Raw genomic sequence first — 72089 nt, forward strand, 5'->3', positions numbered from 1 at the left:
GGGGAAGGGTGGGAAGGAGAAGGCTGGTAGGTTCTAGGTGCCCCTTCCCTCTTCAGTCCTGACGAAAGGTTCCGGCCCGAAACGTTGACTGATCATTTCCACGGATGCTGCCCGACCTGCTGAGTTCCTCCAGCGTGTTGTGAGTGTTGCTTTGATCCCAGCATCTGCAGAGTATTTTGTGCCACATTATTAAAACTACAAATTTCTAGAATTATATTAATAAAAGTATTATTATAACATGGGACAAAATTGGTCCTTGAAATTCAGCGAGATCATCTATGCACGAAACCAAAAAAGATGGGGGAGATCTTAAATAATTATTTTTGCATTTGCATTTACTTAGGAACAGACACAGAATCTATAGAACTACAACAAAAGAGTAGTGAGGTCATGGACCATCCTCAGATTACAGAAGAGGAAGTGCTTGCTGTCCTAAGGCAAACTAGGGTGGTTAAATCCCCATCACCTGACAAGGTGTCCCCTCAAAACTTGTGGGAGGCTAGTGTAGAAATTGCTGGTGTCCTGGCAGAGATATTTGAAACATCCTCAGCCACGGAATGGAGATTAACTAAGGGTGTTTGGTTGTTCTGAGGGCTGAATGTTCTGTCCCTGTGCTGTACTTTTTGAAGTTCTAAAGGCTCTAAGGAGCCAGGAAATTTTAAGTCAGTGAGTCTGATGTCAGTCATGGGTAAATTCTTGGAAGGTATTCTAAGAGGGTAGAATATATAAGCATTTGGATTGATAGGGCCTATGGTTTGTGTACAGACACATGGGTCTAGCCAGAAGATCAGCTTGGCATGAACTAGATAAGATGAAGGGCCAACTTCAATGCTGTAAAACTTCTGCACCTTCTTCAAGATCTTCTCTAAAGAGTATCGTCCAGTACTGGACACAATACTACAGTTGTAGCTGAAGTAGTGTTTCTTCTAAGTTCATTATGATGCCCATGACTTTGAGCAACAGCTCACATCACTACATCCACTGTGAGGTTGAGTATTTCTTGGACAGGATTTTAGTTGGTCACCCCATACCTCAGGAGGTGACAGAATGAAGAAGAATGGAAATTGCTGGACAAAGAGCAAGCCGTCACCCCAAAATCAGGAATACATTATTGCTGATTTTGCTCCTGGTTTATGAAACAGAGGTCAGTCTTTATTTTTGGAGGCTATAGCCAGACTACAGATCTGAAACAGTGGCCAACATGCCGTGACTTCATTGTTGTACTCACTGTTGACCTGAACCACTCTTTTTCAACAACTTCACACTTTCTTCGGCATTGTTATTGTTTTATCTTATTCCAGCTTAATAAACTGTGTGTTGTTTTGATCCGGATGAACAGCACGCAAGACCAGCTTTTCACTGAACCATGGTCACTCTCATCATTAGGTGCCATATCAGTGATGTGGGCAATCATGGTCTGTGACCATGATTGTTTTGGCAAACTTTCTGAACAGAAGTGGTTTGTCATTGCCTTCTTCTGGACAGTGTCTTTACAAGACAGGTAACCCCAGCCATTATCAATACCCTCCAGAGATTGTCTGCCTGGCATCAGTAGTCACATAACCAGCTGCCGATATGACCATCCACCACCTCCTCCCATGGCTTCTCGTGATCATGACTGGGGAACTAAGCAGATGTTACAACTTGCCCTGCAAGCTAGCAAAGGGAACAAGCCCCTTACACATCCTTTGGTACAGACGTATCTCTGCCCCGGCACCCATGTTACAGTAGCAAACTAACCTACAAACCTACGCGTCTTTGGGATGTGGGAGGAAACCAAAGCACCATGCAAGTCCCATGGGATCACAGGGAAAACATGCAAAATCTTCATAGATGCCACCTGGGGTCAGGGTTGAACCTGGACCACTGGAGCTGAGGCACAGGTCTACTAAATTGTGCCTTGAATGGCCTTGATTAAGTACATCTCCTTTGGTAGAGATGTATCTCCACCCTGCCACCATGGTACATGTGACAATAACGAATCGATGCCAGTACATTTGTCTAAAGCTCGATGAATGCAAAATGAGCAATGTAATGCAGTATGCTCATTGTACTCTTGTTTATATTGTGAAGTTCAAGATCAACATAGAATACACACACAGCATTGTGTGGTGCATATATTACTGGAGATCCAAGGACAAATTTCTCCCTTGTTAACTGACAAGTTCACAGTTGGATAACTCGGTTATTGTTTCACCAGTCTGTCAACATCTGACTGCTTGGGTGGTCAGAGGCAGCAGGTGGTGGCTGGATAGTTCATCAGCCACGGACATCTATCAGCAGTCAGAGGCAAAGCACAAGACCCATCTTCATTTTCAAATGATGTAATCACAGGTATGGAAAACTAAAATAGCTAGAGACACAGAGGGAGGTAAATCAGATAGCCTTACAAACAAGATTGGAAACACATTCAATAATCTACCTGTTCCTATCAAGAGATACGGTCAAGTGCATAATGATGTTAGTGCTCAGCCAGGTCTGTCCGTACTGCCTAATTAGCTAAGCTCACCAGCAGGGCCTCAGCACCATGAATGGTTTTTGCTAGTTCCTCCAGCACTTTGTGTGCACTCCTCAAGATTGTCAGCATCTGAAGAATATCTTGTGTTTATTATTGGCTTGAACTACTTAAAGTTAGATTGGACCTGGTAAAGAGACAATCACAAAAAACAGCAGATGCTGGAAGAAGGGCCCTTCTTCAATTCCTAAAGCAGCAGGTCTGGCTGCTTCTCCCGGTCATGTTGCCTTCCCGAGGGGCTGACCACTTCAGGGTTCAACTCATGGCTCATGCAGATTCACTAAAATATTCTCAGCACCCGTACTGCATTTAATATTTCAGTAATATTTGAATTATCGTGCATACATATTGCTTGATTAAGCATTCTCATTCATTTAAATAAGTCATACGTGTACAAATACATGAATTGCATACATCATCACAATATCAGGTGTCTTCCCTTGAATTAGTTTAATGTTTCAAAGTGGCACCTGTCTGTCACTTTCTGTAAAGACCCACATCCATAATTACAGGGAACCCTCAGGATTTAAGCAAAACAATCAGGTTTATTATCACTAACGTACATCGTGAAATTTGTTGTTTTGTGGCAGCAGTACAGTGCAAGACAAATAAATTACTGCAAAGTTACAAAAAAGAAATCATGCAAAAAAGGAATAGTGAGGTAGTGTCCATGGGTTCATAGCTATTAAACCCACTGAAGCTCTGTCCTATTGCTTTTGCGATGCCAAAAAAGGTTGTTAGCTGGGAATATTGAGGCACTGAATGTCAGTGTTGAGATGATGATTTTCCTACCCTGGAGTGGATGGTCACTGTCTGCAGGATTAGACCCTCACTCATTGTTCTATCACACATTTGCCCATTACACTGCTGGCATTTAGAGCAGCAATGAAGGTTTGTCTGTCCTTGGCCTTCTTCTCTATTGTGCCCTAGGAGTGGTTCAGTGTCCTCAGTCACACACACAGGTATACAAGGATTCTTCATTGATGTTTCCATGACAATTTTTTTTACTAATCAAGGTTGTTAGTCCTGAGCTAAAATCCCTGGACCTGGAGGACCAGTGAACGACTCTGAGCTTACCCTTTGACCTGTTTGGCATGGGTGACCTTACCAACAGCCAAAGCATAAAGCCCTGTCTCCAGCCTACATAGCTCTCCGGATCATTGAGGCACACAAGTCCCGAATTGCTATGCCAAGCTTGTGGTTCTCTTGGAGGTCCTTGTTCTATATATCATCCAAATATGTTCGTACGGCATTGTCACCATTCTGGGTCTCTGGGCTCAGCCAAGGTGCTCAAAACAGTAATGATTTCAATTTTTCATCATTAAACTTCAATTTATAAATTTTATGGTCTTTGTAATGCTAAATTTAGGATTTGCTCTGACTCTGATTAAGAGCAATAAGGAACTGTGTGGAAATATATTCAAAACTTTGAGCTTTTTTATGTATTTAATTTTGCAATGTGACAAAATGGAACAAGTATAATCCTACACACGAGGAAATCTGCAGATGCTGGAATTTCAAGCAACACACACAAAAAAATGCTGGTGAATGCAGCAGGCCAGGCAGCATCTATAGGAAGAGGTACAGTCGACATTTCGGGACGAGATCCTTTGTCAGGACTAACTGAAAGAGGAGATAGTAAGAGATTTGAAAGTGGGAGGGAGAGGGGGAGATCCGAAATGATAGGAGAAGACAGGAGGGGGAGGGATGGAGCCCACACTTCCCGTTTCTAACTCCTACCCATGATCCACAAACCTGCCTGTCCAGGTAGACCCATTGTCTCAGCTTGCTCATGCCCCACCGAACTCATTTCTGCATAACTTGACACTGTTTTATCCCCCCTTGTTCAATCCCTTCCTACCTATGTTCGTGACACTTCTCATGCTCTGAATTTTTTTGATGATTTTAAGTTCCCTGGCCCCCACCGCTTTATTTTCACCATAGACGTCCAGTCCCTATATACCTCCATCCCCCACCAGGAAGGTCTCAAAGCTCTCCGCTTCTTTTTGGATTCCAGACCTAACCAGTTCCCCTCTACCGCCACTCTGCTCCGTCTAGCGGAATTAGTCCTTACTCTTCATAATTCCTCCTTTGGCTCCTCCCACTTCCTCCAAACTAAAGGTGTAACCATGGGCACCCGTATGGGTCCCAGCTATGCCTACCTTTTTGTTGGCTTTGTGGAACAATCCATGTTCCAAGCCTATACTGGTATCTGTCCCCCACTTTTCCTTCGCTACATCGACGACTGCATTGGCGCTGCTTCCTGCACGCATGCTGAGCTTGTTGACTTCATTAACTTTGCCTCCAACTTTCACCCTGCCCTCAAGTTTACCTGGTCCATTTCCGAAACCTCCCTCCCCTTTCTTGATCTTTCTGTCTCTATCTCTGGAGACAGCTCATCTACTAATGTCTACTATAAGCCTACAGACTCTTACAGCTACCTGGACTATTCCTCTTCCCACCCTGTCTCTTGCAAAAATGCCATCCCCTTCTTGCAATTCCTCCGTCTCCGCCGCATCTGCTCTCAGGATGAGGCTTTTCATTCCAGGACGAAGGAAATGTCCTCCTTTTTTAAAGAAAGGGGCTTCCCTTCCTCCACCATCAACTCTGCTCTTAAACGTATCTCTCTCATTTCACGCACATCTGCTCTCACCCCATCCTCCCGCCACCCCACTAGGAATAGGGTTCCCCTTGTCCTCACCTACCACCCCACCAGCCTCTGGGTCCAACATATAATTCTTCATAACTTCCGCCACCTCCAACGGGATCCCACCACTAAGCACATCTTTCCCTCCCGCCTCCTCTGCTTTCTGCAGGGATCGCTCCCTATGTGACTCCCTTGTCCATTCGTTTCCCCCCCCCCATCTCTTCCCACCAATCTCCCTCCCGGCACTTATCCTTGTAAGTGGAACAAGTGCTACACATGCCCTTACACTTCCTCCCTCACCACCATTCAGGGCCCCAGACAGTCCTTCCAGGTGAGGCGACACTTCACCTGTGAGTAGGCTGGGGTGATATACTGCATCCGGTGCTCCCGATTGGCTATTCCAGCCTGCTGTTCCAGGGTGGGAAGAGGAATAGCATTGGTGAAACCCGACGCAGGCTGGGAGACCATTTCGCTGAACACCTACGCTCAGTCTGCCAGAGAAAGCAGGATCTCCCAGTGGCCACACATTTTAATTCCACGTCCCATTCCCATTCTGACATGTCTATCCACGACCTCCTCTACTGTAAAGATGAAGCTACAATAATGCTGGAGGGAAAACACCTTATATTCCGTCTGGGTAGCCTCCAACCTGATGGCATGAACATTGACTTCTCTAACTTCCGTTAATGCACCTCCTCCCATTCGTACCCCACCCATTATTTATTTATTATTATTGTTAATTTTTTTTCTCTCTCTCTCCTTTTTCTCTCTCTGTCCCTCTCACTATACTCCTTCCCCATCCTCTGGGCTTCCCCCCTCCCCCTTTCTTTCTCCCTAGGCCTCCAGTCCCATGATCCTCTCATATCCCTTTTGCCAATCACCTGTCCAGCTTTTGGCTCCATCCCTCCCCCTCCTGTCTTCTCCTATCATTATGGATCTCCCCTCCCCCTCCCACTTTCAAATCTCTTTAGCTCTTCTTTCAGCTAGTCCTGACGAAGGGTTTCGGCCCGAAACATCGACTGTGCCTCTTCCTAGAGATGCTGCCTGGCCTGCTGCATTCCACCAGCATTTTAAGTACAATCCTATAATACTTTGCTATAAGCTAAGTGTGTATGTGTTAGAGGTATGTAATGTGTTGATCATTGTTCATTGTTTAACTAGTGGGAGATTGATATACAGTACTGCATGGCCTTGAGGACTGTAGATGTATTACAGCGGAGGAGCTGGCTTCCAGAACAGCTAACAGCCAAAGAATAGCCTGAAAACTTGTATCATAAGCAAACTTTGTAAGCTGTAAATCAAAAGCAGCCTCCATCCATGAGGAGTAGAGATGTTTCTCCTTGATTGCAATAAATTGAAACATATAAAATCCTAAAGGGATTGGACAGGCTAGATGCAGGAAGATTGTTCCCGATGTTGGGGAAGTCCAGAACGAGGGGTCACAGTTTGAGGATAAAGGAGAAGCCTTTTAGGACTGAGATTAGGAAAAACTTCTTCATACAGAGAGTGGTGAATCTGTGGAATTCTCTGTCACAGGAAACAGTTGAGGCCAGTTCATTGGCTATATTTAAGAGGGAGTTAGATATGGCCCTTGTGGCTACGGGGATCAGGGGGTATGGAGGGAAGGCTGGTGCAGGGTTCTGAGTTGGATGATCAGCCATGATCATACTGAATGGCGGTGCAGGCTCGAAGGGCCGAATGGCCTACTCCTGCACCTATTTTCTATGTTTCTATAAGCATGTATTTGAGCACTGTGTTTCTTTCAATTCGTTGTTATAAAATCTAGTGAAAGGTACAGAACACCTGCTACTCCAACAACTCATTTCTGTTATTACCGTCCAACTGGTCGTTTTAAAATATAAAACCCACCAGCTAGCATCTCCATTAGAAGCAAAATATATAAAGTAACCACTTGTGTTTTCAAATGGCACATTTCATGGGGTATCAAGGGCAAAATAATCCAAAATTAGAAATGTAAATACCTTAAAGATTTACAGGATAAGCTGACAATCAGCATGCCATTCCATCTGGATTCGTAGAAAACTACAGCACAGAAACAGGCCCTTCGGCCCATCTAGTCTGTGCTGAACCATTTAAACTGCCTGGTCCCACCTGCACCGGGACATGTTCATTTTCTATTTTTTCATTTGTTTGGAAAATGGAATCCTTAAAGATAGCTTTGTTAAATCAGGAGTTGCATCAAAAAACTTTTTTAATGAAAGGTTCTCACTAGTCTACAGAAACCTACAAATAGCAATCAATTTAATCCATTTTTGTTAGTGCACAATTTCTCACGAATACCAATTAATAGTACCTCTCCCACACCCATCAAAAATATCTTTATTAGCTGCAGCCTACAGAATTCCACTGCATCTAATTAACTAAATCCACTGATGGCAGTCAAATATCATCTCAGCAACATTATCAAATGAATCCCAAAACACTGCCATCAGTACAAAACAGACAACAATTAAGCTGAAAGTATTTTAATGATTTTTTTTAGCATTGCTGAATTTTGCAGGATTTGATTCTCTTAATATTCCAAATCCCAACACTCCATTGAAATGACTGACGGTTTTCATTAACAAAAGTAAATGATTCATGGAAACTTTATCAATGGCCGGCTTTTTCATATTTTGTAGTCTTCCAAATTGTTTACTTCTGATAAAACAAGGAGGATATTCATTTCATCGAGTTCCTACAAGCTCCCTACAGAGCAATCCCATGAGTTCCATTCCCCTTCTCCTATACACCAGCAATTCAATCTCCTCCACGCTGTCTATCCACTCCCCTTTGATTCCTCAACATTAACTCACACCAAGGGTAATTTTCAGCGGACAATTAACTTCTCAACACATCTTAAGGTGGGAATTAAAGCACCCAGAGGAAACTCATGTGGGGGGCTGTAAAAACAATAAATCATTGATATTGGTTCTAGTTTACTTTTGTTGCAGGTTCCAAGACACAGAGAAAACTATTTATTTGAATGTCATCCAGACAGATCATACCATACAGAAGTAGACTGACATAGTGAAAAGAAAGACAAAATGCAGAATATACAGCCGTGTTATAGTTATAGTGCAAGTCAACAGATAGCATGCAAGGGACTCGCCGAAGTTGATTGGGAGTTCACTTTTATTTTATGAGAGGTCCATTCTGGAGTCTGATCGCAATCAGCACCTAAGGTTAGAATCAGACCCACATCCCTAGAGTTGCAAGGCAGCTGCACTAACTGCTGAGTGACTGGCTTCCACCCACTTGACCACCATCTACATTAGTCAAGCTCCTGTAAATTATTTTATGTGAGAGGTTGTCATGAAATAGATTGTTATTTTGTGGTGACATTCTATATCTGATGGAGTCAGAAGATGCAAGGACTGAACCATATTCCAGTGAGCAAAGACCAAGTCTCTCATTCTAAATTATAAATTGGCATCCAGTGGGAAGTTCATAATCACAGATTATAGAACAATTTAGTACAGGAACAGGGCTTTGGCCCATGTTGTTGTGTCAAACTAATTCAGAATTATCATTGTTATGAGCTCTGTCGTATGACATGGGTGATCATGGTCTTTCCATGACCATGATTGTTCTTGGCAAATTTTTCTACTGAAGTGGCTTGCCTTTGCCTCCTTCTGGGCAGTTTCTGTACAAGACAGGCGACCCCAACCATTATCAATACTCTTCAGAGATTGTCTGCCTGACATCAATGGTCACATAATCAGGACTTGTGATATGCACCAGCTGTTCATACAACCACCCACCACCTTCTCCAATGGCTTCATATGACCATGACTGGGGTGGGGGAAATACACAGGTGCTACACCTTGCTCAAGGGTGACCTGCAGACTAGCAGATGGAAAGAACACCTTACACCTCTTTTAGTAGAGACGAATCTCCACCCCACCACCCCAAACTAATTAAATTAGTAATTAAATACCTGTCATGGTCCAGTCCGTGAAGTCCGCATTCCGGTTCACGGTCCGGTCCATGGACTCAGGATTCCGGGTCTTCCAGCTGTCCCTTGTTTCGGTTGGGTTAATCATAAGCACCTGATTCCCACCTTCAGGCTTGGAATATAAATAGCCTTGGATTCCAGTGTGGGCTGCTGGTTTGTCTTGTCAAGATCCCCATGGAGCAACCTGATGGTGGAAGGCTAGAGTGGCTACTGGCCATCTTTAGGCTGCGTTGGGGAACCATCCCCTCATGGAGCCTTGCTGTCAGTAGTCGGAGCTGTCTTTGCAGTATGGATTTGGCTGTTTCTCGGGCCAGCTGAGTGGCTGTCAGACACTCTGTGCTGGTAAGGGATCCAGCTGTTTCCACAGCCAGCCTAGGTTGCTGGCCATAACTGCTACTTGGAGCAACCCCGATGCAGAGGTGGAGCTGTCTGTTGTTCTTTGGTGTTTGTCTCTTCTTGTCCTTGCCTCTGTGGGGTAAGACAGGCCATTCTGCTGTTGCCCTCTGGGGGATCTGTCTTGTCTTGTCTTGGCCTCTGTTGGGTAAGTCTGGACATTCTGCTGTTACCCGACAGATGGACCTGTCCCACCTTGGTGTGGAGATGAAGTTGAGTCCCGGCTTGTCTAATGATAAGTCCTGGCTCTATGTCTATGTACTGTCCAGTCTTGTGTTAGTGTTGTGTAAAAGATGAGTCCTGGCTTCTCAAAGGATAAGTCCCAGCTCTATGTTGATGTACAGTGCCTAGTCTGTCTCTCAGCTCCAGCCCCAAGCCTCAGGACCAGGACCCCAGCCCCAAGCCTAAAGACCAGGACCCCAGCCCCAAGCCTAAAGACCAGAACCCCAGCCCCAAGTCTCAAGACCAAGAACCCAGCCACATCCTGTCCTGTGGTCATGTCTTGTCCTTGCCTGGTTCTGGGGCCTGAGCCCAAGGCAAGACCCAGATTCTGGGTCCTTGTCCAGTCTCTGGCTTGGAGCCCAAGCCCAGGCTCCTAGTGCATAGTTCCTTGTCCGGTTCCCTGTCTTGTCCATGTCCTAGCCCTAGTCTGCATTCTAGTCCCTGCTCCTTGTCTGTATCCTGTCACGTCCCTACTCTAGTCAAGTCCTGTTCCTTGTACTTCAGTGTCTGTGTCTTGCATTTGAGTCTGCCATCAAAGCCCCCCTCCCATTGTGACAATGCCTAGCTGAACAAATTAAATGCCCTTCTGCCTGCACAAGGCCATATCTCCAAATTGTAGTGAACATGTAGGGTTGAGATGCAAAGGGAGCTGGAAAGGGCATGTAATAAGGGTAATGACACAATTGTAATGGGGGACTTCAATATGCAAGGGGGTTGGGAAGATCAGGTTGGTGTCAGATTGCAAGAGGGAATTTGTTAAATGCCTACAAGATGGCAGGATATTAAAAGTTTTTTCCAGTTATATAAAGGGTAAAAGGGAGGTAAGAGTTGATACTAGATCACATGAAAATGATGCTGGTGAGGTAATAATGGGGGACAAAGAAATGGCAGATGAACTTACTAAGTGCTTTGCATCAGTCTTCCCTCCGGAAGACACTAGCAGTGTGCCAGAGGTCAGTGAGTGACAGGGAGCAGGAGTGAGTGCCATTGCAATAGCAAACTCAAAGGTCTTAAGGTGGAAAAGTCACCTGGACCAGATGGATTATATCCTAGAGTGCTAAGAGTGGTTGCTGAAGAGATGACGGATGCATTGGTCATGATCTCTCAAGAATCACTTGATTCTGGCATGGGCCTGGAGGATGGGAAGATTGCAAATGACACTCCACTCTTTAAGAGGGGAGGAAAGGAAATTATAGGCCAATTAGCCTGACTCAGTAGTTGGGAAAGTGTTGGTCTATTATTACGGATGAGGTTTTGAGGTATTTGGAGATTAATGATAAAAAGAGTAAGTCAGCATGGTTTCTGTAAGAGAAATCTTGCCTGACAAATCTGTTAGAGTTCTTCAGGGAAGAAGCAAGCAGGATGGACAAGGAAGAAGCAGTCCTTGGATTTTCAGAAGGCATTTGATAAGGTGGCACGGATGAGGGTGCTTAACAAGGTAAAGTCCTGTGGTGTTACAGGAAATTCTGGCACAGCAGAATGGCTGACAGCCAGGAGGCAGAGAGTGGGAATAAAGGGGGCCTTTTCTGGTTGGCTTCAAGTGACTAGTGGTGCTCCTCAGGTGTCAGTATTGGGACTGCTACTTTTCAAATTGTTTGTCAGTGATTTGGACAATGGAATTGATGGCTTTGTGGCGAAGTTTGTGGATGATATAAAGATGGATGGAGGGGTAGGTAGTGTTGCGGAATCAATGCGATTAAAGCAGGACTTAGAGAAATTGGAAGAATGGACAAAAAAGTGGGAGATGGAATATAGTGTTGGGAAATGCACGATAATGCACCTTGGTAAAAGGAACAATAGTGCGGACTATCATCTAAATGGGGAGGAGGTTCAAACAGCAGAGGTGCAAAGGGTCTTAGGAGTCCTCATGCAAGACTCCCAGAAAGTTACTTTACAGGTTGAGTCTGTGGTAAAGAAGGCAAATGCAATGTTGGCATTTATTTCAAGGGAAATAGCATATAAAAGCAAGGAGATAATGCTGAACAACACACACAAAATGCTGGAGAACTCAGCAGACCTGCTGAAGGGTCTTAGCCCAAAACAGCGACTGTTTTCCCTTCTCCATAGCTGCTGCCTGGCCTGCTGAGTTCCTCCTGCATGTTGTATGTGTTGCTTGGATTTCCAACGCCCGCAGATTTTGGAATGCTGAGGCTTTATAAGACACTAGTCAGGCCTTACTTGGAGTATTATCAACAGTTTTGGGCCCCTTAACTCAGTAAGGTTGTGTTGTCATTGGAGGGAGTCCAGAGGAGGTTCAGGAGGATCATTCTCAGAATGAAGGGCGGGGGTGGGTTAACATATAAGATGCGTTTGGCAGCTTTTGGCCTGTACTCACTAAAATTTAGAAGGATGTGGGGGGATCTCATTGACACCTACCAAATGTTGAAAGGACTAGATAGGGTGGATGTGGAGAGGATGTTTCCTATGGTGGGATTATCCAGAACTAGAGGGCACAGCCTCAAAATTGAGGGGTGGACTTTTAGAGCAGAGATGGGGAGGAACTTCTTTAGCCTGAGAGTAGTGAATCTGCAGAACGCTCTGCCACAGACTGCGGTGGAGGCCAAGTGCTTGGGTATATTTAAGGCAGAAATTGATAGTTTCCTGAACGGTCAGGGTATCAAAGGATACGGCAAGAAGGCAGGTGTATGAGGTTGAGTGGGTTCCAGGATCAGCCATGACTGAATGGCAGAACAGGCTCGATGGCCTGAATGGCCTAATTCTGCTCCTATGTCTTATGGTCTTATCTCTTCATTCTCTGCACATTCATGTGCCTGCCCAAGAACCTCTTCAACACCTCCATTTGCCTCCACTCCCTATGTAAATAACTCTAGGCACCCACCACTCGCTGTGTAAATACCTTGCCTTGCATATTCTTTCAGATTTGCCCCCGCTCATCCTAAATGTATGCCTTCAGCTCTTAGGCATTTTGAGCCTTGGAAAAGGATACTGGCTGTCTACTTTATCGATGCCTCTGATAAATTCTCTTCAGGGTTTTCCTCAGCCTCTGCCACTACGTGGAAAACCTCCAAAGTTTGTCCAAACTCTCCTGGCAGTGTGTGCCCCCCAATTTATGCAAACCTTTTCTGTATTCTCTTCAAATCTACCAGTGTCCATTATCCACTGCAGGTGGCCAGCTTTTACTGGAACCCAGAATAACCTCCCTCAGGAGACTTACTCTCACTTTAACTGGTGTCAAATGTTTCAGGCTATTAAACCTGAGAATCCTTTTTCTGCTTCACGTTTTTCCCCAAGAGAAGATCGTGAGAAGAGATGATAAACATTACCTCGAGCTGTAAATTTCTACTTGAAGTAAGTTGTTTATTTGTATGGAATACCATAGATTGACTGAGACACCAAAGAAACAACCAGTAAGAAGTAGAACTCATTAACATGACAATAGTCTGATCGGATTTTCTTCCATCATGGGGTATTCAATTCACATATATAATAATGTATAAAATCTTAGACTCCAGCACATTCCCCCGGCAGTACATTAAGGCAAGTCACTTAGGAGCAGAGTTTCAATGGAAAATAATTCTGTGGTGAAGATCCACCAGACAAAGAAAGAGTTGCTAAATTCATTGTGAACTCCATTAAGTTTTGGTTTCATCAGAAACCAGTAACCATGAGGTTTCCATATTCTTTCAAAAATTCATTTGGTTTGCTGTTCTTCTGCGGGGAAGAAAAATGTGACTCTACATCTTACAGTGAGATTAGTCCCTTAGTTCAGGGGCAAATGCGAATGGATATTAAAGCCAGTATTTCCTGTGAGGATCATGTTTGCTGAACAAATAGAATAAAAAGTAACATTAACAATTTTCTGGCACATGCTTAGCCATTATGTGGAAGCATTATCCTTTAGCTCTGTGACAGTTGCAATCAACATAACTGTTGCACTGAATGTCTACGTGGCTGAGTCTTTCTAATGCCAGGAAAGCAATTCAGAGGCATTACTCAGTTTAAAAAAAGATCCAATTATTAAGGTGACAAAATGCACATTTCCCGAGATTGGCTACCAGCAGCATTTCAATGTCATTATGTATTTCGAATGGTGGCATGTGTGCATAGATCATTTGAGATACGGCTACATTTGTCAGCCTTCTACAAAGCCAGGCATAATATTGTACAATCACCTTCACTCTGTCGATCCCAGATGTGTCCAGCCTAGCTTGTGTAAGGCTGCTGATAACAGAGTGACTGTTGACCTTCCATACAGTGCTTCAAACCGAGGTAAACTGAGTTCAGCGGAAGAAGTCCTGTGTGGCTCAGTTTAAATTATTTGGAAATAACTCCAATGCTATTGTAAATATGCAAAAGTTTACAACTGCTTCATACTCTGGCATCCAGAAACCCAACGTGACGCTGGGTGTAACACATAAAAATCAGATCGCATTTGTTGCTCAAGACGAACAGACTGGCGCAAACATCTTGGTAGCGGTCAGATATCACAATTTTAGATTTATTTATTCTCTCAGGTTCAATGTTGTCTGATACACTTGGAGTGTCTTCAATTTATAGTGTGTCGGTAATGCTAATGTCTAACACATTATAACTTTACGTTGGATTTTGGGGTTGGAGGTAATAGGGAGAAGTTTAAGGTGACTGATTGCAGAAGCGAAAAGGAGATGCGTTTATCTTAGCATTCCAGAACTTGAACGGCATGGATAAATTAACCCAACGGGCCTGATTCCATATTGTCTAACCCTATGACTCAATAGTACTTCGTACTATAGTCCAGATGGATCAGGTGATGAGTAGCAGATAAGTTGATTGCTATCTCTATTTAAGCCAGTGATATGCAGACAGCGAGAGTATTGGCTTTGATAGTGACTAAAGCTTAATTGTGGAAATGCCTGGCAGGTTGCCAATGTTCCACTAGTTTGTAATGGCCAGTGCGCACAAAAAATTTTGTGGTGTGAAATATTTTTGCCCAATGAACAAAATGTGCACACTGAATTTTTAAGTGGAAGTAAACCTGAAGCTGTTCTAAGGACAATGAAGTACCAAGTCCAGTTTGTTGTTCGTTGTTTAAAAGAAATAAAATAATTGTCAATAAGAACTGTGATCTCATCTGGGTTTGATTGTCTTCACTCTCGTTCATCTGCACTCTCACAAAACATACGTAACAGGGCTGTAGCAGGTATTGAAGGATTTTCTCGCCGGAGCTTTTGCACACTGTCCATATGTGATTTGCTTGTTAAATGACACTTCAAAAAGTCAGGTTTCCAAATGTCACTCCACTTCTTCTCACTTGCAAGTTCTCCAGCGATGTTTGCATTGCGACAATACACACAGGTAATACCAGTTTCTGTATTGTACATAAATATTATAAATATTTCTTGTAGCTGCACGTTCCTGATCTCATGAGCTATTGGTGTAGCAGTTTCTACTGTTTCATTAAGCCATTCCACTTTAAATGAACAAGCAGTTCTTTTGCGCTTCACGCCCTTTGCTTCTTTGGAATTCGACATAGTGAATCAATAATCTACTCAATATAAACAGTATAAATAAGCCAGTTCTAAAATCTGCAGACAAATCATTACAAACTCCACATCGTTAATACCGTCCACGTCAGAAACCGGAAAAGGAAACGTGGTTGTGTATGTGAAATACACCTAACATGCCAACAAGGTAGGGGGGGGTGACAATCTTTTGTGTGCAATTTTAAATTCCTTTGTTGCTCTCGTCGTAAAAGATAAGTGCGCGCACATACCTTAGAGGGAACTTTGCGGGTGGCCATGCCAAACTGTTACCCTCCATACTGAGAAAGTGCAGTCCAAATGTGAAGCTGCTCAACATCAATGACCAAGGCCACCTGCAGTGTCCTCCAGTAAAAGCTTTCCGTGTTTCACAACTACTGGTAGCACTGAAAGTGACGATACACAGAAGACAGTGTCCAAGGCAATGAAGGTGAGGTTAATGCCATTTCCATGTCATTCTTTTCCTCTTTATTTATGTTTAGATTGAAATATGTGCTTCCTGCTTTATTTCCACATTATGAGTAAGCTACAAAGCTCAGTGGCAGAAGGAACACGTAAGGCTTTTAGTAATTTGGTAACGGAGGTATGGCGTACTAACCTTGCAGGTGGATGAGTTAAGGCCAAGTTATACTTGTGCATCAAATCAATGCCATAGGTACGGTATAGCCGTGTACCCCATGCCGTAGCCTGACGCGCACCTCCCCAAAAATGTAACTACGCGTCGCGACGACAAAGACCGCAACAACTGTGATTGGTCCACTTGGTAGCATCGCCTTTCCTCCTACTCTGTAACAGCTTCCCACTGGGCGACTGAAGGGCAGGGAAGGAACTCTGGCTGCAATGCTTTCCATAAAGCTTTACAGACCTCCAAATTTATGGAGGACCCTGTGCTTGACGCCAGTTTGTAGCTAGCTGCTACAGCCTGAAGCTAAAACTCGAATGGTGATTGCCAGTCTCTGAGTGTACAGTGCGTGCACTGATGCGAAATAAATGATTGCGAAACCAAATCGTCAAATCTACCTGCCGACATCCAAAAATATTTGAAATGCATTTCTTCGTACAGGTCTCTCAGTGGCCGGACAAGCACAGAAAATTCAACCTCCTTCAGTTTCAGTTGCCATTGTTTGAAGTTCGGGTTTCTTCGTGTTGAGTTTCAACACAAAGAAACTCAACACAGTGGTATAGAAACCCCACCACCAACTAACATTTTGGTGGTGAATTGCAGAACGATGCAGATATACCAACGCACAAGTATAAATGCTCACAATGGCGTAGCCCACGTGCGTAGGCTACGGCGTAATCTAGTACGCACGAGTATAAATTAAGCTTTAGTCAAGGACAGGTAATGCACCATTAAACTGGATGCCAACCGCTGTAAAACAAGATAGAGAGAGAGAGACAGCCCACCGGAAAAAGGCGCACCACGGAGGGTGGCTGAGTTGGCTCGACTGGAAGCTGGCTGTGTTTTGCTTGATGCGTGAGTGTGTTTTGGAACTTGTTGAGGGAAAGAGAGTGGGGAAGGAACGGAAATTGCTGGGAGGGGGTCGTGTGAGTCCGGTAATGGCGGACAAGATAAGAGGCGGGGTTGAGGGAAAGAAAGTGGAGAAGGAGAGGGATAGAGACTTGGGATCAGAGGTAGGCAGCTGGGGAGAGGTGGATTATTGTGAAGGGAGAAATAAAGGGAATTGAGGAGGTAGTGAGGGGTCAGATGAATAAAAACCAAGACAAAGGGAATAAAAGAATAAGAAATGATAGTGGAGAAAGCTCTGAAAGTGAGGAAGATGAACAAGCTCAGAGAGGAGGTGTTGTCATAATTAGGTTTAATGAGAAGGCTCAGGGACATATGAAGAAAATTAACCCGTTTGTGCTAACAACAACTCTGATAAATAAGATAGGGGAAATAGTATTTGCAAAAGTCCTTAATGATGGCAACTTATTGGTAAGATGTGCGAATGAGGAACAACTTGAGAAAGCACTCAAGCTAAAAGAGATAGGAAAATGCAAGGTGGAATACACTGGGAGAGTGGGAGCACAAAATAATGGTTGTAAAGGAGTGATCACGGGGATACCAATGAGTATAAATATGGAGGAGATAAAGACAAATATCAAAGGAGGGAAAGTAATGAATGTTCAAAGACTGAAAACAACAAAGGAGGGAGTGAAAAAGGAAAGTGAATCTGTATTGATTGAATTTGAGGAAGAAAGAGTGCCAAGGAAGGTGTTCCTGGGTTTCATGAGTTACCCAGTAAGGGTGTATGTGCCAAAGCCACTGAGGTGCTATAATTGTCAAAGGTTTGGACACGTGGCTAAAAACTGTAAAAGGCAGAGGAGATGTGCTAGATGTGGGGGTGATCATGAATATGGAAAGTGCAGAACAAGAGTTCAACCAAAATGCTGCAATTGTGGAGGAGCTCATAATGTTGCATATAGTGGGTGTGAGGTTGTCAGACGGGAGACTAAAATTCAAGAAATAAGAGTGAAAAGAAAGATCACTTATGCAGAAGCTGTAAGAATGTCAAGAGAACAGAATAATGCTCCTAATGAACAGGGAGCAATAGGGATACGAGAGATGCAACAAAGAACAAATGACAGGATTTATGTAGACAAAAAGGCTCTAGTAACATTCATTGCAGGAGTGATTAATAGTATGGCTGAGGTAAAGTCAAAAAGTGACCAAATTCAGCTGGTGGTAAAAGCAGCAGTAAACCATTTAGGGTTAGTGGGACTGATATGGGAGGAAGTGAGGAAGAACCTCAGTAATCAGTCAAGCCAAGAAGTGTCATGTGTTGGTTAATACTAATTATGGTGATTCTTTTACAATGGAATGCAAGGAGCTTACTGGCCAATAGCCAGGAATTCAAGCACTTTATTAAAGAAATGGTTGTAAAACCGGATGTAGTGTGTATTCCGGAAACTTGGTTGAAACCAACTTTAGACTTTGTGGTATATGGTATACAATCATAAGGAAAGATAGAAATCTAGGGGGAGGAGGGGGTTGTGCTATGTTAATCAAGCAAGGTATACCATATAGGGTACTGGAAAAAGGAGATGATCAGGAATACATAGTGGTGGAAGTGTGGGAGAGAGGGGAGAGAGTGGTTATAATTAACTACTACAATCCATGTAAAAGGTTGGATTTGGACAGCCTATTAAAGATACAAGGACAAAACAGACATAAAGTAGTGTGGTGTGCAGATTTCAATGCTCATAGCACAATATGGGGGGGATCAGATTACAGATCCAAATAGAAAGGTAATTGAAGATTTGATGGAAGAAAGGGATTTGGTGTGTATGAATGATGGTAGCAGCACGAGGATAGGTATAACAACAGGAACTGAGTCAGTGTTAGATATTACGTTAGTGTCTAATACCTTGGCTGGCATTAGTAACTGGGGAGTTTGGACTGCTTCAACAGTAGGCAGTGATCACTACCCAGTTTTGTGTTCAGTGGGTGAAAGAGTTGAAGTAAGACCAGGTGGCGGAACCCCAAAGTGGGTGTTTGAAAAAGCTGATTGGGGTAAGTTCCAGAAATTGAGTGAAGAAGGGTTGACAAAGATTGATATTTCTGGAAATGTAGATGAATTAAACAGTCAGGTGACTTCAGCAATTATCATGGCAGCAGAAGGATCTATACCTAGGAGTAAAAATAGGATGAATAGAAAACTGGTACCATGGTGGACAGAGGAATGTTGTCAGGCTGTAAAAAACAGAAATAGAGCATTCAGCCTAGTTAAAAGAACCCATAATATGCAGCATTTGGTTCAATATAAGAAAGCACAGGCAGTGGTGAGAAGAACTATACGTCAAGCTAAAAGGGCAAGTTGGAGGAGTTTTTGCGACAAGGTAGGAAGAGCAACACCTGTGGGAGAGATATGGGGAATCATTAAGAGGATGGGAGGAGATAGAAGGGAATGGGAATATCCAGTAATGATATCTGAGGAGGAAACTGCAGTCTCCAGTAGGGATAAGGCTGAGGTCATGGCCAAGTCATTTGTACTGATACACAGTTCAGAAAATTTGTCTGAAGAAGGGAAAGAATAATGAGCCAACACCCAGGTGTGTTAAGCAGGAGGGAAGGAACAGATGATATAATTGATGATCCATTTACATTAGCAGAAATGGATCGAGCAATAAAGAGATCAAGACCAACCTCCCCAGGGAAAGATCTGATATGCTCTGTGATGCTAAAAAATCTAGGAGAAGGAGTGCTCTTGAAGTTGCTGCATTTTTATAACAGAGTGTGGGAGGAGGGAAGATTACCAAGTGCATGGAAAGAAGCAGTAGTAATTCCAATAAGGAAGCCTGGCAAGGATCTGTCAAAACCCACTAGCTACAGACCAATTGCATTAACATCAAGTATATGTAAGATAATGGAAAGGATGATAACAGAAAGGTTATCATATGAGCTTGAGAAAAGGGGAATGCTGGCAAGTTATCGGAGTGGTTTTAGAAAGGGAAGGAATTCCATGGACTCAGTGATTATGTTAGAGACTGAAATAAGGAAGGCCCAGGCAAATAAAGAGTCAGTAGTGGCAGTGTTCTTTGACATTGAAAAAACCTATGATATGATGTGGAAGGAAGGATTATTAATTAAACTGCACAAGATGAGGGTTGGTGGGAGAGTTTTTAATTGGATTAAAGATTTTTTGTTTGGTAGAAAAATTCAAGTTCGGATTGGATCAGAATTATCAAAACAGTACATAGTGGAAAATGGCACACCTCAAGGTAGTGTGATTAGCCCGTTACTTTTCATCATTATGATCAATGATGTCTTCGCAAAGGTACCAGTGGATATAGGTAGGTCACTGTTTGTGGATGATGGGGCCTTGTGGAAAAGAGGCAGGAACATGGACCATATAATCAGGAAACTACAAGAAGCAATCGATGAAGTGGTGGAGTGGGGTTATGATTGGGGATGTAGATTTTCAGTAGACAAAACTCAGACTGTATTTTTTACCAGGAAAAGGGTTGAGGTAGGGAAGAAGTTAAGGATGTATGGGGTTGAATTAGAAAGGGTTGCATTATTTAAATTTCTGTGAGTTATATTTGATTCACGATTAACATGGGCAGACCATATCAGGAAAGTTGAGGAGAAATGTAAAAAAGTAATAAATGTGATGAGATGTTTGACTGGTAGGGAATGGGGAGCAAATTGTTCAGCTTTGAAGAGAATGTATGTGGCTTTAGTAAGATCTGTATTGGATTATGGAAATATAGTATATGGATCAGCAGCTAGGTCTCTTATAAGGAAACTGGATGTGATTCAGGCTCAGGCCTTGAGAGTGTGCAGTGGGGCTTTTAAAACGTCACCAGTGTCAGCACTACAGGTAGAAATGGGAATAATGCCTTTGGAACTAAGAAGGATGCAGCTGATGGCAAACTACTGGGCTAACTTGCAGGGGCACAATGATTCTCACCCTACTAAAGGAGTGCTGGGAAAATGGGAGGTTTCAGAGGGATACCGTTAGTCGGGCAGGGAATGATATCGCGAAAGAATGTGGAGTGTTTGATCTGAGGATAAGTCCTTCAGTAGTTTATCCGGTTGTAGCTCCATGGAAGCTTGTATGGCCTGACATAGGCTGGCATTTGTTAGAGGTAAAAAGGAAAGAAAGATATAAAACAGATTTGGTAAATGCATTTAACTGTCATGTGATGGAAAAGTATAGTGATTATACTCAAATTTATACGGATGGTGCGAAGGAACCTGAAACAGGAGTGACAGGGTTTGGGGTGGTAATACCAGCAAAAGAAATTGGAATCAGCAGAAGAATATCTAATAAGTTAGGGGTGTTTACAGTGGAGATGCTGGCAGTGTTGGTTGCGTTGCAATGGGTGCAGAAAGCCAGACAAGCCAAAGCATTGATATGTTCAGATTCATCCTCAGTTCTAGCAAGTTTAAGGTCTTTTCACACAAACAGTCGGCAAGATGTACTTTATGAAGTCCTTCAGTTAGTTACAAGAATTGCAAATCAGGGAGGTCAGGTAAAATTTCTATGGGTTTCAGCACATGTAGGGGTGAAGGGGAATGAGAGGGTGGATGAGTTGGCAAAGAGGGCGTTAAAGAAAGAAAATGTGGAAATGCACATTAGTATCAGTAAAGCAGAGGTTAAGTGTGTAATCTGGGAAAAAGTCAACCGAATGTGGCAAGAAAGATGGGACAGGGAGGGGAAAGGGAGGCATTTATATCAAATACAAAAGAGTGTTGCAGTTACTAGGGTAGGTAATGGAAACAGAAGAGAGGAAATTGTGTGGACTAGGTTAAGGCTGGGGCATTGTGAATTAAACAAAACATTGAAAATGATAGGGAAACAGCAGACAGGATTGTGTGAGGAATGTCAGGAAGAGGAGTCAGTAGAACATGTAGTTCTGAGTTGCAGGAAGTATGGGATACAGAGAGAGATGATGAGGAATAAATTAAGGGAGTTGGGGATGCAGGAATTCACACTAAAAGGGTTGCTGGGCATGGGTGAGAGAGCACAAGTCCGGGTATTTTTAGCGTTTTTAAGGGGTACAGAGGTTCTTTATAGAATATGACGAATAAACAGGAATAGGATACTAGGATGGTCAAAGATGGGAGGGTGAAGTGTAGGTTTGTATATATATATCTGTGTGTGTGTGTGTGTGTGTGTGTGTGTGTGTGTGTGTGTGTGTGTGTGTGCGCGATTGAGTGAAGGGATTTAGAATGTATGTCTAGTGCACATTCTGGAGCAGAGGGTGGCGGTAATGCACCATTAAGCTGGATGCCAACCGCCGTAAAACAAGATACAGACAGACAGCCCACCGACAAGTGGCATCTAAGTTCCCCCTTCCTCACCTCTTCCTCATCCTCTGTCCCTTTCTCCTGCCATTTCTCTTCCAATACTCCGATAAGACCATCTGAGTGGAGGGGTTATTTAGCATACAGCATACCTTCAATCTTGTGATTCACTAGATTGAATACCGTGAGGCTCCTCCAGAGAGATCCAGACATCAGAAATATTGTTTGAGCATCCAGTGGTCTACTCTATCACACTACATACAGTAGTACAACATCAGTTCATGCTGCCCGCTTGTGTAGGGGTTTCATATTGAGGTCAAGAGCTATATAGTCACTGGGTAGTATTTAATATGGAATAATAAACCAGACTGCAGAAGGCATTGCAGTCAGCTGAAAATGAAAGATGAGAGTTGTTCTGACTCTGCTGAGTGTGGTCATGAATCATTGAACATTGAGGAAGTGAAAACTCTCACTCTTGGGATACAGGGTGTAGTTGAAGTGTAGCAACCACTTTGAAACGTAAATGAACAATTCCTGATCCAATAACAAAGTACAGACCAAGGAAGGCCAGGTCCTTGCTCTGCTACATTCTATTCTAGCCATACATATCTCCGAAACCTTCTGAATATAAACATGGACCAAAAATTCTGAGAGGCTGTAACTATCACCTTCAGACTGGAAAGAGTTCAATGGACAGATGTTAATGAACAGGATGACTTACTGGAGCCTTCTCTGAGGGTGGAGTTATGACAACATTCATGATGCCACATTTACTAAAGTCTAGAGACTTCACTCCATTTGTCTCAGAGGTTCTGGCTGTAGAACATTGTACCATACGATCTACAGTGTGTGGTCATGAACAGGTCAGGTATCCAAAATCACCGGTGGATATGACAGAAAACATCCTTCTGCAGTACTGTGCAAAAATCTTAGGCACATGTCAAAAAGTTTACTATAAAGTTCAGTAAAAAACTAAATCAAATCAATATTTGGTGTGACCACCATTTGCCTTTAAAACTCCATCTGAGGTACGCTGCCATGCATTTTTGTCAGAAAATCGGCTGGTAGGTTATTCCAAGCATTTTGGAGAACTTGCCACAGTTCTCTGTAGACTTTGGCTGTCACGCTTGCCTCTGCCTCTCCAAGTAATCCCAAACAGCCTTAATGACGTTGAGATCAGCAATCCGCAGAGGAAGTGCCATCTGAAACCATATAAAAATCTAAGGTGCCTAAGGCAGTTGCACAGTACTGTAGATTTTACTCTCTCCTTCCAGCAAGTTAACCCATTTAGTATATCCTCTGTCCATTATCCCAGTCTGGTTGCACTCTGTTAAGTCGATGCTTCCAAGCAAAAAGCTTTTGCGAGAACTCTTGAAACCAAGTCAAATCATTGGTCCTATGGTGCATTCCTACAAACCAAAACTGCTTTAAAGAATCCTAGAATGCACCATAATCTTGTAAAACCATAGAATATAAACCAGACAGCCATTCAGCTGCACGTACATTGCTGAACTTCCTGCAGCTGGATGCATCTCTGTGGAAGGTTAAGAGAGGACTTTGATGACAGCGTTGACATCCACTTTGATCGTACCTATGTCAAATTACCACTGCACATTTTTTAGCACCTTGATCTGTTTATTCATCATCCTTCGGATGTCCATTGGCTGCAGATAACCTTACCTATAATACAAGCATTCCTAAGAACACAGTGGGTGTACCTACACCTCAGTGGTTCAAGAAGGCACCTCATCACCACCTTCTCAAGGGCAGCTAGTGATGGGCAATAAATGCTGGCTTAGCTGGCAACGCCCACATCCTGTAAATGAAAAAATAAAAAAAAACTCATGTCGCAAATGTGCAGGTTTACCTAGGCTGTGTATTGGAACTGAGCTCCAATCCATGCTGCAACTTTCAGACAACAGGCACAGCTGAGACAAATTTCAGTTCCCTTTAAACTGTTCCAAATCAAATCAAAACCAAAGGGGGAAACAATTATCAAATGATATCATCAATATTGGAATTTAAGATCATGCATCCAGTTGCAAACATTCCAGCAAGTTTTCAGAATCTAAAATCCAAATCTAAAAGCCTATTTGTTTCCAAACACAAGTAGAAAATGTATTCTATTTCTGTTACTGTGATTTTATTAGCTGATTTTAATGTTCTTCTTTTATGATTCTGTTGTATGCACCAAAAGTCCAGTGTTTATGGAATTCAGTTTTTTTAGTCAGTCTCAAGGACAGCTTCCATATCGCTGTTATAAGACTATTGAATAGACCCCAATACAATAAGGTAAACTTATGATCTTACAATCCACCCCATTTATCATCTTGCACCTTACTGTCTACCTGCACTGCACTTTCTCTCTACCTTTATTCTGCAGTCTTTTGTTTTACCTTCTCCTACCCTAAGTTAAAAAATTTCACAACACATGCTGGTGATAACAAACCTGATTCTGACTCCTCATTGCACAGTGTGATGATTTGATCTGTATAAACAGCTTGCAAGTGTTTCACTGCACCTCAGTACATGTGACAATAATAAACCAATTCCAATTAAAATATCTTCATGCTACAAATGGCCTGATGTTAATCACTGATGTGAACACAGCATCCTAAGCAATTTCTGTTTGCAAATCCTCAGAGGCAGGAACAATCATTGATTGCATCAAGCCTGCTTTCCTCAAACAACAATTTATCCAGTTTCAATCACTGCATTCTGCAATGAAAATCTTCCTTCTTCATGCCCTGGCCACATCATTCACAGTTCAGTCTACACATAACTGAGTACGTAAAACAACAGAGTTTGCTCTTTTTCAACAGAGAAATCTTGATTCTCTGGAGATTATCCCCATGATGAAGCATTGTTTAAGTAGCTCCTCTCTTTCTATAAGTGACAGTATCTTCAATTCTCTTAATCACACCAATATTCTTTCACACGCAATAACTGCAGCACTCACTTTCCACCTGCTCCTATTAGACAAGATTATCATGAAGCCTCATTGTTTTTCACTTTACCTTATTCCATTAGGACGTGGCACTTTGTGGATCATCTGCTTCACTCACTCTGGTAATCAACACCCTACATTTGGCTACGTTATTTCCCTGTCAGACCTTCTGTGTTAGCTGGCATGGCTTTTTACACTACTGAAGAAAATCCCAAGCTCTTACTGGAATAGTTTCCTGTAATCATGGGCTGAGTTTTTGCTCATCCATCATAAAGCATTCATATCTATTATGTTTGATTATCACTTTGCCATTCTCACCGTACAAAGGAATTAACACCAGCATGATAACAAATGAACTTCAGTGGGTCCATTCAGTTCTTGACACATTCAGTGTGAAGAAAAATGATTATGAAGAGAATTACTGTATATGATCTCTTTCATTTCCATAAGACCATAAGACAAAGAAGCAGAAGTCGGCCATTCAGCCCATTGAGTCTGCTCCACCATTTTATCGTGTGTTGATCCATTCTCCCACTTAGTCCCACTCCCCCGCCTTCTCACTATAATCTTTGATGCCCTGGCTACTCAGATACCTATCAATCTCTGCCTTAAATACACCCAGTGACTTGGCCTCCACTGCTGCCCATGGCAACAAATTCCACAGATTCACCACCTTCTGGCTAAAAAAATTTCTTCGCATCTCTGTTCTGAATGGGCGCCTTTCAATCCTTAAGTCATGCCCTCTCGTACTAGACTCCCCCATCACGGGAAACAACTTTGCCACATCCACTCTGTCCGTGCCTTTCAACATTCGAAATGTTTTTATGAGGTCCCCCCTCATTCTTCTAAACTCCAAGGAATACAGTCCAAGAGCGGACAAACGTTCCTCATATGTTAACCCTCTCATTCCCGGAATCATTCTAGTGAATCTTCTCTGTACCCTCTCCAACGTCAGCACATCCTTTCAGAGGGAAAACATTTTTTATTCACTTTTCAGGAAGTGAGCGTCACTGGCAACAATAGCATTTACCCCTTGCACTAATTGTCTCAGAGACAGTGAGGGCAAATTACTTTTTTTATACCATTGTATTCCTTCTAAAAGTATGCCTGGAGTAGTATTGGATAGCGAATCCAGGAGTTACACAAAAATTGTTTCCCCCTTTGATTTCAAACTGAATTTCCTGTTTCATTTTTTATTGAGATACTGTTTACAGTAGGCCCTTCTGGCTCTTCAAGCTACACCGCCCAGTAATCACCCGATTTAACCCTGGCCTAGTCGCCGGACAATTTACAATAACCAATTAACCTACCAATCGATGCGTCTTTGGACTAAGGGAGGAAACCAGAGCACTCAGAGGAAATCCATGCAGTCACGGGGAGAACGTACAAACTCCTTACAGCCAGCAGCGGGAATTGAACCCAGATCGCCTGTACTGTAAAGCGTTGTGCTAACCACTATGCCACCATGGCTTAATTATGCCTGTTGTCTGAAAGCTTGAATTGAAAGTAATTTCCAATACAAAACCTTGGCAAACCTGCACTCTTCTGGTCTGGGTGGCACTGGTAAGGGTATAAGCAGCCAATGGATGCCCAAAAGAAAATGAATAGGCATGACACTGGGCTGAAAATTTGTAGCTGTAAATTGACATCAGTACTACCAAACTGGATACCAATGCTCTCACATAAGCCTGCTCTTAGCCTTGCACAGTTGATCGTAACCCAATAGCAGGAATGTTCATAAACACAAGGGTTTCTGCAGGTGTTGGAAGTTGAGAACAACACACACTAAACAGTAGTGTAGTGGTTAGCACAGTACTTTACAGTCCCAGCAACCCGAGAGCATTTCCTGCTATTGTCTGTAAGGAGTTTGTACCTTCTCCCTGTTACCACGTGGGGTTCCCCCCACTGTTCAAAGGTGTACTGGTTGGTAGGTTAATTGGTTAATTCCATGATTAGGCTAGGGTTAAATGTTGGGTCACTGGGCAGTGTGGCTCAAAGTGCCAGAAGGACCTTTTCCACGCTGTATCTGAATAAATACAGAAATGTTTATAATGCTGGAGGAGCTCAGCACACTACCAGGTTCAGGAACAGTTTTTATCTTGAACTAGAGAAGATACCTTCACTCATTCTATCACTGAACTGTTCACACAACCTATAGACACACTTTTAAGAACTCTCCATCTCATGTTCTCAATATTTTAAAGATTTGTTCATTTACAAGCTGTGGGCATCGTCAGCTAAGGTAACATTTATTGCCCTTGAGAAGATGGTGATGAGCTGCCTTCTTGAACCACTGCAGTCCCTAAGGTGTAGGTACACCCACAGTGCTGTTAGGGAGGGAATTCCATGATTTTGACCCAACGACAATGCAGGAATGGTGATATGTTTCCAAGTCAGGATGGTGAGTGACTTGGATGGGGATTTCCAACTGGTGGTGTCCCAGGTATCTGCTGTTCTCGTCCTTCTAGATGGTGGTGGTCATGGGTCTGGAAGGTGCTGCCTTAGGAACTTTGGTGTTTTGTTGCAGTGCATCTTGTAGATAGTACACACTGCTGCAACTGTTCATTGATGATGATGGAGGGATTGGATACTTGTGGAAGGGGTATCAATCAAGTGGGATACCTTGTACTGGATGGTGTCAAGCTTCTTGAGTGTTGATAGAGCTGCACTCATCCAGGCGAGTGGCGAGTATTTCATTACACTCCTGACCTGAGCCTTGTAGATGGTGGACAGACTTTGGAGAGTCAGGAGGTGAGTTACATGCTGCAGGATTGCTAGCCTTTGACCTGCTCTGGTAGCCACAGTGTTTACATGACTAGGCTAGTTCATTTTCCTGTTAATGGTAACCCCCAGTATGTTGATAGTAGGAGATCCAGTGATGGTGATGCCACTGAATGTCAAGGGATGATGATTAGAGTCTCTCTTGTTGGAGATGGTCATCACCTGGCACATTGTGGCTCGAATGTTGCTTGCTACTTGTCAGCCCAGGCCTGGATATTGTATAGGTCCTGCTGCATTTGGGTATGAACTGCTTCACTATCTGAGGAGGCACAAATGGTGTAAAACATTGTGCAGTCATCTACGAACACCCGCACTTTGACCTTACGACAGAAGGAAGGTCATTGATGAAGCAGCTGAAGATGGTTGGCCCTCGGACACTTCCCCGAGGAACTCCTGCAGTGGTGTCCTGAGGATGAAGTGATTGACCTCCAACCACCCCAACCATCTTCCTTTGTGTCAGGTATGATTCCAACCAGCGTACGGTTTCCCCCAAATTCCCATTGACTCCATTTTAGCTAGGACACCTTGATGCCATACTCAGTCAAATGCTGCCTTGATGTCGAGGGCTATCACTCTCATCTCACCTCTAGTATTTAGCTCTTTGGTCCATGTTTGGAACAAGGAGGTGATGAGGTCAAGAGCTGAGTGCCTATTTATTAATTAAATAAATAGAAAACTAAAGAAATTTGGTCTGTCCCCTAAAACCCTCACTAATTTTTATAGATGCACTGTAGAAAACATTCTTCTAGGGTGCATCACAACCTGGTATGGAAGTTATCCTGTCCAAGACCAAAAGAAGCTGCAGAAGATCGTGAACATGGTGCAGCACATCACACAAACCAATCTTCCGTCCTTGGACTCACTTTACACCGCACACTGTTGGAGCAGTGCTGCCAGGATATTCAAGGACACGACCCACCCAGCCAACACACTTTTCGTCCCTCTTCCCTCCAGGAGAAGGCTCAGGAGCTTGAAGACTCACACAGCCAGATTTGGGAACAGCTTCTTTCTAACTGTGATAAGACTGCTGAACGGATCCTGACCCGGATCTGGGCTGTACCCTCCAAATGTCCGGACCTGCCTCTCGGTTTTTTTTTGCACTACCTTACTTCCCATTTTTTTACTTTCTATTTATGATTTATAATTTAAATTTCTAATATTTACCAATTTTTACTATTTTTAATATTTAATATTTGTAACCCAGGGAGCGGGAAGCGCAGAATCAAATATTGCTGTGATGATTGTACGTTCTAGTATCAATTGTTTGGCGACAATAAAGTATAAAGTATTATCATTTGTCTTTTTCTTTCTTTTTGTGTTTGCACAAGGGTTTGTTGTCTTTCCCATATTGGTTGCTTGCCCATCTGTTGGGTGTGGTCTTTCATTGATTCTATTGTGTTTCTTGTATTTACTGTGAATGCCCACAAGAAGATAAACCTCAGGGTTAAATATGGTGACATATATATACTTTGATTACTTTGATAATTAATTTACTTTGGAAGGTGAAGTATTTTTCCTCGAAGTTCCGTTGGAGACAGATCAGGAGAGCCGTAAATGTGAGAAGAACAAGGAGAGAGATGAAAAATAACTGGTTGCTCAAGGTAATGTATTTTCCTAATATCATCATCACTAAGTAAATTCTATAGAGCCAGACAATAAAACAGAACAGAAAAAAATCCTTTCAGCCTAACTCATCCATGCCAACCTGAGCCAGTTCCATTCATCTGAATCTGGCTCACATCCCACGAAAGCTTTTCCATCCATTCTGTCCCGATGTCTCTTAAACATTGGAATTTTACCCACTTCTACTACATCCTCTGTCAACTTATTCTGTATACCCACCACCCCCTGCGTGGGAAAGATTGTCCCTTTAGACCTTTCTCATCTTATCTTAAAACAATGTCCTCTGATTTTAGACTTCCCTGCCCTGGTGTAAAGCCTGTGACCATACCTATGCTCCTTATTAATTTATAAACCAGCCACTACTGTACGGAGTTTGCACATTCTTCCTGTGACCACATGGGTTCCCTTTGGTTGCTCCACTTTCCTCCCACAGTCCAAAGGCACATTGTTTGTTAGGGTAATTGTTCTAGGGTTAAACTGGCGGGGTGGGGGAGTCTGCTGGTCAGTGAGGCTTGAAGGGCTAGTAGGGCTTGCATCACAATAAATAATTTAAGCAAATAAACAAATAAATTGCCAGGAAATGCACAGGAGGCTTGATCGAATCTCAGAACAGTGGAGACGATTCAGCGTCTTTAATAATAGAAGGTAATTTTAATAATAGAATTCAAAATAACAAGCCATGAGAAGCCACAAAACAAGAGAGAACAGGCACTAAACACCACAGGTAACAGGGTAACTGAAGACTGAGAGCAGCTGGTTGAGGCTGGCTGGTTCAATGAGTGAACAAGGTCTGTGGATGAGAGCTGGGTTTAAATAGGCTGCAGGTTATGAGTTGGAAATGAGTGGCAGGTACTGTATCTCATACTAACTGGGCGGAGACTGGATCCCACTCCTGGGAGTCAGAGCACAGGGGCAGGTCTTGGGTGGACAGCCAGATATGGTCCCCAGGCTGAAGTAGTCTGGCTGGGCACCACCAGTGGTTGACCTGGCATCGGTAGGTGCAGTTGACAGCACGCTAGCATGGTCCTCAGTGCCCTCTTCTGAGCACTCCAGCAGAAGTAAACCATGGTCCTGGTGAATAAGAACTCCACTGTCGGCTCACCCATGAGGAACAACGGGAGTTGGTAGCCATGAAGAACCTCAAATGGTGACAAAGCCATGGCAGAGGGAGTGTGTAGATAATGGGTCTGTTCAGTCCAGAGCAGATACTTCTTCCATGTGGAAGGGTTTGAGATGGCAAAGTACTGCAGAGACCTCTCTGCCTTCTGGTTGGCTCTGTCGGACTGACCGCTGGTCTCCGACCGATAGCCAGACAATAAACTCAGTGAAGTGCGGAGGAGGGAGCAGAAGGCTCACCAGAAGCGGGAAACAAATTGTGGGCATCAGTCCGACACAATGTCCTAAGGGAAACCGTGGAGGCCAAGTATATGTCGGCGAACCCATCTCAGCAGCTGACAGAAGTTTGGGGAGGACCTTAGGGAATCAGTCCATAACCGTCAATGTCACCGTGACCCCATTGGTACATGACAAACCTATGAGGAAATCCATGGCAACGGGGAACCATAGGTATCAAGGGACCAGTACGTGCTGCAAGAACCCCGAGGCTGGTTGGAGGAATGAATCTGGGCACATTGATAGCAGGCATCAATGAACTGACATACCTAGAAGCACTGTAGCTGTTTGAGGGAACACAGTTGGGCCAATCAACAATGGTGCGCCCTTTCTCTGGGTCCATGGTTATACCATGGGGTGAAGGGACGTAACCCAGGAAGGAAATGACTGACTGGAGTGTGAAACTGGCATTTCTCTAACTTGCAGTACCAGGTGGTCTTTGAGGAGACGCTGAAGGACTGAATGGATATGACCAACATGGTCTTGGGGGGTCTTCCGAGAAGTTAAGAATGTCATTGAGGTAGATAAATACATACCTGTGTAGCATGTCTCGGAGGATGTCGTGAATGAAGGCTTGGAAAATGGCTGGACTGTTGAAAAGTCTGAATGGCTTCACAAGTATTCCCAGTGGCCAGTGGGTGCCTTCCACTCATCCCCCTGGCAGATGCAGATCAAGTTGTGCACACCCTGTAGATCCAAATTGCCAGAGATCTGAGCCCCTGTGTTTTGAATGTGTTATCCATTAAGTGGAGAAGTTAGCGATTCTTAATGCTGATTTTGTTGAGTCCACGGTAGTCAATGCAGGAATAGAGACTCCCATCTTTCTTTTTCACAAAGGAGAATCCTGCACCAGCTGGGCACGGGATGGTCAAATGAAGCCATGCTGTAGTGCTTCAGTGGTGTGGTCTTTCAATGCTTGGGACTCAAGAGGGGATAGAGAGAAAGAAAACAGAGAGGTCAGAGAGAGTGAGTCAGGCTATGGCATTGGAATGAGGGGCCGAGGGGAGCTTACCAGATAGAAGGCCCCTTGTCTCTACTTGGTGGTGGCGTTTCCCCGGATACATTGGGCATCTGACGCGTGGAAGATTGGCTGCTCCACAGTAAGCACACAAGTTGCTTCTCCACTGACGCTCATGTTCTTGGGGTATTCCGGGAAACTCTCCCTATCTGCATGGATTCCGGAGGCACTGATGATACGAGTCCAGCGGTCTGAAATGGCTCTGGGAATGGAACTGGGGTTCTGGCTGATCATATGTAGGGTCATTCCTTAAGCTGCTTGTCAGTATGGAGGGCCAGAGTGATGAGGCCTTTGAGGTCTTGGGCAACTCCCAGTTCATCTTTCAAGCGGTTTGAGAGGCCGCGGTGATAATGGTCCAGCAGTCCTTCAGTATTGCAGCTGCACTCTGCCATGACAGTCCTGAATTCCACAGTGTAATCCAGCGCTGAGGGTGAGCCATGACGCAGGAGAAGTATCCGATCAGCTGCCTCCCTTCCACTTCCTGGATGATCGAAAACCCGGCACACCTCAGTGGTAAATTCCTCTATTAATTGCTAATGGTGGGTTTGTTGTCCCGGTTAGTGGTGGCTTGGGTCAGAGAGATAACAAAGCCAGTCTTGGCTCAGTCCATAGAATACAGTGATGGCTGGAGCTCAAAGGCGCACTGAAACAAGAAGTTGTGGTGCCGGCTTAAGGGTTCATCGATGCGTTCGGGCACGGGCATCCGAGGCTCTGAGCGAGGATGTTGACTGGCGCTGGGTTGCTGTAACGAGATGGGGAGTTGGTTGAGAATGGTGGGCACATGATCTATAATTTCCTGCTGTTTCTGTGTCCTGTATTTGTGTCAGCAGATGACTTCCGTTCGGCAAGCAAATTCTGCTGGGTCAGTGTCTGTTTCACCCATCCTGTCAGGAAACGTAGAAGAGGCTAGACCCAAACACAGAACCACCAAGATGATTCAGCAGTGAGCAGTGTCAAGTGCCTGGCAGGCCTGTGCTCTTTTAATCTCAGTGCTTGTCCCAAGGCTACCTTCCGAGCTTCTTGAATCCACGATCTGAACTTCACTAGTCGACATTCAAGGTCTTCAAGGTTTCCTCAGTCTCCCATGGCCCTCCAGGTTTCTGAGGACTATTCCATGTTCCTGAGTTTGATACAATGTTTCCAAAGTTATAAGCAATTTTCCCAAGTTTTCCAGGTCTGCCTTGAGAGAATCGGGATTGTCTCACATTTACTAACCTTGTCCTGTAAGCATCAGGTTTGTCTCAAATTTACCGACCTTGCTTTGAGCTGGCCTGGACTCCATAGGCCATCAGGGGCTGAGCTGTGCTCCTCTATTTGTTAATTGTTGTCTTATCTGGAATCATTAAGCCCTTGCACCTTCTGCTTAATTTTGCCAAGTTTATTTTGACTGGCACGGCCTACTGAGATTATTTAAAGTGAACTCCCAAATTGTGCGGGGTCCTTGTTTGTGTGTTTGGAGAATGATTTATCTAGTGGTGTCACTCAGTCAAACCATCGATGTTCAGTTGGAATTCCGGAGAATAAACTTGTTTCTGTCTCAACAAGAGAGTCTGTTGTTCATCCGCCCGGGGTTCACACTGTGACAAGCAGTAACTTTAATATTAGACTTACAAAAAACCAAGCCATGAAGGGTCACAAAACAAGAGAAAACAGATATTAAAAACCACAGATAATAAGAAAACTGAAGGCTTAGAGCAACTGATTGAGACTCTCTGGTTCTACAAGTGAATGAGGACTGTGGATGAGGGCTAGGTTTAAATAGGCTGCAGGTGATGAGTTGGAAATGAGTGGCTGATGATTCCAGTTAGGTAGGTGAAGGCCTGAGAGTAAACCACAATACAATCACCTCTCAGCCCCCTACAATCCAGGGAAAGTAGTCCCAATCTATCTGGTCTCCACTTATAACTCAAGCCCTCCAATTCAGGCAACAAGTGCTTGCGAAACGGAGACATCTCTTTCTCCCTTATTAGGGAGCGAGAGAACCTATGGTATGTTGAATACTGGGTGAACACATCACCTTTGGAGTACTGCAAGTCTGTGTCTTTGCTGATGCTTTTGCTGCCCACTTGAGTGCTCGGTGGTGGGTGCTGATGCTTTGTTTTGCTGATGGGGGGAGAGGGGATTGTTGCTTGCTGCCGCTTACATGCGGGAGGGAGGAGATGGGGGGGTATTTTGGGGTTCTAACATTTAACTGTCGTTCATTCTTTGGGGCACTCTGTTTTCGTGGATGGTTGTGAAGAAAAAGCATTTCAGGATGTATATTGTATACATTGCTCTGACTTTAAACATACCTTTGAAACCTTTGAAACCTCTAAATCTTTTCTGCATCCAATCTATCCTAATCACATACTATCTGTAGTATGCTGACCAGAAATACACACAATCCCCCAAGGCCAGTGTCACCAACATCTTGTACAATTGTACCATAACATCCCAACTCTTGTATCCAGAGCCCCAGCAAAGAAAGCAAGCCTGCCATGGGTCTTCTTCACTACCTGGCCTAATGTGTCACCACACTTAGGGAACTATTGTGCTTATATCCCCTTGGTCTCTCTATTCAACAGCACTTCCTATGGCCCTGTCATTCACTGTGTGTGTCCTGCCATGGGTTAACTTCCCAAACAGTATAATTTCATATTTGCCTAAGTTAAATTTTGATGATACAAAGGAAAGGAAAGCACAGACACATTCTATTTTCTGTCAGGATGAAAAAGCAAGCTGTCAGTTCCAAATGTCGCAAATTATATTATTATTTCCTGCCCTTCAATCTCAATCTCTTTGATTCCAAAGGCTTGTGCTTTGAGTGATGTTTTTGCAGCAACTCTTCTATGTGTAAGGAAGTTAAGCTCCAATGTTCATTACACTGACTGATTCTGAATACAGAGCGCAGAACAAAGAAAAAGCACAGCACAGTATAGATTCTCTTTGATATCCCTAATGTATATGCAGCAGCGCACGTCCTATACTCATCACTCTCCATGCAAGAACCTAACTCTGACACGCCCTCCCATACTTTTCCCCCATTCACCTTAAAATTATGTTCTCTCATATTAGCTATTGTCTTCTTGGGAAAAAGACTCTGGCAGTCCACTCTACCTTGCTTCTTATCATGCTATAAACCTCTATCAAGTCACCCCTCATCATTTTACCCTTCAAAGAGAAAAGCCCTAGCACACTCAACTTTTCCTCATAAGACATGCTTTCTAATCCAGGCTTCATTCTGATAAATTCTTTCTATAATGAGATGACCAGAACTGAACACAATACTCCAAGTGTGGTCTAATCAGCAGAAACTTGCAGCTCTTATAATTAATCGAACTAATGAAGGCCAACGTGCCATGCATTCTTTTATGACCCTATCAATTTATGTGGCAACTTTCAGGGATTTATGTATGTGGACCACAAGGTCTCTCCGTTCCTTCACACTGCTATTAACCCTGACATATGCCTTCAGCTTTGACCTTCTGAAGTGAATCACTTCACACTTCTCCGGATTGAACTCCATCTGCATCTCTGAGCACAGTTCTGCATCTTATCAATGTCACATTGTAATCTACGGTGACCTCCTACACCATGCACAATCTCCATGTCATCTGCAAACTTACTAACCCATCCTTCCACTTCTTCATCTATTTATAAAAATCACAAAGAGCAGTGGTCCTCAAACACCATCAATCACCAATCTCCAGGCAGAATACATTCCATCCACTATCACCCTCTGCCTTCTGTGGTCAAGCCACAGACTATGTTCAGAACAGATAGGCAATGCTATATAAGGAACCTTGGAGAATCTCTAAAAAGATCACATTTCAATGAACCACTCACTATCTTCATTGTTCCACTGATTTAATACAATATAAAGCATCGCATCAATTGGGAAATTCTTCATCTTAATACCTGTGTTACAGGATTGATTAGAACAATTTAGCACATAAGAGCATGACAATGATGTCGCAAAGATAGGGACAGACTTCAGAAAAGCTAGGTATTAATAATAACTCTTAATTACAGAAGTCATATAAAGGTTAGTCATACTACAATTCCCCTATATTAAAAGAAATTTCATTAACTGGAGAAATAAAACCAGTATTTTTAATATTTTAACGTTTCAAGGACATCATGACTTTTCAACACACTGTGATATGAGAGCTGTTTTATTTCCCCTGGTTTAACAAAGATGTCTAACTTCATTATTATGTCTGAGACGCTTTATATCCTTTAGTTTAAGTTATACAAAACAATCGATCAGTTCCTCATTCAACTGGCAAATGTACCATTCTGTCAAAAGCAAAGTTTGAAGCTGAAAGTATATTTAAATTATCAAAGTGCATTCGTGCCTCCATATACAACCCCAAGGTTCATTTTCTTGCTGGCATATGCAAAAAATCCACAATAGGATAATAACTATAATAGAATCAACTTGGGCATTCAACCAGTGTGCAAAGGACAACAAACTGTGCGAACATATAAATAAATAAATAGATAGATAATTAAATAGATAGATGAATGAATGAATGAATGAATAAATGAATGAATGAATGAATGGGCCGATGGATGGAACAATGAATGAATAACTAAGCAAACAAATAAACAAACAAACAAATAAATGAATAAATATTGAGAACATGATTTGAAGAGTTCTTAGAAGTGACTCCATAGGTTGTGGGAACATTTCAATGATGGGGCAAGAGAAGTTGAGTGAAGTTATCCCTTTGGTTCAAGAGCCTGATGCTTGTGACTCTCCAGTGCCCATCTTTTATCAAGATGGTGCCTGTGAACCACAGCAGTATTTTGCGGACTGCATACAATACTTCAAGCAATAGTTCGACTTGATAACTTTCACATCTTAACACTCTGACCCTTGAGTTATCAGATTGTGGCTTTATGCTCATTCTGCATTTTGGACATTGAAACCAGAGTAGGTCGGGGCACTGATGAGTGTTGTGGAACAGAGTACAAGTACACAGTTTGATGAAAATGGCCATGCAGGTAACATGGTGGCGAAGAAGGTGCCTAGTATGCTGGCTTTCACCAATCAGGGAAATTTGTTGAGGAGTAGGGGTAGAATCCTGCCTAGACTAGAGGGCCTGAGTTATAGGGAGAGGTTGCCCATGGTGGACCTTTATTCCTTGGAGCTCAGCAGATTGAGAGGTGACCCCATAGATGTTAGTGAAATCATGAGGGATATACATAAGGTCATAGTCTTTTTCCAGAGTTGGAGAGTTCAGAACTAGAGGGCAAAGATACAAGAGGGGAGAGATTTAAAGCAGACATGGGAAGTAAATGCTTTACCCAGAGAGTAGTGAGATTCTAGAATGAGCTGCTCAAGGAAGGGATCAACGTTAGAGGCATTTGGATAGGTACATGGAGGGGAAGGGCTTGGAGCGTTATGGGCCAAACACAGGCAACTGGGACTAGCAGGGAGGATGCGGTGACTGATTTGGGCCAGCTGGACCTGCTTCCATGCTGTATCACTCCATGGCTCTATAACCCAAGTATAAAACTGGTGCTGACAAAGTTCAGTGCTGCTTTGCCTGTGATGCTAAGTGTTGAGGATCTGGGGAAAACATCCGTAACACGCTGTAAGGTTTCACTGCTACTGAAATGGCCTCTCTGTAATGTTGCACTGCTAAGGCTCAGGTAATGGTTTCTCTGTAGTAGCAATGTTTGGGTTATGACCAGAGTTAACAGGGCATTCTAGCCAATGAGAGGCATGTTGTTCTTTCTTGTGGGTCTGGGAGCAGGGATTTCACAGTCTTTTGTCGGCGAGAGATGAGGAGAGAAGACGCAAATGGAAAGAGTTGGTAGTCCGGCAGACACGCTGAACTCGGGGCGAGGGTCCTGCAGTCAGCGACACTCAGAGGAGGCCGATGGGGAACGAATGGACGAATCTGGGAGTTCCAATATGCACATTAGACTGTTTCATTAAAATGTGCCCTTTTTTTTTTATTTTCTTTACTAACCCTACAGTCAGATTAAGCTTTATAAAGTTCAATCGTTTGTTTGCATATGGTGTACTGTCTGATATTTTGCGGTTCGGATTTGTAACTGGGCAACACATCATGCAGCATCCACATGAGTGAGAATTATCAGTTCAGCTGGGCCAGAGGTTGTCTTCTTCTAGACAAACACGTACTGGCCGAACCTGAGGGTTACAATTGTGGGGGCTCATTCGGGATTGATTCTGTTGGATGCTGCGTGATTGCCCTGAGCATTGAACCAGTGGGCTGTGTGTTTAAATCTGTGCTGGTCTGGATGCTGCCGGGGTGGAGCGGTGGTGTGCCTCCATGGGGTTACTGGTAATTAATGCGTGCGTGTTGAGTGGGGTGGATATTCATACCCCAGATGAATTATTAATTTGATTTTTGAGTACGGTTAAAGCTGTTAGCAAAGTTGAGGTTGCAGCATGAAGATCTGAGAAAATGGTAGGCTCAGACCTTGTTTTATTTCAGACTGGTGCTGATGTAACAGCGGTGGAACTGCTAGTACCTATCGGTGCCCCAGGTGAGGCGGGGCCATGGCATGTCCATACTGTCAGCGAGGAAGAGAAGGTAGCGGAACGGGCCGAGTCACAAGTCAAGCTTCCCGCAGCTGGGGGCGGAGACTTCAAAGACAGGGTTCTATTGTTTCTAAGGAGTGAAGGGAAGGAGTGGTCGGATTTAGATTGTCTAATTAGTGCCCGTCCCCCAGGGAGGAGTGAGAATTCTGAGGCAGTATCCGTCCTTACCTCTCTGTTGAATAAATGGAAAAATGCTCAGGTTCAAAGTCCCTGCTATGGTAGGGTCCACCTATTCTCTGGGATAATGCCCACCCCTAAAAGGGAAGAGGAGTATGAGACTTGGGCAGAACTGACCTCTCAGTGGTTAGATGAGTGGCAGTGCCCTGAAAGCCACAGAGACTGGTTGAGAGTATGAGTGGGTGGTGAGAGCTGTGAAAACATGCTAACCTTTAGTTAACCTTGCCGATTATCTGGGCGCATTGGAGAGAGTCTTTGGTACGACAGGAAGCCCACCAGAGCTCATGGTTGGGTTTTAGAACATGCGTCAGGAGAAGCGGGGGGAAACTTTCTGCTTACATTTTTTGGCTAGAGAGCAGCTAAATTGCTTGCGCAGCAGAGGGGTTATTCAGGCGGCTGAGGTGGATTAGTTAAGAATGGACCAGATATGCAAGGGCGCCCAGTCCCATGACCTGATTGCTTGGGGTCTCCGACAGTCTCATAAGATGCGCCTCCCTGCCTCTTTTGTTGAGCTGATCAGAGAGGTACAGGAGGAGGAGAACATAACGGAGGCACGGGAGGATTCTGTCAGCAGGGTACAGTCCTCGGTAGTAGCCCCTTGTGGTGAAGTGACCACAGATAGCCTACCCTGGGGAGCGGTAAAGGAGGTTGTGGCAGAGTTGAGAGCGGAGATATGTCGGCTGTTATCCAGTGAGGGAACGGCCTGGTGTCTCTGGGGAAACACGTTCCCAGCAATGTGCCATGGAACTCCCGAAAGCAAAAGACCCTATTCCTGAAGGCTTAGTGGGACCATGCTCCAGTGTGTCGCTACGGATAGAGGGTATTTATGATAAAGCCATACTTGACACCGGGTCGCAGGTCACATTGTTATACCATTCATTTTACAACCGGTATCTGAAGCATTTACTATTGACACCATTCAGGGCACTGGAGATCTGGGGGTTTAGTGCTAGTGATTATCCATATGATGGTTATTTGTCAGTGAAATTGGAGTTCTCAGAGGCCGATGTGGGAGTGTCTGAGGTCCTAGCTGCATTAGTGCTGGTTTGTCAAGACCCCATTGAGAAGGGCGGCATTTCAGTTCTGGTGGAGACCAACACCCCTCTTGTGTGGAGGCTTATGGGGGCCTGCAAGGAGAAGGCTGGTGAGGTCTGTCTGAGAATATTGTCCATGCACACAGTGTTTCGAGTTGCTTTTCAGGAAGTGCGTAGCTGCACTGGGTCTGATACCGAATTTAGACATAGGACCCAGGCAAAACCAATGGTGGTACGGCCTGGGGAAGTAGCGAGAGTGATGGGGACCCCAAAATTTCCCGGAGTGCCTGAGGGTGAGGCCCTCTTAGAGGACGCTCTGGAGGACCACACCGGGGAGTCGGGATTTCCTGCTGGTGTACTGGTGAGGCCCAAACTGCAGGAGGCCTCAGTTGTACAGGCGAACATGATGGCAGTGATTGTCAGGAACACTATGAAGGGGGAGGTCACCTTCAAGCGGGGGATGCCCCTGGCACATTCGTTCCTGGTGACGCTAATGTCTAGTGTCCCTGTGAGACACGCCGGGGAAAACTATTGGAAAAGGGGGGAAAGTTGACCGCTGAGTCGTTCAACTTTGGAGACTCCCTGGTTCCTACGGGTTGGAAGAGGAGGTTGGTAGAGAAGATGTTGAAACTGCGAGGTGTATTTTCTACTGACGAGTTTGATGCGGGTTGTTCCAAGAGCACTCATCACACTATCTGGGTGACTAAGGACAGCCCGTTTAGGGAGAGGTCGCGGAGACTAGCCCCTGCAGTGGTGGAAGACGTTCGGCAGCATTTGTGTAATTTGAAGGAAGCTGGGATCATCACCAAGTCCTGAAGCCCCTTTATGTCCCCAATAGTAGCGGCCCGAAAGAAGAATGGGAGGTACGCATGGACTATAGAACTCTGAGCGGGTGCACCGTCCTGACCAGTATACTGTTCCGAGGGTCAAAGATGCGACTGCCTGTCTGAGTGGTGCAAAGTGGTTCAGTGTGCTGGACTTGTGGAGTGGATATTACCAGATCCCCATGAGTGAGGCCAACAAAGAGTAAACAGCATTTGTATGTCCCCTGGGATTCTTCCAGTTAGAAAGGATGCCCCAGGGCATATCGCGAGCCCCTGCAACCTTCCAGTGGGTCATGAAGAAGACAGTGGGGGATATAGATAGATAGATAGATACATACATACATAGATAGACATACCTTATTGATCCCGAGGGAAATTGGGTTTCGTTACAGTTGCACCAACCAAGATTAGAGTATAAATATAGCAATATAAAACCATAAATAACTAAATAATAATATGTAAATTATGCCAGATGGAAATAAGTCCAGGACCAGCCTATTGGCTCAGGTTGTCTGACCCTCCAAGGGAGGAGTTGTAAAGTTTGATGGCCACAGGCAGGAATATGAAATTGCTTGAGGTATTGGTATATCTGGATGACATCATAGTGTTTGGATCCACCTTGGAGGAAGATGAAGCGAGGCTACTGAAGGTGCTGGGTCACCTAAAAGCTGAAGGGTTTAAACTTTCCCTGGATAAGTGCCAGTTCTGCAAAGCGTCTGTTAGCTACGTTGGGCACGTAGTCTCATAAATGGAGTAGCTACAGACCCGGCTAAGATAGAGGCAGTTACCACTTGGCCAAGACCCCAGACTGTGAGTGCCCTGCTGTCATTCCTCGGGTTCTGTGGTTACTATCAGAGGTTCATGAAGGGCTACACAAAAGTGAGTTGCCCCTTGAATCAACTTCTGTGCGGTTACCCTCCCTTGGAGAAGAAAAGGAGGCGGGAGAAAGGACAGGAGGGTGGAGAGTATATTAGCCTGTCGGAGCCCTTTGGATCAAGGTGAGATGCAAAATTTGAGGAGGCTTTTCAGTTGCTGAAGGAGCTGCTGACCCAGGCGCCAGTGCTGGCTTTTGCAGGCCCCCAATTGCCGTATGCACTGCGCACAGATGCCAGCTGAGAGGGTTTAGGGGGCATCCTGAATCAGGATCAGGGCACCGGGTTGGAGCCTGTTGCGCTTGTCAGCCAGAGCCCTCTGAGAAAATCTATCCTACACACAAGTTGGAATTTCTGGCATTGAAATGGACAGTGGTGGATAAGCTGAGTGACTATGTCTATGGTGCCAAGTTTGAAGTGAGGATGGACAACAAACCCCTAACTTATATATCCTGACCTCGGTGAAACTGGATGCCACAGGCCATTGGTGGTTGGCAGCGTTGTCTGCCTGTAAGTTCAGCCTGAAGTACCAGCCAGGAAGTAGGAACATTGGTGATGGTGCTTTGTCCCATCAGGCGCCTGAGGGACTCGTCAGGGTGGAGGAGTGGGAGAGTGTTCCTGCCCCTGGGGTGAAAGCCCTGTGTCAGTTTGCCATCACCGTGAAGGCAGAGGAAAAGAAGGGGTAGGATTGAGCGGTGGATCAATTGAGAGCTTCTAATGATGCCATTCCCCGAGTTTACTGTAATCTGACTGCTCTGAAGACAAATCAGCTGCCGGAATTGAATTCTGGGGAAGTGGCTGCTGCTCAGCGAGATGATCCGGGCATCGGTACCATCTGGTCAGCAGTCAAAAAAGGAAACATGGCTCAGGCGGAGAAGATGAAACATGCGTCGATGCCTCCATTGCTGAGAGGATGACCTCAGATGGAATTGGAAAATCAGATCTTATACCAGGTCACATCACCCCCAGACTGACCTCGACGTTGCCAGCTGGTTCTTCCAGAGAAGTATCGGAGGATTGCGATGAAGTCACTTCATGATGACTCTGGATATTTGAGGGTTGAAAAGACCTATGGTTTTACTGGCCCCGGATGAAGTTGGAGGTCGAAGAATACTGCAAGTCGTGCATTCAATGCATACTGTGGAAGACACTGCCTAAGTGGGCAGCTCCCTTGTCCAACTTGCAGAGTGCGGGGCCTCTGGACCTGATGTGTATGGATTTCTTGTCAATAGAGCCCGATGCCAGCAACACGGCGAATGTCTTCATCATTACGGACCACTACACCAGATATGCTCAGGCTTTTCTTGGCAAGGACCAGAGGGTATCGATGGTGGCCAAAGTGTTATGGAGGACCTATTTCATTTATTATGGCCTCTCCAGGTGGATACATAGTGATCAGGGACAGGATTTCGAGAACAGACTTATCCATGAGTTGGGCATGGTTGGGGTCAAGAAATCAAGGACCATGCCCTATCACCCGTAGGGTGATCCCCAGCCTAAGAGGTTTAATTGGACCTTGCCAGACATGCTCAGGACCCTGGAGATCAGCAAGAAGAGCAGGTGGAGTCAACATATTGAACACCTGGTCCACAGTTACAATAGTACACGAAATGAAGCTGCCAGGTACTCGCCATACTATCTGATGTTTGGGCGCAAGGCGAGGTTGCCCATTGATCTTTGTTTTGGGACTGACGAGGGTGATGTACCACCGAAGACTTATCTGAAGTATGTGTCTGACATGAGAAAAGATTTGAAAAAGGCTTATGAATTAGCTGGGGTCGTGGCTGCCAAGCAGAGTCAAGGAAAGAAGAGGAGGTATGATCAAAAGGTAAGATTTTCCCAACTCCTGCCAGGAGACCAGGTCCTCATAAGGAATTTGGGTCTACCTGGAAAGCATATGTCGGTTGACCGCCGGGCTGCTAAGCCCTATGTGATGGAGAGTCAGGTGCCGAACTTATCCATTTTCCAGTTGAAACCAGAGGATGGGAATGGGCCTGTCAATATTCTCCATCAGAACCACCTGCTGCTCCTGGGACAAGAGATACAGGTAGACCCAGAGCCCGACTTGGAGCCTACACCTAGAAAGAGGACTCTGTGGAAATGCGGGATGACCACAGGGCCCACAGCAGGCGAGGTTAGGCTGGCCCCCACCCCTGAGAGGGATACTGAATCAAAGGATGAGGATCTGGATGTGTGCAATAAACTGCCTTTCGCTAATTTAAATTAGATTAGATTAGGTTGGATTAACCTAATCTAATCTAATCTAACTCCCCATTGACTGAGGAAGAGACTCCCGGCCCTTCTCCTGCTGAGTCAGGTGAAGTGGGGGGGTGCTATCTGTGGACAGCCTGGGTTGCAGCAGGACCTGCAGGGGATGAAGCAGGGTTTGATCATGGAACAGAGGGGTCCAAGTTGCAGGTGGGCATGAATGACAGGTCAGGGGAGGCCTCACCAGGTGGACTGGAAGTATCCCAAGTACTGTCTGAACCTGAAGCGTTAGGTGAGTGAGGTGTGCAGGTTTCAGAGAATTAGGAGATCACCGGATAGGTTGGCCTATGTAGCACCAGGGGAACAGAGTGTGACCCCTACCATTTTGGGGAGCTATGTCACTGCCTTTTGCACCTGAATTGGGCTTTGTGTTTTGCAGGAAGGGTTGGCGAATTATCTCAACGTCATGAGGACATGATTAGATTCGGTGGGGGAAGAGTGTAACACGCTTTAACGTTTCACTGCTAATGTAATGGCCTCTCTGTAATGTTTCCTTGCTAAGGTAATGGTTTCTCTGTAGCAGTAATGTTTGGGTTATGACTAGAGATAACGGGGGCTTTGGAATGTATGTTAGCCAATGAGAGGCATGTTGTTCTTTCTTGTGGGTCTGGGAGCAGGGATTTCATGGCCTTTTGTGGGTGAGAGATGAAGAGACAAGATGTGAATGGAAAGAGTTGGTAGATAGACCGGTGGACAGACTGGACTTGGAGCGAGGGTCAGTGACACTCGGAGGAGGACAATGGGGAACGAATGGTCGAATCTATGAGCTGCAACGTGTACTTTAGACTGTTTCATTAAAATGGGCCATTTTTCTTTTTATTTTCTTCACTAACCCTATAGTCAGATTAAGATTTATAAAGTTCAATCGTTTAATTGCATACGGTATACTGTCTGATATTTTGTGGTTCGGATTTGTAACCAGACAACACATCATGCAGCATCCACACAACAAGATTTCTCATTTTGGCTGGGCCAGAGGCTGTCTTCCCCAGACAAACATGTGCTGGCCAGACCTGAGGTTTACACGTCTTTCCCCCGTCGGCCGGTGGCTACGTGGAAACGACTGCTGGAGAAGATGGTAGAGGCAGCTACCCTCACTACAAATAAGAAGTATCTGGGTGAGCACTTGAATTGCCAAGAATTACAAGGCTATGGACTGAGCATTGGTAAATAATACTTGATGCTCAACTTAGGCATAGTGGCTCAAAATCATCTGCTTCTGTGCTCCATGCCTCCAGGACTCTAAGGCCCTGCCTGCCCTTATAGTTAAATGTAAAGGATGCCATGATGATATTTATGTAATATCATGAATTTATTTAGAGATACAGCAGAGAATAGGTCATTCCAGCCCTTCGACCTGCACCACCTGCAACACACCAGTTTTAACCCTAGCCTAATTACAGGACAATTTACAATGATCAATTAACCTAGTAACCAGCATGTCTTTGGACTGTGGGGGGAACTAGACCATACAGACCAAAGCCACGTGTACCATGGGGAAGATGTAAAAACTCCTTACGGATGACATCGGAACTGAACTCCAAACCCTGACTCCTGGAGCTGCAATAGTATCATGCTACCAAAGAATATATTTATACCTGACATTCTGAGTCATCTTTAACACCCAACCAATGTTATGGTGGGCAGAGTATCTTACGGCCCCAGTTTTTACTGAACAAATGCCATGTTCTACCTGTGACTGTTGGTATTTCCACAATGTAAAGGTGAAGACATTTGGGATTCCCACAAGCACGAAAGTTCCAGACACCCTGACAGGTTCTCAACAGCATGATTCTGACCACATTCAGTATCTGATTCCTGTCACTAGCAAACTGGCACTGTTTCCTAGCTATTCTATTGCGAAAACTCCCACTGACAGCAGTAGATCAAACCTGGTGCAGATTCCGTTGTGTACAGGCAGAGCAAGAATGTCAATGAAGTGGTAGAATTGTCTTACAGAGTTACGATAGCCACGGTGCTCATTGGGCAACTTACTGTGTGGGAGCACAAACCAAGCCCATCGAGATGAAAACAAGCGCATTCAAAAGCCTGTGCAAAATTTGTTCTATACCCTACAATATTTAATTTATGCACTTCACTTTATTTATGCGCAATTCACGTATAGATTTATTTCTTGCTTTCCCAAGTTATAGTGTGTTATGTGTACTACTGTTGCTTACATCCTGATCCAGAGAAACGTCCTGTTTGACAGTGTACATCTACATAGTTAAATGACAATAAACCTGACTTGACATGAAAAAGAGAGGCCCTTCTGCACAAGCCAGGCCCAATCGATTCACCACATAATCAATCAGCCACATGCGCACTTTCACAATCAATCCAATACAGTCCAGAGTCAATGACATTTCAATAGGAGTGGAGTGTCTGCGAGAGAGGGAGGGAACTTTCAGATAACTTACTCATCTTTGATTTCACCGAGTAGATGTTATGTGCCTTCTCAGGTGTTTCCAAAATGTCAATGTTTTTTTCAGGTTTTTGAAGAAGAGCTGCACAGGAGCTTTGCTGCAGCCTCTGCCTCACTGAGCCAGAGTCCTAGGCTCGATCCTAAACCTTGGTATTTCTGTATGGAGTTTGTATGTTCTCTCTGTGACCCCGAGTGCTCCATTTCCCCCGCCCCTGACATCGCAAAGACATGCAGGTGAGTAGGTTAACTGGCTGCTGTAAATTGCTCCAAATGTTGCAATGGGTAGAAAAATCTTAGGGGGGGGAATGAGTTCAATGTAGAGGGAATAAAATACAGGATTAATATGAAATAAGTAGGTGGTCAGCATGGACTCAGTGGGCAGAAGGGTCTCTTTCATAGCTGTATCCTTATATCATTCTATAACTGTAGAACTTCAAGCCTCCAGCACTTCTCGACTTGCATTATTTTGCTCATAAGCTCATGAGGGTGATCACCCGTTCCTTTTCATATTCCCAGGAAAGAGCAAAGTGAATGTTATGGTTCAAGGTGCGGAGCTGGTAAGCCGAATGATCATTGAACTGGGATCAGCGTGGAGTGATATTGTCCTTGTTTGCAATACTGCTGGATCTTCGGGTAACTTCTGGAGAGCTCTTCACTCATTGCTTCATTGCTTCTTCATTGCTTTATCAAGAGTGCTTTATCCTTGAAGAGCAGCTGAGTGGTTACCGCTGACAGATGAACAAATGGGTGGGTGCCAATGCTGAGGGCCCACAAAGTTTTAATGTAACTCTTGTGTGTCTCACTAGAGCAGGAGAGTCCACAATCTCCATCTCCTTCTCTCAATCTGGCTGAACGAGCAGTCAGAAGAAGGGTCAACCGTTGCAGGTAACGCAGGCTGAACCTACTCATCTAATCCCTGTGTTCAGTAAGTGGTTTGTTGATGCCACATGCGCTGACCTGTAGTGAAGGACTTTGTTCTGCATGCCTTCCATATGGGTCCTTTCATACATCACGATCCCGAGGAGGTACAAAGGGAAAAACAATAACAAGATACAGAACCTAGTTACAGAGATTGGATGGCAGGACAGAGATTCGTCTCTACCAAAGGAGGTGTAAGGCAGTCCTTCCCTCTGCTGGCCTGCAGGTCAGTCTTGGGCAAAGTGTAGTACCTGCTTAGCAACCTCCACCCCCCCTGCCCGATCAGGATCATGTGAAGTCATGGATGGTCATATGGGAATCACAAGCCCTGGTTATGTGACCACTGACGCCAGGCAGACAAAAGCATAGAACATAGAACACAGAATAGTCCAGCACAGTACAGGCCCTTCGGCCCACAATGTTGTGCTGACCCTCAAACCCTGCCTCCCATATAAGCCCCCACCTTAAATTCCTCCATATGCCTGTCAAGTAGTCTCTTAAATTTCACTAGTGTATCTGCCTCTACCACTGACTCAGGCAGTACATTCCACACACCAATCACTCGCCGAGTAAAAAAACCTTCCTCCAATATCGCCCTTGAATTTCCCACCCCTTACCTTAAAGTCATGTCCTCTTGTACTGAGCAGTGGTGCCCTGGGGAAGAGGCGCTGGCTATCTACTCTAGCTATTCCTCTTAATATCTTGTATACCTCTATCATGTCTCCTCTCATCCTCCTTCTCTCCAGAGAGTAAAGCCCTAGCTCCCTTAATCTCTGATCATAATGCATACTCTCTAAACCAGGCAGCATCATGGTAAATCTCCTCTGTACCCTTTCCAATGCTTCCACATCCTTCCTATAGTGAGGCAGCCAGAACTGGACACAGTACTCCAAGTGTGGCCTAACCAGAGTTTTATAGAGCTGCATCATTACCCCGCGACTCTTAAACTCTATCCCTCGACTTATGAAAGTTAACACTCCATAAGCTTTCTTAACTACCCTATCTACCTGTGAGGCAACTTTCAAGGATCTGTGGACATATACCTCTAGGTCCCTCTGCTCCTCCACACTTCCAAGTATCCTGCTACTTACTTTGTACTCTGCCTTGGACTTTGTCCTTCCAAGAGTATTGATAATGACTGGGGTTACCTGTCTTGTAAAGACACTGCCCAGAAGAAGGTAGCAGCAAACCACTTGGGTAGAAATATTTGCCAGAACAATCACGGTCATGATCATCCACGTCAGATGACACAGTACATAATAATGATGAGTTACAGAGAACTTGCAGTGCAGGCAGGCAATACAGAGAAGTACCATGATGAGATAAGCTCTTAGGTCAGGAGATTATCTTATCATAGAAGTGGTTAATTCAATACTCTGAGACAGTGGAAAGTTGAGCTTGAAACTGCACCTTCAGGCTCTTGTATTTTCTGTCCAATGCAAGGGGGAAGAAGAGAGAATGTGACTGGAGAATTTGATTTCATTAGCTGTTTTTCTGAGACAGCGAGAAATATAGACATAGTCCACGGAGGGAGGCTGGCTTCCATGATGTGCTGAGCTGTGTCTAGCTGTCTTCAGTTTCTTGCAGTCTCTGGCAGAATAGTTGCTATACCAAGCCGCAATGTATCGGGATAGGATGCTTTCTATGGAGCATCTATAGAGCTAGTTTGGTAACAGATCGAATTACATTTTGGGACACCAATAGTGGGGAGCACACTAATATTTTCAGTGAGCCATGAACATACCATTCCACATCAGTTGAGCACTTGTGAAGGAAATTCAACAGGATGCTACCATCAATGAGCATCCCCGTTTCTGACCTTACAAAGGAAGAAGGTGACTTGGCATAGGAAACTGCGTAAAAGGAATTCCTGTAATCTTGTCCTGGCACAGTGACGATTGACTCTCAAAACGATTTTTCTTAATGCAGGATAGGACTTCAATTGGAGGAGAGTTTTCCCCTTACTTATTTCCCATTTATCAAGGCTTCTTGAAGTCAGACTCACAGAAATGCTATGTTGAAGTCAAAACCAGTCATTCCCACCTCACCTCTACAGCTGCCACAGCAAGTTAGAGGCCGTGAGTTTCAGGCAATTTATTGTTTTTTTATTTCACTTCCTTCACCAGTACTTTACCTTCACTATTAGTAAATGTTTTAAGTTCTACATTCCCATTAGACCCCAGAGTGTCTATGAAGTGAATTATTCTTTCTTCTGCGAATGGTAAAGAAGGTTAATTCTCATAACTTTTACAACAGGAATTCTGCAGATGCTGGAAATTCAAGCAACACACATCAAAGTTGCTGGTGAACGCAGCAGGCCAGGCAGCATCTCTAGGAAGAAGTATAGTCAACATTTCAAGCCGAGACCCTTCGTCAGGACTAACTGAAGGAAGAGTTAGTGAGAGATTTGAAAGTGGAAGAGGGAGGGGGAAATCCAAAATGATAGGAGAGGACAGGAGTGGGAGGGATGGAGTCAAGAGCTGGACAGGTGATAGGCAAAAGGGGATACGAGAGGATCATGGGACAGGAGGTCCGGGAAGAAAGACAAGGGGGGGGAACCCAGAGGATGGGCAAGGGGTATATTCAGAGGAACAGAGGGAGAAAAAGGAGAGTGAGAGAAAGAATGTGTGTATAAAAATAAATAACAGATGGGGTACGAGGGGGAGATGGGGCATTAGCGGAAGTTAGAGAAGTCGATGTTCATGCCATCAGGTTGGAGGCTACCCAGACGGAATATAAGGTGTTGTTCCTCCAACCTGAGTGTGGCTTCATCTTTACAGTAGAGGAGGCCGTGGATAGACATGTCAGAATGGGAATGGGATGTGGAATTAAAATGTGTGGCCACTGGGAGATCCTGCTTTCTCTGGCAGACAGAGCGTAGGTGTTCAGCAAAGCGGTCTCCCAGTCTGCGTCGGGTCTCCCCAATATATAGAAGGGTGCACCGAATGCAGTATATCACCCCAGCCGACTCACAGGTGAAGTGTCGCCTCACCTGGAAGGACTGTCTGGGGCCCTGAATGGTGGTAAGGGAGGAAGTGTAAAGGCATGTGTAGCACTTGTTCCCATTCTGACATGTCTATCCACGGCCTCCTCTACTATAAAGATGAAGCCACACTCAGGTTGGAGGAACAACACCTTATATTCCGTCTGGGTAGCCTCCAACCTGATGGCATGAACATCGACTTCTCTAACTTCCGCTAATGCCCCACCTCCCCCTCGTACCCCATCTGTTATTTATTTTTATACACACATTCTTTCTCTCACTCTCCTTTTTCTCCCTCTGTCCCTCTGACTATTCCTCTTGCCCATCCTCTGGGTTCCCCCCCTTGTCTTTCTTCCCAGACCTCCTGTCCCATGATCCTCTTGTACCCCTTTTGCCAATCACCTGTCCAGCTCTTGGCTCTATCCCTCCCCCTCCTGTCTTCTCCTATCATTTTTGATCTCCCCCTCCCCCTCCCACTTTCAAATCTCTCACTAACTCTTCCTTCAGTTAGTCCTAACGAAGGGTCTCGGCCTGAAACGTCGACTGCACCTCTTCCTAGAGATGCTGCCTGGCCTGCTGCGTTCACCAGCAACTTTGATGTGTGTTGCTCTCATAACTTTTAACTGTCTTGGTGCCGACTTTAATTGATTCTATTTAAATTATTATTCTATTTTGGACTCATTGAGTATGTCCATAAGAAAATTAATCTCAGGGTTGTATATGGTGACATATATGCATTTTGACAATAAGTTTACTTGAACCTTGAACTGTCCCTTCTCTCCACCAATTTCAACAGACCACTGAATATTTCGAACAGCGTCCAGCAGCCCCAGCAGAGCTGGTCACCATTTGAATCCTGATCCTGGAAGATCAACACCTACTGGATCCATCTTGGTAGATATTGTTGGATGCACACAAAGATGCCAGCAATTACCAGTTTTGCTCTCATTGCCCACATTTATAATTTGTGAATTTAAACCTTAAGCTCTTCAAAACTAATACAACATTAATTTCTTTGAGTGTTGCGGGAAGCAGGAGGAAGGACAAAGGGAAATAAAAGAGACAAGGGAGAGATGTAATCAAGATAGCTTTAAGACAACATAGCTCATGTTAAGCACATAACTGTAAGGTACCATGAAACAAAATTGTGTAAAGGTCATTTTACAGAAGATGCAATGTTACCGACAAATGATAGCTATCGTCAAAGTAAGTGATGTGGACAGTGAGTTGGATTTAATGCATTGAATTATTGTGAAAGTAGAATTCCAAAGAGCACTAAGCACTCTGAAGAAATCCACCAATTCTTTAAAACCAAAATGATAGAAAGCAATTGTGCTTTTATAGCTTATTGGTTGAAAGTAGAATTGTTGCTCTGCCTGACCAAAGCAAAGTAATTCAATAAGGCATTTGCAGATTGTAGGCTGTCACTGGCAGTTACTCTTTCTATCAAGCCCTGGACTCTGAAGTAGTGAATTTCTTTCTCAGTCAGATAAAATTGAATAGTAAAAGACAAACTGTCAAACATACTTCCACCAATCACGTTTCTTATGACAAGATGCGGCATGATCAGAGTCAGAGCATTTACATTAGTTCAAACTGCTTCCCCGATCTCCACCCTTCCCATTTCCAACTATATGATGAACCAAGGGGAAAGAAATGCTTCAGTGTAGCTCACAACATTATTGTGGACAATTTGCTTGCAGTGTGCCTCTCTGCTTAGAATGAGGTGCTGCTCAATTACAATAAAAAGCATTGCTCCCTGCTGGCAAGTGCAGGGTATGTATTGTGCCTGCAGTCCCAGCAACAGACATCAATTTATAATGATAATGTAATGAGGCTGAAGTTGTAAGCACTGCGTTGAACTGGTGAACCTGGAGGATCGGAGGACCACTCTTGGTCTGGCCTCTACTCCTTAACCTGCTTGGCATGGGTGACCCTACCAAGAACCAAAGCAGAAAGCCCTGCCTCCAGCCAACATAGTTCATGAGCTCATTGAAGCACACAAACCTCCAAACCCTAATGTATTGTTATTGTTTTACCTTACTCTAGCTCAATGCACTGTGTAATGATTTGATCTGTAGGAATAGTATCGAGACAAGTATCACTGCATCTTGTTACACATGACAATAACAAACCAATACCAATGCCAATTGATATGATTTCAAAACATAAATATAGGGAGTGGATGAAAACATGGCAGATGGAATACAAAGGAGGAACTGTAGAAAAGCAGTGCATTTTACCTTTGTGGGTCAAAATCCACAGCCAAGTGTTTTGAAAGCCTATAATTTACAGTGCCCAACGTCCACTATCTAAGTATATTAGTTAAAATCAAGAACTGTCAACAATAAGAATTTCCATTTTATTGATGTTGAGATGGTGATTGATGGTGAGAGGAGAGTGCAGGTCGCACACAAACCCTCAAACTCAGAGCACATCCTCATCAATGCCTCTACCTTCTGAGGAGGCTGAAGACAGCTGGTCTATGCACGTTAATATACTTTACCAATCCCTACTGTCAACGTGACTCTCACAATGGCCACTGTCACAATCACTCACACAGTCTCCACTATCACCATGACTCTCACAGTGCCCACTGTCACCATAACTGTCACAAAATAATCTGCAGATGCTGTGATCAAAGCAACACTTTCAGTACGCTGGATGAACTCAGCAGGTCAGGCAGCAGCATCAGTTAGAAACGATGAGTCAACGTTTCAGGCCAGAACCCTTCGTCAGGACTGAAGAATGAAAGATGGAGAAGGATTTGAAGAATGCTTGTAGCTTCAGTTGAAAGACCAGTAATTTGAAAGACAAAGGAGTGGGGAAGGGAAGCACTGACATCATAGCCCCGAAAACAATGGGTAGTAGAAGAAAGAGGCGGAACCATGAGGGAGCTGGGGGAGGGGGCAGAGTGAAATAAGAATAGAGGAAGGGAGGGGGAGGGAATTACCGGATGTTGGAGAATTCTATGTTCATACCAAGGGGCTGGAGACTACCTAGACGGTATATGAGGTGTTGCTCCTCCACCCTGAGTTTAGCCTCATCACCACCTCCAGAAAAGAACCAGCCCCCGGCGGGCCATGGACTCACTCGCCTCCGACTCCGACCTCAGTTTTGGGGCCCTGCAGGCTACAGGCTCCGTCACCCCCAGCTCCGAATCCAGCTCGAACCGAGATCCCGACACTCTCCTACTGCCACTGGGTCCCACCGCCCACCTTATTCCCCCACTACCCACTTTCCACCCAGCAACTCCCAAACTTCCCTCTACCCCTCATCACCCCTCCATTTCTCTGATTACTCATCCTCCCCTAACCCTGCTGTCCCTGAACATCCCAACCCCGCTCTCCCTCCTGATACCTCCCACTCTTCTCCCTCCTCCAACCCCAGCCCCAACCCTTGCCGTGTCTTCACTATCCCCTCTGACCTTCCCCTCTCTGAGGCAGAATGTTCTGTCCTTAGCAAGGGCCTCACTTTTGTCCCCCTCCGTCCGCACCTCAGTGAGTTCCGTGCCCGCCATGATGCTGAACTCTTCTTCTGTCGCCTACGTCTCTGAGCCTACTTCTTTGGCAAGGATTCCCCTCCCCCTACTGAGGATCCCTTCTCCAGTCTTCAACCCTCCTCCTCCTCCTGGAGACCTCGCCCGGGCCTTCTACCTGCACTCGATCTCTTCATCTCCAACTGTCGCCGAGACATCAACCACTTCAACTTCACCACTCCTCTCTCCTGTTCCAACCTCACTCCCTCTGAATGCACTGCCCTTCACTCTCTCCACACTAATCCCAACCTCGCCATCAAACCCGCTGACAAAGGTGGTGCCGTAGTAGTCTGGCAGACGGGCCTCTACCTCACTGAGGCCAAACGGCAGCTCTCTGACACTTCCTCTTACTTACCACTGGAACAGGACCCCACCAAAAAACATCAAACCATTGTCTCCCGCACCATCACCGCCATTATCAACTCCACAGACCTTCCATCCTCAGCCGCTAAGCTCATTATTCCCACACCCCGTACCGCTCGGTTTTACCTCCTCCCAAAGATACACAAGCCTGACTGTCCCGGTAGACACATAGTTTCTGCCTGCTCCTGTCCCACCGAACTTGTATCTGCCTACCTGGACTCCATTTTGTCACCCATAGTTCAGTCCCTCACCACCTACATCCGAGATACATCCCATGCCCTCCACCTCTTCAATAACTTCCAGTTCCCCGGTCCCAACCGCCTCATTTTTACTATGGATGTCCAATCCTTATACACCTCCATTCCCCATCAAGAAGGCCTCAAAGCCCTCCACTACTTCTTGGATAATAGACCTCACCAGTTCCCCACCACCACTACCCTCCTCTAGTTGGCGGAACTGCTTCTCACACTTAATAACTTCTCTTTCGGCTCTTCCCACTTTCTTCAGACTGAGGGTGTAGCTATGGGAACTCGCATGGGACCCAGCTACGCCTGCCTCTTCGTTGGTTATGTGGAACAGTCTGTGCTCCAAACCTATTCTGGTACCGCTCCTCAACTTTTCCTTCGGTACATTGACGACTACATTGGTGCTGCTTCCTGCAACCATGCTGAGCTCGTCAATTTCATCAACTTTACTTCAAACTTCCACCCAGCCCTCAAATTCACTTGGTCTATCTCTGACACTTCTCTCCCCTTTCTCGATGTCTCGGTCTCCATCTCTGGAGACAGACCATCCACTGACATCTTCTACAAGCCCACTGACTTTCATAACTACCTCGACTATACCTCTTCCCACCCCACCACATGCAAAAATGCCATTCCCTATTCCCAGTTCCTCTGTCTCCTCCGCATCTGCTCCCAGGATGAGGCTTTCCATTCCAGGACATCTCAAATGTCCTCTTTCTTTAAGGATCATGGTTTCTCTTCTACCATCATCAATGATGCCCTCACCCGCTTCTCTTCTATTTCCCGCACTTCGGCCCTCACCCTATCCTCCCGCCACCACAACAGGGACAGAGTTCCCCTTATCCTCACCTACCACCCCACCAGCCTCCGGATCCAGCACATTATCCTCCGCAACTTCCACCACCTTCAACAGGACCCCACCACTAAGCATACCTTTCCCTCTCCGCCAATCTCTGCTTTCCGCAGGAATTGGTCCCTCTGCGACTCCCTTATCCGCACGTCCATCCCCAGTGATCTCCCACCCGGCACTTATCCCTATAAGCGTAAGTGCTACACCTGTCCCTACACCTCTTCTCTTGCAACCATTCAGGGCCCCAAACAGTCCTTCCAGGTGAGACAATACTTCACTTCTGAGTCTGTTGTGGTCATCTATTGCATCCGGTGCTCCCGGTGCAGCCTCCAGTACATCAGTAAAACCTGACATTGATTGGGGGACCGCTTCATCAAGCACCTCCGCTCCATCTGCCACAACAGACAGGATCTCCCGGTAGCCACCCACTTCAACTCTGCTTCCCACTCCCATTCAGATATGTCCATACATCGCCCCCTCTACAGCCATGATGAGGCTAAACTCAGGTTGGAGGAGCAACACCTCATATACCATCTAGGTAGTCTCCAGCCCCTTGGTGTGAACACAGAATTCTCCAACTTCCAGTAATTCCCTCCCCCTCCCTTCCTCTATCCCTATTTCACTCTGCCCCTCCCCCAGCTCCCTCATAGTTCCGCCTCTTTCTTCTACTACCCATTGTTTTCAGGGCTATCACCTCAATGCTTCCCCTCCCCCACCCCTTTGTCTTTCAAATTACTGGTCTTTCAACTGAAGCTACAAGCATTCTTCAAATCCTTCCCCATCTTTCATTCTTCAGTCCTGACGAAGGGTTCCAGCCCAAAACGTCGACTCATCGTTTCTAACTGATGCTGCCTGATCTGCTGAGTTCATCCAGCATACTGAAAGTGTTACCATGACTGTCACAATGCCCACTGTATCCATGACTCCCACAATATCAACCTTAGAGCTTCCACTCCAGAAGCTGCCAGTGAGGAACCACTGAAAGATTTTTATTGGATGTGCACTGTGTTGCTGAGGGGTCTGTTCCCCAACAAACAAATTGCCTGGGACATTCAGCGTGTACTTATTGTTGTGAAGTCCACATGGACTCTTCCTGTCCATCCATCTGACAATCACATGGCTAATCCACTTTTTCAGTTACCATACAGGTACATTGGCACTCCTAAGGATATAGTTCTGAATTCAAAGTTCAAGATTGTTTCTAGTCTTTCTTCAGTACGTGAGCATAAAGACGAAATGATTGTTTCTTTCAATCTGATGCCACATATAAGGATAAAAAAGACAATAAAACACATCTACAATAGATACAAATATAAAAGCGATCATACAAAACTAAGTGTACTAGTGACTCTCCAATGATGGTACTGGCCTTTTTCTGGCACCTTTCTGTATATATGTCCTTGATGGCAGGTAGGCAGGTGCCAGAGATATTTTGGGCACTTTTAACTACCCGTGTAGAGCCTTCCTGTTCACCACAGAGCAGTTTCCATACCACACAGAGATGCAGCGTGTTAGGATGCTCTCTACTGCTCATCTGTAGAAGGCAGCAAGTATTAATGTTCATAGACCAGATCTCTTCAGCCTCCTCAGAAAGCAGGGGTGTTGATGGGATTTCTTGACTGTTGAGGATGTGTTCTGAGCTTGAGAGGTTGTGTGAGATGTGCACTCTCAGCCCAACATCAATCACCATCTCACCATCAATAAAAGAGAGGTTCTTGTTGACAGCTCCTGCTATTAACAATCTAATACTACAATAGTACCAGCTAATTGGGGCATCAGAGGCTGAGGGGAAACCTGACAGAAGCTTATTACATATGGAGTGGCATAGTCAAGGTAGATAGCCAGGATCTTTTTCCCATAGTCATAATCATACTTTATTGATCCTGGGGGAAACTGGTTTTCCTTACAGTTGCACCATAAATAATAAATAGTAATAGAACCATAAATAGTTAAATAGTAATATGTAAATTATGCAGGAAATAAGTCCAGGACCAGCCTATTGGCTCAGGGTGTCTGACCCTCCAAGGGAGGAGTTGTAAAGTTTGATGGCCACAGGCAGGAATGACTTCCTATGACGCTCTGTGCTGCATCTCGGTGGAATGAGTCTCTGGCTGAATGTTCTCCTGTGCCCAACCAGTACATTATGTAGTGGATGGGAAACATTGTCCAAGATGGCATGCAACTTGGACAGCATCTTCTTTTCAGATACCACCGTCAGAGAGTCCAGTTCCATCCCCACAACATCACTGGCCTTACGAACGAGTTTGTTGATTCTGTTGGTGTCTGCTACCCTCAGCCTGCTGCCCCAGCACACAACAGCAAACATGATAGCACTGGCCACCCAGGGTAGAAATGTCAATGCTAGAGGGCTTGCACCGGGGTGGGATGGACAAAGTTTAAAGAAGGTGTGCAGAGCAGAGTTTTTTTCCATAGAGAGGGGGGTGCCTGGAACAGATTGCCAGAGTGGTTTTGGAACCACTATGCAAGATCAAAATAACCTGCAGAAAGTTGTGAACTCAGTCAGCTCCATTATGGGCACCAGCCTCCCCAGCGTCCAGGACATCTTCAAGGAATGATGTTTCAAACAGGTGGCATCCATCATTAAGGACCTCTATCACCCAGCACATGTCCTCTTCTCATTGCTAACATCGGGGAGGAGGTACAAGAGCCTGAAGGCACACACTCAATGATTCAGGAACAGCTTCTTCCCCTCTGCCATCAGATTTCTTATTACTTTTTATAATTATGTGTTGCGTTAGACTGCTGCCACAAAACAACAAATTTCACAGCATAGGCCAGTGATATTAAACCTGATTCTGAAGTAGGTACGAGAATGGCATTTAAAAGGCTTTTAAACAGACATATAAACTTGCAGGGAATGGAGGGGTACATATCATGTACAGATGGAAAAGAATTTATGTAATTCAGTCTGGTGTTTGGTACAGACATCATGAGCAGACTGACACATCCTTCTGCTGTACTGTTCAACATTCTAACCACTTACTGCCCTACTTGCCTGAGGCTCATTCAGACCATCAATCAATGATGCAATCACACATTGCTTTTCGTGCTGATTTTCAGGAAGCGTGAAGGAATGCGGATCAGATTTTAATCTCAAATGTCTGTGTAAGCTTTTGCTGTAATTGTGCAGCTAGCGATGTTACATTACTTGGCAGCCCACCCTGAATGTGAAGCTACTCACATGCAGGTTAACAGACGGTGACTTGTATCCCCTCCTGTGCACCCCTCATTGACTGGAACCACCCACTTTTACAGTGAGTGAGTGGTCAATTTAAGGAACAGACATACTAGGGCAACCTCGGGGCCACGGAACCCTTGCTTAATGGTATTGGACCCTGCTCTAGGGAGATGGCAAATGCATTGATACATTCAAATGTAAATTTAATTGATTCCTCTCAGAAAATTATGCTGGATCGCAGTATATGATGTGTTAAACATAGCATGCTCACAAAGTGCAGGTGACATTGAAATTATGATTCCCCAAGATTTCACCAATGAGAGATAAATCTGGTGTCAGCTAATTAAGAAGACTTATTATTCTAACAAGTCAACAACTGGAAGATGGTTGAAAGGAGAGTAAAAGGTAAACTCGATCATCTTTGGCCTTTCCTTGCTTGACTTTATTTGTATATGAAGTTGGCGTCAAAGCATCAAATCAAGAAGGGGGGATCTGATTGAAACGTATAAGATCCTAAAGGGATTGGACAGGCTAGATGCAGGAAGATTGTTCCCGATGTTGGGGAAGTCCAGAACGAGGGGCCACAGTTTGAGGATAGAGGGGAAGCCTTTTAGGACCGAGATTAGGAAAAACTTCTTCACACAGAGAGTAGTGAATCTGTGGAATTCTCTGCCACAGGAAACAGTTGAGGCCAGTTCATTGGCTATATTTAAGAGGGAGTTAGATATGGTCCTTGTGGCTACGGGGGTCAGGGGGTATGGAGGGAAGGCTGGGGCGGGGTTCTGAGTTGGATGATCAGCCATGATCATAATAAATGGCGGTGCAGGCTCGAAGGGCCGAATGGCCTACTCCTGCACCTATTTTCTATGTTTCTATGTTTCTATGTAACACATGAGGAAGAGATTCAGCCCAAAATCACTCAGTGAGGAGCAAGGAAATGGCAATAATCAAAGAAATAACCAGGCAGAGACTGGAGCGTGGTGTTTCAAAGCAAGAAGAAAGTGACTCTAGCTTCTCCAATGGAGAGGGTATTGTAGGCTTTGGCTAAGACCATCTAAATCACTAAGACTCCTTCATCAGCATCTCCCAAACCTATATCTACATTCAATTGGAAATTCACGATCTGCATCTACATGGGAATGCCATCACGTCTGAGTTGCTCACAAGGTAAATGCCAATCCAACTTAAACATCTCTTTTACCATAGCACTGGAAGGGGATAGGAACAGACAAGTTAGGAAAGCGTTTAATTGGACTAAGGGGAAATATGAGGCTATCAGGCAAGAACTTGGAAGCATAAATTGGGAACAGATGTTCTCAGGGAAACGTACGGAAGAAATGTGGCAAATATTGCATGGAGTTCTGCATAGGTACATTCCACTGATACAAGGAAAGGATGGTAGGTTACAGGAAGTGTGGTGTACAAAGGCTGTTGTAAATGTAGTCAAGAAGAAAAGAAGAGCTTACGAAAGGTTCAAAAAACTAGCATAAGGCTATAAGACTAACAGGAAGGAGCATAAGAAAGAAATTAGGAGAGCCAGAATGGGCCATGCACAATTGAGAACGTAAGGAGACATGGGATCCAAGGTGACATTACTCTGTGGATCCAGAACTGGCTTGCCTACAGAAGGCAAAGAGTTGTTGTAGACGCATCATATTCTGCATGGAGGTTGGCCTTGGCAGACAGGATTAAGGAAAACTCCAAGGCATCCTACAAGCATGTGAAGAGTAAGAGGATAAGATGTGAGAGAATAGGACCAATCAAGTGTGACAGTGGAAAAGTGTGTATGGAACCGGAGGAGATAGCTGTATTCACTATGGAAAAGGATCTTGGCAATGGTAGGGATGACTTGCATCGGACTGAAAAGCATGAACATGTTGATATTAAGAAAGAGGATGTTCTAGAGCTTTTGGAAAGCATCAAGTTGGATAAGTCACCAGGACCGGACAAGATGTACCCCAGCCTACTGTGGGAGGCGAGGGAAGAGATTGCTGAGCCTCTGGCAATGATCTTTGCATCATCAATGGGGATGGGAGAGGTACCGAAGGATTAGAGGGCTGCAGACATTGTTCCATTATTCAAGAAAGGGAGTAGAGATAGCCGAGGAAGTTATAGGCCAGTGAGTCTTACTTCAGTGTTTGGTAAGTTGATGGAGAAGATCCTGAGAGGCAGGATTTATGAACATTTGGAGAGGCATAATATGATTAGGAATAGTCAGCATGGCTTTGTCAAAGGCTGGTCATGCCTTACGAGCCTGATTGAATTTTTTGAGGATGTGACTAAACACATTGATGAAGGTAGAGCAGTAGATGTAGTGTATATGGATTTCAGCAAGGCATTTGACAAGGTACCCCATGCAAGACCTATTGAGAAAGTAAGGAGGCATGGAATCCAAGGGGACATTGCTTTGTGGATCCAGAACTGGCTTGCCCACAGAAAGCAAAGAATGGTTGTAGAGGGGTCATATTCTGCATGGAGGTCGGTCACCAGTGGTGTGTCTCAGTGATCTGTTCTGGGACCCCTACTCTTCGTGATTTTTATAAGTAACCTGGATAAGGAAGTGAAGGGATGGATTAGTAAATTTGCTGATGACACAAAGGTTGGAGGTGTTGTGGATAGTGTGGAGGGCTGTCAGAGGTTACAGCGGGACATTGTTAGGATGCAAAACTGGGCTGAGAAGTGGCAGGTGGAGTTCAACCCAGATAAGTGTGAGGAGGTTCATTTTGGTAGGTCAAATATGATGGCAGAATATAGTATTAATGGTAAGACTTTTGACAGTGTGGAGGATCAGATGGATCTTGGGGTCCGAGTCCATAGGACACTCAAAGCTGCTGCGCAGGTTGACTCTGTGGTTAAGAAAGCATACGGTGCATTGGCCTTCATCAATCATGGGATTGAGTTTGGGAGCTAAGAGGTAACGTTGCAGCTATATAGGACCCTGGTCAGACCCCACTTGGAGTACTGTGCTCAGTTCTGGTTGCTCCACTACAGGAAGGATGTTGAAACCATAGAAAGGGTGCAGAGGAGGTTTACAAGGATGTTGCCTGGATTGGGAAGCATGCCTTATGAGATAAGTTGAGTGAACACAGCTGTTTTTTCCTTGGAGCGACAGAGGATGAGAGATGACCTTATAGAGGTGTATAAGATGATGAGAGGCATTGATTATGTGGATAGTGAGAGGCTTTTTCCCGGGGCTGAAATGGCTAGCACGAGAGGGCACAGTTTTAAGGTGTTTGGAAGCAGATACAGAGGAGATGTCAGGGGTAAGTTTTTACACAGAGAGTGGTGAGTGTGTGGAATGGGCTGCCAGTGACAGTGGTGGAGGCAGATACGATAGGGTCTTTTAAGAGACTCGTGGATAGGTACATGGAGCTCAGAAAAATAGAGGGCTATGGGTAACCCTAGGTAATTTCTAAGGTAAGGACATGTTCGGCACAGCTTTGTGGGCCAAAGGGCCTGTATTGTGCTGTAGGTTTTCTATGTTTCTATATATTACCATGTCTTTGGCCTGCTGGTTAAGATCAGAATCAGATTCAATATCACTGGCATATTTCATGAAATTTATGCATATTACAAAATACTGTAAATTACAGTAAGAATCATATATATATTTAAAACATTAAATTAAATAAATGGAGCAAAATGAGAAAAAAGCAGTGAGGTAGTGTTCATGGGTTCAATGTCCATTCGGAAATCTGATGGCAGAGGGGAAGAAGCTGTTCCTGAGTCGTTGAGTGTGTGCTTTCAGGCTCCTGTACCTCCTCCATGATGGTAGCAACGAGAGGAGGGCATTGTCCTGGGTGGTGGGGGTCCTTAATGATGGATGTCGCCTTTTTGAGGCATCGCTCCATGAAGATGTCCTGGATGCTGGGAGACGTGAGCCCATGGTGTAGCTGACAAGTATACAACTTTCTTCAGCTTCGATCCTGTGCAGCTCCCACCCCCCTCCCATACCAGACGATGATGTAGCCAGTCAGAATGCTCTCCACAGAACATCTGTAGAAATTTATGCGTGCCTTTGGTGACATACTAATCTCTTCAAGCTCCTAATGAAATATAGCCGCTGCTGTGCCTTCTTTGTAACTGCAGTTTCCATCTAATGGCACTAGGGGAATAACTTGGCTGCAAAAACTGTTCATGAAGGAGGCACCACCCCCACTTCCCCAGAGTGGATTATGAATGGATGATGAAAGTCAGCTTTCTCAGGCACACACATAACCTCTGAATGCTTAAAAGCAAATGTGAAAGACTCTAAGCTTTTCTTAACTGTGACTCAACATGATATATTGTAAACTAGATTGAATATTAATGAATATATAAAGCTTCCCACTCCAAAATTATTGCATCAGTCCCTTTTATTTATTCAAATCCTCCACCATGGAGAAATTTATTTATGAAGATTACCTCGGTGTCGGCCACAATGTACTCACCTCCTGGCATAGAGCTCCCACTGATGTTGAGCCAAATGTTATAAGGCGAAAGCAGCGAGTACCCAGTACTTCTGCATGAATTTCATACTAGTATGTAAAAAGCCAATTCTCCTTTGCAAATTTTAAATGAAGAATTGCGCAGCAGCACTGAATACCAACAAGTAAGCAACCTAGTAATTTTTCAGTCGATGTAATAAAATGGATTTATGCCTCTTCATTATAACAAATGTGCCTAATTGTAAATATGCCTAATTACAGTCCTTAAAGAACCAGCAGATTATCAGCATCAGATGCAATAAAAGAAGGAAGCATGGTTTGAGTTGTGAGACATAATCACCTCTGGGGCCTCAGATTGTTGTGTGATGCATTACCAGGAATGAGAGCCTGGCTCATTCCTCACTCGCAGATGCCCATTTTCTGGGTTGTTACAGTGAGCAATCAGTCTTTAGAAAACAGCATGGGTCGTCAGGTGAGGTAAATCTAACAGGTTTTTACAGTTTCAGTTAGAAACAGAGAGAGAGAGAGAGAGAGAGAGAAAGAGAAAAAAGAGAGAAAGGAAAAAACAAAAGTGAATAACAGAGAAAAAAGGAAAGAGAGAGAAGAGAAGGAGAGAATTAAGTGAAAGTAAGTAAAGAATTTCTGCTTCTATAGCACAATTTGGAACGCAGGATACACAGCAAATAATTTCTGCATTCATCAACCAACAACATAATAATAAATCAACTAATTCTTTCGTTCCTGGAATCATTCTAATGAACCTCTTCTGGACTCTCTTCAGTGCCAGCACATGTTTTCTTAGATAAAAGGCCCAAACCTGCTCACAATACTCCAATTGAGGCCTCACCAGTGCCTTATAAATCTCAGCATTACATCTTTGCTTTTATATTCTAGTCCTCTTGAAATGGATGCTAACACTGAATTTGTCTTCCTCACCACTGATTCAACCTGCAAGCTTATCATTAGGAATCCTGCATGAGGACGTCCAAGCCCATTTTCAGTTTTGATTTTTGAATTTTCTTCCCATTTAGAAAGTAGTCTATGCCTTTATTCCTTTTACCAAAGTGCATGACCGTACACTTCCTGACACGATTCCATCTACCAGTTCTTTGCCCATTCTCCCAACCTTTCTAAGTCCTTCTCAGACTCCCTGCTTGCTCAACACTACCTGCCACTCCACCTAACTTTGCATTGTCTGCAAACTTGGCAACAAGGCCATCAATTCCATCATCCAAAACATTGACATAGACTTCAAAAGAAGTAGTCCCAACACGGACCCCTGTGGGACACCAATAGTTACCGGCAGCCAACCAGAAATGTCCCTCTTTATTCCCACTCGGTGCTTCCTGCCAGACACTCCTATCCATGCTAGTATCTTTCCTGTAATACCATATGCTCTTATTTTGTTAAGCAGTCTCAAGTGCAGTATCTTGTCAAAGGCCGCCTGAAACTCCAAGTAAGCAACTTTCAATGACTACAATGTGAACAGAAATCTTCACTGATGAATGGTTCTGAGTTGGAAGACATGATGGAGCCACAGTACAGTTCTATGAATGCTGCAGGCCCTTACCATCTTGCAGTCTCAAGACAAAATGCTATGGGCAATACACCATTAGAGTCAAGAGCTTCTTCAGAGGATGGGCAAGTTCTTATTTTCTGTCAGGTAACCGGCTTCAGGGGTCAGGTGTGAACAACCGTAGGAAAAGTTGGAGCAGGAAAATGCCTCAGAAAATTTGCACATGGAACAAGTGAACAGATTACACATCTATGGTCAAGGTGAAGGGAAGAAAATACAAATTAATTTAAAAAGGTTTTCTCCATAATCTGTTGATAATGTTATTTATTAACTCTCTGGTGTAAATATTAGACATCCACAGAACTCTTGATCTCATATACTAACTGTTGTGTACACACAAAGTCCTGAGCGCTATAAATATTGACTCTAAATTATTCCTTGCAGATTTCTCTGCTTGAAACACATGAACTATTTATAGTTGACACATCCTCCCATTGCTTGCAGTGTTCAATTCTCATCATCAGTGTTTAATGCTGATCACCAAGGAATTCACTTTATGACACTGAAAGCCCATGAACTCTATACAGCAATGTGATCATGCACAGACTACTGTAGATGAAATGCAAATTGCAACAAGAGCTCGCAATAATCGGATTCTTAGAATCATAGAGAAGTACAGCACAGAAACAGGCCCTTCCGCCCATCTAGTCCACACTGAACCATTTGAGCTGCCTACTCCCATCACCTACACTTGGACCTTTGTCCTCCATACCCCTACCATCCAAGTACCTATCCGAAATTCACTCAAATGTTGAAATCAAGTTCGTATGCACCAGTTCTGCTAGCAGCTCACTTCACACTCTCACAACCCTCTGAGTAAAGAAGTTTCTCCTCATGTTCCCCTTAAACTTTTCGAGCTGCACCACCTGGCATCCCTCAGTTTAACCCTAGCCTATTTACAATGAACAGTTAACCACCAAGCAGGATGTCTTTGGAATGCGGGAGGAAACCAGAGCACCTGGAGGAAACCCCTTGTACTTTTGTATGCCTCTGTCAAATATCCCCTCAATCTTCTACATTCCAAGGAATAAAGTTCTAACCTATTCAACTGTTCCTTATAACTCAGGTCCTCCAGACCCGGAAAATCTTGATGCACTTAATGTAAAAAAGTTTGATGCCTGTTGTGTTTTGTCCATGGAGCCCACTTGTTCACCATTGTCTACCCCTCATGTTCTGATGGTGCAGGAACTTGCAGGAGTGGGATCCACAAGCATCGGCAATATCAGTTGCCTCTCTTATGTCCATAAATATCAATGGTACATAGGCTGCATGCAGCCCCACCCAGTGCCTGTCTTATCACAATGAAAGGCACAATGCAGCTCCTATTTCATTGCCTGCAGTTTGCTCACAGAGCATAAACCAGAGGATGGATGAATGGAGTAATGAAGAATTAATACCTCACTGAAATAGTTTTAATATATAGTACTGTGCAAAACTCCTAAGCACATACAAAAAAAATCTGTAAAAAGCAAAGATGCTTTCAAAACTAATGAAATGATAAGTTTCTAAATATCAAAAGATTTACTATAAAGGGTAGTAAACAGTAGATAAAAACTAAATCTAATTAATATTTGGTGTGCCCACCTTTTGCTTTTAAAACAACATCAATTCTCTTAAGAACATTATCATGCAGTTTTATAAGAAAATCAGCTGGTAGGTTGTTCCTAGCATCTTGGAGAACTTGCCACAGTTCTTCTGCAGACTTTGGCTGTCTTGCTTGCTTCTGCCTCTTCAGGTAATCCCAGACAGCCTCAGTGATGTTGAGATCAGGGCTCTATGGAGACCATTCCATCAGAAACCTTATAAAAAATCTGGGGTGCCTAAGATTTTAGCACAGTACTGTAGATCAGAAGGTGCCTCTTGGGCATGATAATACACTTTATGCTGCAATTAAATACATTTCTAAACTCTAGGGATTACAGACTCCAACCAGATAGCCTCTCAACATCTCAAGGTATTTGTGAAACATATGATAGATTATCTTCAGGTTTACTGAAGAATTTTGATCAAAAAGAGCTGCTATGGATTGGTTGAAGTGAATCTGCTCTTAAAATGTAATTCAACGTGAAGATCAATGAAGTGGAATCTTGAGGATCCATTGTATATGAATTATTATATTGTAATGGGCAGGCACAACATATGATCAAAAAAGCTAATGGAATGATTGTCTTACACCACAGTGTAGAGATTACAATCTCACCAAGACTGTAGTTAAGTCAAATCTACTGTGTTATTGACAGTTCCAGACTCCACACATCAATATGAAAACATCAACTTCCGAGGGATTTCCGTGTAGACTCACCGGAATACCAACTAAAAGAATAAATTCTTTGATAATACCAGGTTGTGCTGTATTTCTAGAACCCAGTCAGCTCGGGAGAGGATATTGATTGGAATTATGAGGCATTGGAGGGAAATTACTTCTGATGAATGTCTACATGTAAGGTCTGGAAAAGAGTTAGTGACATATCTAAGGGGCAGAGAGTGGTTGAAATTCAGCTCCCTTCCACAAATGGCAACAAATGATTGTTAATTTTCAATCAGAGATGGACAGTTTTTCACCAACCAAAGCTGTTAAGTGGTGAGTGAGTGTGTCCAGTCAGTTCAAAGATCAGGCATAATCGCATTAAATAATAGTCAGTCTTGCGGGAATAAATGGCTATGCTACCGTTGACTAATGTGAGCATTTTAGTTTTTAAGTGTATCAATGCTCAGTTAATAAACAACATTCCAGACAGATCTTCTTTTACTCGAAAAGAAAACAACACAAAATTAGTCCTAACCCTGAAAATACATCTGGCAGAGAATTAGTAAATTTAGGAAGTGAGCCAAGTTATTGGAAGTTCTTTCATTAAAACTAAAATCCAGCTAACTGAATGAGGTTAGACTATGAACATGTGGATTTAAATTGGACTACTGAAAGAGTAATAAGATAGAGAATCAGAAAAATAGCTCAAGTATGCAGCAAATTCACCTGTAATGTGTATGGTAAAAGAAGGGAAGCGAATGTCGACTCAGACCATGAGAGGCATGTGTCGGGCATTTTGATGCCTTACGAGGCGCAGATTGGAAGTCTGTGTGGGACGCCACTCCTCGCACAGACTAGGGCAATGTGTGATTAAGTGCCTTGCCCAAGGGCACAAACACACCGCCACAGCTGAAGCTCGAATTAGCGACCTTGATGTAACTAGACAAACGCCTTAACCACTTGGTCACATGCCCAACAGAATGGTAAAAGAAACCCTGTGTAACTGTGATTGGTAAGAACTGGTGTTTCGTGGTTCTAACTGTTGATGAGCAAGGGATTGACATAGGCTCAGTCAGTACCATTGTATCAATCACTGAATGGTAGAATTGCTTCAGCACAGGCAGAATCGGACGGATACATTGAAGGGAATGTCATGCCTTCTCTACCTGCTGGTCTTTGGCACAAGTAAACTTCCTTTGAGTGGAGAGCCTAAGGAACATCAGTTATACACCATAAATGCTAAACACAACTTCCCCGGCTGCAGCCTGGAAGGATGCAAGTTCATTGTCACTATCACCTTTCAGACAATGGCAATGTCATTCTTGCTCTGAAGCTGTAGGAGCAACAGGTGGTAGGTATCAGAAAGTCTTGTCCTTAACATACTGGGCAGACAGGGACCCCCTGCTAACAGTTCTTTTCTTCCAGTGATGAATCAATTTCTGTTAACATCCACCATGTTAACCATCCTCATTCTGCCAGCCATGCTGCATTCCAGGAGTTTGCATAAGGGTTCCTTGTTGCCTTGCTGGTTATCCAAATGACTTGGTTAGCAAATGCCCTATAGAACTCATCACTCCACAATACCACAGACTGATTAACAGTATAGTGTATGTATTTCAGAGTGCAAACGCTGATTGTAATATTCATATCAATATGGAAATCGTGCCACATATCCTCATAATATTCATGGCATTCAAATGTTCCTTTAAAGCGCTCTGCTCCTTTACTACAGTTCATAACAGCTTATAACTCTTCAGTTCCTTTACCTTAAAATAATCTGACAAAAAATATACACAAAAGCAAATATTTGAGTCTGGTCAAAGAGAGGGGATTTAAGGTATATCGAGGAGGAAAGATTGGTGAAGTTAATGGAGAGAAATCAGAGCTTCGGGTCGAGGCAAGGCCAGCAGCCACAGGGCAACAAAAAGAAATGTCTCACAGAGGCCAAACTGGATGCACAAGAAGTTTAATAACTGCATTACGAGTGCTGGATGTTGCAGTGGCAGGTGGAATGACATCGCTTTGCAAAGTGAACGCAAGGATGTAAGTTTCAAATTGGTGGTCAGTGTACATCAGCAAGCACAGGGTGATAAATAGAGATGTACTCTGAGTTAGGATGCCAGCAGCAAAGTATGGCAACATTTCTTTAATTTTGTAAATAACTTGAGTTTTGAGATACTGAGATAAAAATCCATACTTTTCTGCTATCTGTTAGTAATTACAGATTTGTCAGCTGTAAGTATGTGGGTCTATCCTATTGTCTGAAGTACGAATTTCTCTCCGAGTTCGATTAACCTTCCCTTGTCTTCCTTCCCCCTCACCCCAGCTTTCCTTCTCCCTGTCCTTTCCAATTGCGTTTGAAGCTGGTGACATCGCAGGCTGATTTTCATCCTGTTACCATGGCAGTGACAACTGATGTATTTGCTGTTTAAGATTCTAAATTATCAGTGAAGTTCATGTCAAATGGCAAGCACTGCAGTTTTCTCCAAATGACTCCAGTCTTCAATTTCCAACCCCACTACTCCCCTGGGCAATTCGGGCCCCTATATCCTTCTTCCCACCCCACATCCTTCCAAAACAACAAGGGGAAGATCAGAGACACAGGAGAATGCAGATGCTGGAATATTGAGCAACACAAGATGCAAGAGGTACTCAGTGTGTCACAAGTAAATGGGAGCCAGTATGATAGAGCTGAGGGTGAGCCAACAGGTTTATTAGTAGATGATATAATATGTACAAAAGGATGACAGGAGTGAAGGTAGGACCGATTAGAGATAAAGGTGGGAAGATGTGCCTGGAGGCTGTGGAAGTGAGCGAGGTCCTCAATGAATACTTCTCTTTGGTATTCACCAATGAGAGGAAACTTGATGACGGTGAGGACAATATGAGTGAGGTTGATGTTCTGGAGCATGTTGATATTAAGGCAGAGGAGGTGTTGGAATTATTAAAATACATTAGGATGGATAAGTCCCCGGGTCCTGACGGAATATTCCCCAGGCTGCTCCACAAGGCGAGGGAAAAGTTTGCTGAGCCTCTGGCTAGGATCTTTATGTCCTCATTGTCTATGGGAATGGTACCGGAGGATTGGAGGGAGGCGAATGTTGTCCCCTTGTTCAAAAAAGGTAGCAGGGATAATCCAGGTATATTATAGACCAGTGAGCCTTACATCTGTGATGGGAAAGCTGTTGGAACAGATTCTTAGAGATAGGATCTATGGGCATTTAGAGAATCATGGTCTGATCAGGGACAGTCAGCATGGCTTTGTGAAGGGCGGATCGTGTCCAACAAGCCAGATAGAGTTCTTTGAGGAGGTGACCAGGCATATAGATGAGGGTAGTGCAGTGAATGTGATCTATATGGATTTTAGTAAGGCACTTGACAAGGTTCCACATGGTAGGCTTATTCAGAAAGTCAGAAGGCATGGGATCCAGGGAAGTTTGGCCAGGTGGATTCAGAATTGGCTTGCCTGCAGAAGGCAGAGGGTCATGATAGAGGGAGTACATTGGGATTGGAGGGTTGTGACTAGTGGTATCCCAGAAGGATCGGTTCTGGGACCACTACTTTTCATGATTTTTATTAACAACCTGAATGTGGGGGTAGAAGGGTGGGTTGGCAAGTCTGCGGATGACACAAAGGTTGGTGGTGTTGTAGATAGTGTAGAGGATTGTTGAAGATGGAAGGGAGACATTGATAGGTTACAGAAGTGGGCTGAGAAGTGGCAGATGGAGTTCATCCCGGAGAAGTGTGAGGTGGTACACTTTGGAAGGACAAACTCCAAGGCAGAGTACAAAGTAAATGGCAGGATACTTGGTAGTGTGGAGGAGCAGGGGGATCTGGGGGTACATGTCCACGGATCCCTGAAAGTTGCCTCACAGGTAGATAGGGTAGTTAAGAATGCTTATGGGGTGCTAGCCCATAAGGGATAGAGTTTAAGAGTCGCGATGTAATGATGCAGCTCTATAAAACTCTGGTTAGGCCACACTTGGAGTACTGTGTCCAGTTCTGGTCACCTCACTATAGGAAGGATGTGGAAGCATTGTAAAGGGTACAGAGGAGATTTACCAGGATGCTGCCTGGTTTAGAGAGTATGCATTATGACCAGAGATTAAGGGAGCTAGGGCTTAACTCTTTGGAGGGAAGGAGGATGAGAGGAGACATGATAGAGGTATACAAGATATTAATAGGAATAGATAGAGTGGACAGCCAGCGCCTCTTCCCCGGGGCACCAATGCTCAATACAAGAGGACATGGCTTTAAGGTAAGGGGTGGGAAGTTCAAGGGGGATATTAGAGGAAGGTTTTTTCACTCAGAGTGGTTGGTGCGTGGAATCCACTGCCTGAGTCAATGGTAGAGGCAGATACACTAGTGAAATTTAATAGACTACCAGACAGGTAAATGGAGGAATTTAAGGTGGGGGGTTATATGGGAGACAGGGTTTGAGGGTTGGCACAACAATGTTGGCCGAAGGGCCTGTACTGTGCTGTACTATTCTATGTTCTATGTTCTATGTACTACGAATGTAGGGAAGGACAAGCCAATCATTGGGTACAACCGCAGACAGAACAAAGAATTAAGTTGTACCACAGAGGCAAAATTCATAAGGGTGAGGAATGCAAATTTGAAAATGTTGTATTTAAATGTACGTAGCATTCGGAATAAGGTGGACAAACTCATGGTGCAATTGGAGATTGGTCAGTATGATTTTGTGGGCAGCACTGAGTCATGGCTGAAAGAAGGTCTTAGTTGGGAATTTAACATCAATTTGGTGAATGCCTGCAGGATGGCTTTTTAGAACAACTTGTGTTTGAGCCTACTCAGGAAAAGCTAACTTAGATTGGGTTTTGTGTAATAACCTAAATTGTATTAGTCAGCTTAACATAAAGGAACCTTTATGAGGCTGTGATCATAATATGATTGAATTCATACAGCAATTGAGAGGGAGAAGCATAAATCACATATATCAAGATTGCGATGGAATAAAGGGAATTACAGAGGTATGAGAGAGGAGATTGCCCAGGTGGATTGGAGGAGGATATGGGCAGTGATGACAACAGAGCAGAGATGATTGAAGTTTCTGGGAATAGTTCATAAGGCGCAGAATAGATGTGTCCCACAGAAGAAGTTGTTCTCAAATGGCAGAAGTAGGCAACCGTGGCTGACAAGAGAAGTTAAGGACTGCATAAAAGCCAAGGAAGGGCATATAAGGTAGCAAAAGTGAGTGGGAAGTTGGATGATTGGGAAGCTTTTAAAATCCAACAAAAGGCAACAAAAAAAGCTGAAATATGAAAGAAGGGAAAAGATGAACTATGAGGGCAAACTAGCCGATAATACAAAGCAGGATACTAAAACTTTTTTCAAGTTATATAAAGGTTAAAAGGGAAGTGAGAGTTAATATTGGACCACTGGGAAATGATGCTGGTGAGGTAGTAATGGGGGACAAAGAAATGGTAAATAAATTTAATAGGTGTTTTGCTTCAGTCTTTACTGTGGAAGACACTAACTGTATGCCATAGGCCTGTGAGAGTCAGGGAGCAGGACTGAGTGCCATGGCTATTATGAAAGAAGAAGTGCAGGCAAACTGAAAGGTTTGAAAGGTTTTAAGGGAGATAAGTCACCTGGACCAAGTGGACTACATCCCAGATTGCTGAAGAGATAGCAAATGCATTGGTCATGATCTATCAAGAATCACTTGATTTTGGCCTGGTCCCGGAGGAATGGAAAATTGCAAACGTCACTCCACCCTTTAAGAAGGGAGGAAGGCAAAAGAGAGATAATTATAGGCCAGTTAGCCTAACATTAGTGATTCAGAAAGTGTTGGAGTCTATTATCAAGAATGAGGTTTCAGGGTAC

This window comes from Mobula birostris, chromosome 3 (assembly GCF_030028105.1).
Source record: "Mobula birostris isolate sMobBir1 chromosome 3, sMobBir1.hap1, whole genome shotgun sequence".
Classification (NCBI taxonomy): domain Eukaryota; kingdom Metazoa; phylum Chordata; class Chondrichthyes; order Myliobatiformes; family Myliobatidae; genus Mobula; species Mobula birostris.